Below are 72,089 nucleotides of genomic sequence, written 5' to 3' on the forward strand. Positions count from 1 at the left end.
GGCCCTGCTCCAGCTCAATAATAACAGAAAAAAAAATTATATCAGGGGATTTCCATGGTGGTCTCAGTTCAGTTCAGTCACTCAGTTGTGTCCGACTATTTGCGACCCCATAAATCGCAGCACACCAGGCCTCCCTGTCCATCACCATCTCCAAGAGTTCACTCAGACTCACGTCCATCGAGTCAGTGATGCCATCCAGCTATCTCATCCTCTGCCGTTCCCTTCTCCTCCTGCCCCCAATCCCTCCCAGCATCAGAGTCTTTTCCAACGAGTCAACACTTCGCATGAGGTGGCCAAAGTACTGGAGCTTCAGCTTTAGCATCATTCCTTCCAAAGAAATCCCAGGGCTGATCTCCTTGCAATCCAAGGGACTCTCAAGAGTCTTCTCCAACACCACAGTTCAAAAGCATCTTGTCTAGTGGTTAAGAATTTACCTTGCAATGCAGGGACTTGGGGTCAACCCCTGGTTGGGTATTTAAGATCCCACATGCGAGGAGCAATTAAACCTGTGCTCCACAACTACTGAGCCCTCATACCACAGCTATAGAGTCCGTGTACTATAATGAAAGATCCTGCATGATGTAACAGGGATCTTGTGTGCCACAACTAAGACCCAATGAAGCCAAATAAATGAATAAATAAATATTTTTAAATAATTATACCAGGAGACTATACCTTAATTTAATTTAAGGTATAAATTATACCTTAAGGTATAAATTTAAGGTATAAGGCAGAAATTTAATGTAATTTTTGAAGCAGTATATTAGAAACATTGTGTGTGTGTGTGTGTATGTTAGTTGCTCAGTTGTGTCTGACTCTTTGCAACCCCATAGACCGTAGCCCACCAGGCCCCTCTGCCCATGGGATTCTCCAGGCAAGAACACTGGAGTGCGTTGCCATTTCCTTCTCCAAAAGGAACTACAGAAAGAAAGGAAGTGAAGTCGCCCAGTCACGTCCGACTCTGCAACCCCACGGACTGTATGTAGGGTACCAGGCTCCTCCATCCATGGACTTCTCCAGGCAAGAGTACTGGCATTTCCTTCTCCATTAGAAACATTCAGTTCAGTTCAGTTCAGTCACTCAGTCATGTCCAACTATTTGCGACCCCATGAATCGCAGCACGCCAGGCCTCCTTGTCCATCACCATCTCCCAGAGCTCACTCAGACTCATGTCCATTGAGTCAATGATGCCATCCAGCCATCTCATCCTTGGCCGTCCCCTTCTCCTCCTGCCCCCAATCCCTCCCAGCATCAGAGTCTTTTCCAATGAGTCAACACTTCGCATGAGGCAGCCAAAGTACTGGAGCTTCAGCTTTAGCATCATTCCTTCCAAAGAAATCCCAGGGTTGATCTCCTTCAGAATGGACTGGTTGTATCTCCTTGCAGTCCAAGGGACTCTCAAGAGTCTTCTCCAACACCACAGTTCAAAAGCATCAATTCTTCGGCGCTCAGCCTTCTTTACAGTTACTTTCTGCTAAACAATATTTGCTAACTATTGATAAGGTTAACCACAGGTAGATAAGTTTAATAATCAATGAATAACATTAAGATAGAAAGGCAGTCTCTTAAGATACCTGCTATAATTCTATATGGACTTTTTCATTAATTAGACAACTTTGTAGAGATCTGATGTCAAGGTAAGTGAAAAGTTCAAAGCTGCTGAAACCTAATGAGGATTGCAAAAGGTCACACAATAAATTGTGGCAAACTGATTAAACAATGTAAATAAAGAATTACAGAGCTGGTATAGAATTTAAAGACTTCACAGAGTACCAGGTTGAGCTCCTTGTGCCTACAGAGCAACCTCCCACTGGCTATTTTACAGATGGTAGTGTAAATATGTCAGTGCTACTCTCCCAATATGCCCCACCCTCTCCTTACCCCACTGTGTCCAAAGTCTGTTCTCTGTATCTCATCTCTATTCCAGCCCCTTGGTTCATTGGTATAATTTTTCTATGTTATATATTCCATATATATGTGCTAACATGTGAGATTTGTTTTGCTCTTTATGACTTACTTCACTCTGTATAACAGAAGCCAACATAATATTGTAAAGCAATTATCCTCCAATTAAAAATAAACATAAAATAAGAATTTAAAGACTTCTTAACAACATATTATTTGAGAGACTCTGTGATGTTTCCAAACTTGCTCAGGACTGGGGACCAGGCCAAATCCAAACTATTTGGCCCCTGTAATGTGATCGTCCCTAAGGGCCATGCTCTGTTGCTTTCTTGCACACACTCCTCCCCTCATAAGTTGTCTTCATAGCACTGTGCAACTTTAGCCATATTTCAGGGCACAGAGAATGGCTTGAACTGAGAGCATCTCTCCTACACATGCATTTGAGGGCAGGCAGGGCCCTGATCCGGAGAAGGCAATGGCACCCCACTCCAGTACTCTTGCCTGGAAAATCCCATGGATGGAGGAGCCTGGTGGGCTGCAGTCGATGGGGTCGCAAAGAGTCAGACACGACTGAGCGACTTCCCTTTCACTTTTCACTTTCATGCATTGGAGAAGGAAATGGCAACCCACTCCAGTGTTCTTGCCTGGAGAATCCCAGGGCCGGGGGAGCCTGGTGGGCTGCCGTATATGGGGTCACACAGAGTCGGACACGACTGAAGTGACTTTGCAGCAGCAGCAGCAGGGTCCTGATCATTTCTGAATAATCTGCCTTCAATGAGCCCTATTATAGTTAGCAAGCCTCTCTGTAGCTTAAAATACTTCAGTAGGTAAGACATCAGTATTTTACCTATATGAAATGTTTCATTTAAGCTTTTGAGTATTTCATGTAATTGTCAACTACGTATCTCTGTATTCTTAAACACAAAACTATAGCTCATTCTAGCCTAGCTTATTTAGAAATACACAGGACCATATTGAAAGTTGGGGACTGTGGCTTTAAGGATTACTGTGCTCTGTCAAACAGGTATCTTACTCGATTTATGGAAAAGACTAGAGTTTCTTAGTATCATATTCATGTTTGTTGCACCTGAGTGGAGTGCCTGCGTTTTGTACAGCTTTAGATTTTCATGAATAAAATTTTTTCTCACGGTGGTAAGATTAAAAAAAAAATCTGCGTAAAGAAGAAAGAAAAATATTTCAGAAAGTACCTTATTAGAGATATCCCAATCACATGTTTTTTACCATCAGCCTTTATGATTCTGGGCTTTTATAACCCAAATTATTCTGACACATTTTTAGGGAGAAAGGAAATATATTTTCCTACCTTGATCATACTACTTAAGTCATAGTAGTTTCATATTATTGAATGTGCAAGACCAAAAACATTCACATATTCATAATCACATTTGGGAAGATTTACTTTAAAAACACTCTTTAAATGCAAGCTCACTCTTTAAATGCAAGGGATGTTAATGTGACTATTATTTCTCTGTAAAATCAAATACGATATTGAGCAAGTGGTAGGCATTCAGTGTGACCCCTCCAAGACCACACATGGTGGTGATAACGCCCCTGGGATAGGAGTGCTGGCCAGGTCCTTGGTCTCTGAGTGGGTTTTCTCACTCAGGGCCAGAAGAGGCCCTGATGGGGTGGGGCTCAGGCCCAGGACCCTAGCAGTCTCACTGGGGCCTGAGCAGTCGAAGGTTAGGGTTAGGGGTAGCAGTCAAGCAGAACCACTTTCCATGTTCTGCTCTGATCCCCACAACTCCGCCAGAGTCCCTTTCCCTCCCTGCTGACCCCCTTGCTGTGAGAAGGCCCCTCCGGGTGTGGGAGCCTCTCTTCCTCCCCAGCACCACTCTGGGGCACTGATCCCGTCTTGCCTCCACTTTTCTTCCCTCTCTTTACCCGCACCCCCATCCACGTCCTACCTGGTTGGGCAGGGATTCCTCCCATTCCCTTAGGTGTTTGAGGTTCCCCCACTCTAGCGCCTAATAGGTGCTCTGTGAGAATTGCTCCGATGCATTCATGCTGTAGTTGTGAGGGGACACAAACTCCACATCCTCCTACTCTGCCATCTTCTATTTGGAGTGAAATGAGGCTGTTTTTTTCTTTAAAGATATAATTCATATTAGAACTTGCACTGCCACAGTAAACCAACTAAAAGTAAATTGAGGAGAGGGTTTATTATTTGACTGAGATAAATCAATCATTTTAACTTGTTAAATGGCTTCAAGTACATTCGCAGTGTTGTATAATCCTTACTTTTTTCTAGTTCAAACCCATTTTATCGCCTTAGAGGAAGCCTGCTCATGGAGCAGTTACACTCTGTTCCTTCTTTCACCTAACATCTGGGTAATCACCAATCTGTTTTCTGTCTGTGCAGATACATCTATTTGGATATTTCATATATCGATAAATGTAATTACATAGTATGTGACCATTTATGTCTGACTTCTTTCCCAGCACAATTTTCAGTGTTCATGCATATTACAGGATAAATCAGTACCTCATTTCTTTTTTCTTCCTATCTTTAGTGAGGTATAATAGACAAAAATATATATCTAAGACACACAACTTGATATTTTGATGTACACATACATTTTTAAAATAATTGCCATCAGTTCAGTTCAGTCACTCAGTCATGTCCAACTCTTTGCGACCCCATGAATCGCAGCATGCCAGGCCTCCCTGTCCATCACCAACTGCCGGAGTTCACTCAGACTCGCATCCATCGAGTCAGTGATGCGCACAGCTGGGTATTGTTTTTGCTTTGGCTCCATCCCTTCATTCTTTCTGGATTTATCTCTCCACTGACCTCCAGTAGCATATTGGGCACCTACTTACCTGGGGAGTTCCTCTTTCAGTATCCTATCATTTTGCCTTTTCATACTGTTCATGGGGTTCTCAAGGCAAGAATACTGAAGTGGTTTGCCATTCCCTTCTCCAGTGGACCACATTATCAAGCCAATTAATCTCATATAGTCACCGTTTTCTTTATTTTTGGTGCGAACACTAAAGATCTACTGTCTTAGAAAATTATAAGTATACAATACAGAGTTGTTTACTATATCATTGTACAATAGATTTTCAGAACCTATTCTTTTTTCCTGAAACTGTACTCCTTGATCAATACCTGCCCGTATTGCCACCCCCTATCTCCTGTCACCTACCATCCTGTACCCCACTTCTGTGACTGTTTTGTATTCCATATTAAAGTGATATCATGCAGTATTTGTATTTGTCTTTATCTGGCTTATTTCACTTAATATAATCTCTGTCAGTTTCATCCATGCTGTCACAAATAGCAGGATTTTCTTCTTTTTAAAGCAGGGGTTCCCACCCCCAGGCCACAAACCAGACAGTCTGTGGCCTGTTAAGAACCAAGTCGCATAGTGGGAGATGAGTGGCAGGTGAGTGAGAGAAACTTTATTAGTATTTATAGTTGCTGCTCATTGTTCACATTACTGCCTGAGCTCTGCCTCCTTCCAACCAGTGGCGGCATTAGATTCCCATAGGAGAGAGACTCCTACTGTGAACTGCACGTGTGAAGTATCTACATTGCATGCTCCTTATGAGAAGCCAATACCTGATGATCAGAGTCGGTGATGCTAGTGCTGGGGAGCAACTATAAACACAGGCTATCATTAGCAGAGAGGTTTGACTGCACAGAGGCCATAATAAATCAATTGCTTGCAGACTCATGCCAAAACCCTATTAGTGAGCAGCAAGGGACAATTAAGCTGTGGCAAATGAGTTGATGTACTTCAGTTATACAGCTGCATCTGGTGGTAGGTTTCAGTCAGAATCCGACACTTATTTTAGTTCATGTGGATCCCACCTATTATTTTATTTACCACTTCTGTCTGTGCCTCTTTCCCACACTGTGCACTTGTCTCAGTCATAGTTTTTTAAGCCCTGAAGCTAACCCTAGCCAAAATGAGAAGAAAACAAATTTGCTGGGGAGATTCTTTGAAGGGGGAAGATCCAATGATGAGATGGCAAAAGAGAATAGGACTGCCAGCAAAAAGAAAGCTACATTTAAAAGAAAATAGCAAGAGTCTTACTTAAATTACAGGTTCATTGCAACAGGCAGTCCAAATTCAAGCCTGCTTTGTATAATATGTAGTGGCCGGCTATCCAAAGAAGCTATGAAACCATCAAAATTGCTTTGCCACATGGAGACCAAGTACTCTGCATTAAAAGACAAGGCTTTGGAGTTTTTCAAAAGAAAAAAAAATGTGAGCATGAAGAACAGAAGCAAATATTGAAGGCCACCACTTCATCAAATGTGTCTGCACCGAGAGCATCATTCTTAGTGGCTAAAACTATGAGGTCCTTTACTATTGGTGAAGAGCTGATCATGCCTGCTGCTAAGGACATTTGTCATGAACTTTGAGGAGAGGCTGCAGTTCAAAACGTGGCATATATTCCTCTTCATTTAGCACCATAACTAGATGAATTGATGAAATAGCAGAGGATATTGTGGTATAGTTGTTAGAGTTAATGAGTCACTGTGGTATACAACCCAGGTTAACAAGTCTACCAGTGTTGACAGCTAGGCAAGAACACTTGTTTTTGTGCAGTTTCTCAGGAGGATGTGCATGAGGATATGGTATGCTCCCTTTAGTTGCAAATGAACACCACAGCTGCAGAACTATTCAAGTCTTTGATTGATTATGTATTAGGAAAACTGAATTGGTCATTTTGTGTCTGTATTTGCACAGACAGATGGAATAGAAAATGGCAACCCACTCCAGTATTCTTGCCTGGGAATCCCATGGATAGAGAAGCCTGGCAGGCTATGGCACATGGGATTGCAAAGAGCTGGACACAACTGAGCAACTAAGCACTTATGCATGCAGGCACAGACAGAGTAGCTGCCGTGACTGGATGGCTTTCTGCTTTCACTACTCCGGCCAAAAAGGTCACTTCTTAATATGAGCCTATGCATTGTGTCATGCATAAATACTGTCTAGCTGAAAAACATCACCTGAACTTAACAATGTTTTTCAGGATGTGCTTAAAATTATTAACCATATTAAAATACATGCTCTTAACTCACATCACATACCTCTGTGAGGAGACGGACACAGAGCACGTCTTCTCTTAAACACAAATGTGAGATTGTTTTCTAAAGGTATATCACTGGCTAGAGTTTTTGAGTTATGAGAGCTTCTCCAAATAATTCTTTTAGAAAAATGGTCACCACTGGCAGCATATTTCACTGACGCAGAATGGACGACAAAACTTGCTCACTTGTGTGACATATTCAATCTGCTCAATGAACTCAATCTGTCCCTTCAGGGGAGCATGACAACTTGTTCAAGTCAGCAGATAAAGTGGCTGCATTCAAAGTTAAACAGCAGTTATGGGGGTGAAAAGTTTGGGTTTTGCTTTTGGTTTTTTTTTTTTTTTAACATGTTTCAAACATTAGCAGAGATTTTGAAAGAGATTGAGACAGGGGCTTCTTTCTCCCAAATGGTGCGTGATCACCTATCTCAGCTTTCAAAAGGGTTTGAGCATTATTTCCAAACCAGAGATGATCCCCAAACTGGGAAGGAATGGATCTGCAGCCCATTTGTGAATAAACCAGGTGAACTGACTTTGGCCATTCTAGGAGAGGATTAGTTGCTTGAGATCACAAACGACAGTGGCCTTAAAAGTATGTTTGGGGCAGTTAAGGGCTCTGGCCAGCATGTGGGGGTGAGAGGATCCCTGAGCCAAGCAGGTCTCTGCTTGTCTGGGGGCACAGCATGGATGATGGCCTGTAGGGCCCCAGGTGTGCAGGTGCTGAGCTTAGCTGGCAGCAGCTCATTGGAGCACCTGGACACATTGGGGAAGGACAAGGTGGTGGTCTTCCTCAAGGGGATGCCAGAGCAGCCCCAGTGCCGCTTCAGCAATGCCATGGTACAGATCCCACAACCTATAATGTGCTAGATAACCCCCAGCTCCCACAAGGCATTAAAGACTATTCCAACCAGCCCACCATCCCACAAGTGTACCTCAACTGCAAGTTCATGGGGGAGGTGGTGACATTCTTCTCCAGATGCACTAGAACCGGGGAGCTGGTGGAAGAACTGAAAAAGCTGGGGATCTGCTCTGCCCTCTTAGATGAAACAGAAGACCAGGACTCAAAGTGAGGGTGACTGAGCCAGGAGCCACTGGTGTCAGAATCACACTGCCAGAGAAGCCTTACCAATTCTGGTTTTCACTCTTCAGATGACTCCTTGCACTGATACCTCCATTGTATAAGCAACTGGGTGATTTTAGTGATTTATCATGAATGTAATTGTAACCACTGGACTGTCATAATCAAAATTGTATTATAAGATTGCTGTTAACAAAATTCCTTCTTATGTTGTTCTTTGCTCTTTGCCTGATTCAGGAGTAAACCTGCTGCTGCTGCTGCTGCTAAGTCGCTTCAGTCGTGTCCGACTCTGTGCGACCCCATAGATGGCAGCCCACCAGGCTCCCCTGTCCCTGGGATTCTCCAGGCAAGAACACTGGAGTGGGTTGCCATTTCCTTCTCCAATGCATGAAAGTGAAAAGTGAAAGTGAAGTCGCTCAGTCATGTCTGACTCTTCGCGACCCCATGGACTGCAGCCCACCAGGCTTCTCCGTCCATGGGGTTTTCCAGGCAAGAGTACTGGAGTGGGGTGCCATCGCCTTCTACAAATGGAAGCTTGCTGCTGCTGCTAAGTCACTTCAATCCTGTCTGACTCTATGCGTCTTAACCTAGGAGCTTTTGAATCATCGTCATTATTCAGGAGTCCTCTGCAAGTATGTCAGTCTGCAAAGATAATTCATACCCTCTCCCCAGTTTTTTGTAACTTGTTAAGAAAAATAATGGACAAGGAAGACAATGAGATAACTGGGGTGCTTTTTTTTTTTTCAAATTTAACTGCCAACCCAGAGGGGGGAGAAGCTATGTTTGAGACAACTTCAAATCTCTATACATTTTGAATTAAAGTCAAGGCAGAATATACTGAGATTGCCACAAAAGCACTGAAAAGTCTGCTTCCATTTCCAACATCCTATCTTTGTGACGCAGGGCTTTCTGCAGTGACAGTGACCAAAACAAGATCGTGGAGTAGACTGGACATAAGCAACACACTTTCAGGTGTCTCTGTCTCCTATCACCCCCAGATAGGATCATCTAGCTGCAGGGAAACAAGCTCAGGGCTCCTACTGATTCTACGTTATGGTAAATTATATAATTATTCCATTATATGTAATAATAGAAATAAAGTGCACAGTAAATGTAATGTGTTTAAATCATCCTGAAACCATCCCCGACTCAGCCTGTGAAAAAATTGTCTTCCACAAAATTGGCACCAAAAAGATTGGGCACTGCTGTTTTAAAGGTTGATTAATATTCCATTGTGTACAGGCATACCTTGGAGATATTGCAGGTGTGGTTCCAGACAACAAAAATAAAGTGAATATCGCAACAAAACACTCCACATGAATTTTTGGGTTCCCCAGTGCATCTTAAAGATATGTTTATACAATATTGTAGTCTGTTAATATGCAATAGAATGTCTGAAAAACCAATATACATACTGTAATTTTTAAAAAAAACAGCTCTTAGTTTCAGTGGTCTTTCCTTTTGTATTTTTAGTCCTTCTTTTTTTCATTTATAGCTGGCCTAATTCTTATTTCCTTCTTTCTGATAACATTCAGCTTAATTCATTGTTTAGTTCCTTGATGTTCTTAGTTGTTGTTGTTAGGTTGCTTATTTGAGAGCTTTCTTTTTTCTTAATGTATACTATTATCATTATAAACTTGCTTTCTAGAACTTCACATAAGTTTTAGTATGTTGTATTTCATTTTTATTTGTCTCAAAATATCTTTCCAATTTCCTTTTGATTTCTCTTTTAACCCTTTTGTCATTCAGGAACATGTTTTCTTAATCTCCACATATTTGTGATGGGCTTCCCTAGTGGTTCAGCAGTAAAGAATGCACCTATAATGTAGGAGACATGGATTTGATTCCTGAGTCAGGAATATCCCCTGGAGAAGGAAATGGCAATGCACTCCAGTTATTATTGCCTGAGAAATCTCATGAACAGAGGAGCCTGCCAGGCTACAGTTCATGTGGTCACAAGAGTTGGACATGACTTAGCAACTAAACAACAAAAACACCTGTGATATGTCTGGCTTTCCTACTGTTATGGATTGTCATATCATTGTGGTTGGAAAAGAAAGAGTAATTTCAATTATATTAAATTTGTTAAGACTTGTTTTGTGACCTAACACATTATATACCATGGTGAGTATTCTATGTATGCTTGAGAAGAATGTGTATTCCAGGGGTATTGGATGAAATGTTCTGCATATGTCTGTTAGGTTCATCTGATCTGATGTGTAGTTTAAGTCCAATATTTCCTTATTGGTTTTCTTTGGGGATGTTCTGTCCACTGTTGAAAGTTGGGTATTGAAGTTCCATGGTATTATATCGCTGCCTATTTCCTGCTTCAAGTCAGGAAATAATATTTGCTTTCTATATTTAAGGTACTCTGATGATGGACAGGGAGGCCTGTGTGCTGCGATTCATGGGGTCGCAGAGTCGGATATGACTGAGCGACTGAACTGAACTGACTGATGTTGGATGAATAAAAATTCTATTAATATGTCCTCTTTGTAAATTTATTCTTTATCATTATGTAATGACTTTGTCTCTTGTTACAGTGTTTGACTTCAAGTCTCTATAATTATAGCTATCAAATCTATGTAATTATAGCTATCGCTTTCTTTTATTTCTCATTACAATAGTGTATCTTTTTCCATTCCTTTACTGTTATTAAAGTTGAAGTGAGTCTCTTGTTGTCAGTGTATAGTTGGGTCTTGTTTTTTAATTCATAAAACAACTCTACATTTTTTAATGGAAGAATTTAATCCATTTGCATACAGAGGAATTACTGATAGGTAAGGGCTTAGGCCATTATTTTAATTGCTTCTGGGTTTTTGTAATTCTTTTACTCTTCTATTGCTGCCTTCCTTTGTGAATTGATGATTTTGTTGTGGTATGCCTTGATTCTGCCCCTGTCTTTTGGGTATCTACTAAAGGTTTTGATTCTTTGTTATCATGAGGCTTACATAAAACATCTTATATTCATGACAGGCTAAAATGATAAGCTTAATTTTGAAAATTAATACATAAAAAAGATCTACATTTTTACACTCTATTCATTTTATGCTTTTGATGTCACAATTTACATCTTTTTGTATTGTATATTTATTAACAAAGTATTGCAGTTAGAGTTGTTCTTATATTTTAACCTTTAAAGTTTTAAGAAATTTAACCATCACCATCACAATATCATTCTGAATTTAACTATTTATTTGCCCATAAGCTTTATACTTTCATATGCTTTCATATATCTAACTTACATGCTTTCATTTCAGAATAAACAATTCCCTTTAACAACTTTCATATAAGCTCCTTCAGCTTTTGTTTGTTTATGAAAATTCTCTGTCTCTCCAACTCTGAAGCACAAGTTTACTGGGTAGAGTATTCTTAGCAGTTTTTTTGTTTTTTTTTTTAATCATCCCATTCCCAATGGCCTGTAACATTCCTACTGAAAAATCCGCTAATAGGCTTAAAGAGGATTCCCTGTATAAAGTCACTTATCTCTTGTTGGTTTTAAGATTCTATCTTTAACTTTTGATAATTTCATTATAGTGTGTCTCTGGGTAGATCTCTTTGAATTAATCTTGTTATACGTTTTATGGACTTCGTTAATCTGGATATCTTTCTTTTTCCATATTAAGGAAGTTTTCAGGCACTATTTCTTTGAATATGCCTTCTGCCCTTTCTCTTTTTCTTTCTTGAAGACCTAGAATACCTACATTGGTTCACTAAGCGGTGACCCTTAACTTATCTTTGCTTTCTTCCATTCTTTCTTTTCACTCTTTTGATTGGATGATTTCCACTCCCTTGTCTGATTCTTTCTTCCACTTGATCTGGTCTACTTATGAACATCTCTGTTGAGTTCTTCATTTATTGTGTTTTTCATGTCTATGATTTATGTTTGGTAGTTTTTAAAAACATTTTCTGTCTTTTTGTTGAAATTTGTACCTTGTTCATGCATTATTCTCCTGACCTCAATAAGCATCTTTATTACCATTATTTTGAACTCTCTATTGGGTAAAACACTTACGTCTACTTCATTAAGGTAAGTTCCTAGAGATTTGTTATTTTGTTTGAAACATCCTCATTTCTTTACTTTTCTTGATTTTCTGTGTTGGTTTCTGTATAAAACAGCCACTTTTCCCAGTATTGACACATTGGCCTTGTGTAGATGAACCTCCATAATCAGCCTGGCCTGAGCTCCTGATTGTCTCTAAAAGTTTTATGATCAAATCCTGTCTTTTTCCTTGGTGGCTTCCTATAGTTAAGGGTGTGCCAATACTCATCAGTGTCCCCAAAGATGTGGGAAACCTTCTTATGCCTATTTAGGCTTCTAGACCCTTTAACTCCCCGATGCAAGTTAATTGGAAGCCCAATTATCAGGCAGGAACTGGGAAAATCAGGGCATTAGATATGCAGTCTATCCTCTATCAAGAAGAATCCAGGAGTTGGGCGTTTTTGCTTACTTACTTTTTGCTGAATCAGGGGAAATGGTTGCTGCAAGTGCTTTTGTGTCCAAATAAAATAGCCTTTGTTTTTAAGAAGGAAATGGCAACCCACTCCAGTACTCTTGCCTGGAAAATTCCATGGACTGAGGAGCCTGGTAGGCTACAATCCATGGGGTCGCAAAGAGTCGGACACGGCTGAGTAACTTCATTTTCACTTTCACTTTAGTTTTTGCTGAATCAGGGGAAACGGTTTCTGCAAGTGCTTTTGTGTCCAAATAAAATAGCCTTTGTTTTTAGTTGTCCCAGGGACTCATGAATGATGAGCCCTGTCAGCTCCCAAAGCTACATGATTTGGGGGCTAGTCCCTTGGGTGGTAGTTGAAAATCGGGGTGTGAGATGTCTGGACCAGCTTTCAGGAGTGAAAATGAACACTTGGTCTTACTGTTGGAGCTGGGGGAGATAGCCCACCAGCTTTACCAGGCTTACAAGAGGATACCAGTCAGCTCCTACATGCAGACTGACTAGAAGCCAGAACCACGGCAGCAGTTAGAAAAATACACAAATTCTTTCCAGGGACTAACTGGGAGATGCGCATTTTTGTTTTCTCCCTCCATGCTGGGCCTGGGTATATAAACTACAGGGAGTCTTCAAGCATCCTTTCAAAAACGGTTTCTTTGCTATAGTACTGTAGGATTCATGAACGTAAACTCCATTGGCTTTCAGAGGTAGGTTATTTTGGAGTCTATCCCTCAAGCGGCAGTTTTAAAAGTCAGGATTGTAAACGTGTAGAAAGTTCCTTCTAGGGACATGCAGGATTTGGTTTCATTGTTGGAGCAAGATGGAGGGAGAGGGCAGGGTAAGTACCCACTGGCTCTTTGTGGCTCTGGGGAGGATTCAGCTCAAATGCAATCTACTCCCTCTGCCCTAAGCTTGAGGAAATAGCCACAGGGAGTGCTCAAGCACCTAATAACAATTGCTTCTTTGCTATAACACCGTGGGACTTGTGAATGGAAGCCCTTTGGTTCTCAGAGCTAGATGATTTGAGGGTCCATCCCTCAGGTGACAGGCTTAAAATCTGGGGCATTAGAAATGTGCCCAAACACTTTACTGATCAAGAAGGGGCTGGGAATTGATGGTTTTGGAAAGATTATAAGGCATTATTCTGGGGTGGGGTTTATAGGAAGTGTCTCACCCTTCACTATACATTTTCATGTGGGTATTTTCTCAGTTCCCAATGTGTAGGAGTCACTCAAGCAATTTCTAAGCTTCTCTCAGAGGGAACTGATCCGTGTGTAGCTGTAAATTCAGTGCATCCATGGAAGGAGGGAAATTCGGGAGTCTCTTGTGTCACAATCTTGAGGTACCTGTTGATATTTTCTCAGAACCAACTCTTGGTTTCATTGACTTTTATTATTTTCTGTTTTGTTTATGTATGCTGTATTATTTATTATTTTTCCCATCTGCTGGCCTTGGATTAAGTATTTTCTACTTTGTTAAGGCATACAGTTTTCCACAGTGGCTGCACTAACTCACATTCCCACCTACACTATAGGAGGGTTCCCTTTTCTCCACACCACCTCCAGAAGTTGCTATTTGTAGACATTTTAATAATGGTTATTCTGGGTGGTGTGAGGTGGTATGTCATTGTAGTTTTAGTTAGAATTTCTCTAATAATTTGTGATGTTGAGCATCTTTTTATGTGTTTTTAGACCATCTGTATATCTTTGGAGAAATATCTCTTTAGATCTCTTGCCCATTTTTTGATTGGATTATATTTTTTATATTGAGCAGCATGAGTTATTTGTTATCTTTTGGAGATTAATCCCTTGTCGGTTGCTTCATTTGCAAATATTTTCCCCCATTCTGAGAGTTGTCTTTTCATTTTGTTTACAGTCTCCTTTGCTGTATAAAGACTTTTAAGTTTAATTAAGTCCCATTTGCTTTTATTTTCATTACTCTAGGAGGTGGGTCAAAAAAAGATCTTGCTATGATTTACATCAAAAAGTGTTCTGCCTCTGTTTTCCTCTAAGAGTTTCATAGTATCCAGCCTTAAATTTAGATCTTTCATCCATTTTGAGTTTACTTTTTTGTATGGTATTAGGAGATGTTCTGATTTAAGAGACTGCTTTTTGTTTTTTCCCATTTATATGCTTGCCTCCTTTGTCATAGATTAGGTGACCATAGGTGTGTGGGTTTACCCCTGAGCTTTCTATCTTGTTGCATTGATTTATTTCTGTTTTTATGCTAGTACAAAATAATTTTGATTTCTGCAGCTTGGTAGTATAATCTGAGGGCAGGAAGCCTGATTATTCCAGAACAATTTTTCTTTCTCAAGATTACTTTGGCTATTTGGGTTCTTTTGTGTTTCCCTACATATTTTGAATTTTTTTCTAATTTTTTTCTAATTAGAATTTTTGTTCTAATTCTGCTTTTAAAATGCCATGGGTAATTTGATAGGGATTGCACTTGTATTGTAGAGTGCTTTGGATAGTGTAGTCATTTTGACAACACTGATTCTTCTAACCCAAGAACACAGTATATCTCTCCACGTTTTTGTCATCTTTGATTTCTTTCATTAATATCTTATAGTTTTCTGAAGACAGGTCTTTTGCTTCCTTAGGTAGGTTTATTCTGAGGTATTTTATTCTTTTTGATGCAATGGTAAATGAACTTGTTTCCTTAATTTCTTTTTCTGATTTTTCATTGTTAGTGTATAGGATTGCAAGGGATTTCTGTGTATTAAATTTGTATCCTGCGACTTAACTAAATTCATTAATTAGCTCTAGTAATTTTCTGGTGGCATCTTTAGGGTTTTCTACATATAGTATAAGTACATCTGCAAACAGTGAGAGGCTTACTTCTTTTCTAATCTGGATGGCTTTTACTTCTTTTTCATTTCTGATTGCGGTGGTTAGGACTTCCAAAATTAGATTGAATAATAGTCTTGTGCTTTCTCTGCATCTATAGAAATGATCATGTTTTTTATTTTTTTCCAGTTTGTTAATATGGGGTATCACATTGATTGATTTGCATATATTGAAGTATCCTTACATCCCTGGGATAAACCCCATTTGATCATGGTAAATGATCCTTTTAATGTGTTGTTGGCTTCTGTTCACTAGTATTTTGTTGAGGATTTTTGCATCTATGTTCATCATGGATGAAACTGATCTGTAATTTTCTTTTTTTGTGATATCTTTATCTGGTTTTGGAATCAGAGTGATATTGGCCTCGCAGACTGAGTTTTGGAGTGTTTGTCCCTCTGCAATTGTTTGGAACAGTTTGAGCAGGATAGGTGTTATCTCTTCTCTAAATGTTTGATAGAATTGGCCTGTGAAGCCATCTGGCTCTGGACTTTTGTTTGCTGGAAGATGTTTGATCAGAGTTTCCATTTCAGTGCTTGTGACTGGTCTGTTCATGTTTTCCATTTCTTCCTGGTTCAGTCTTAGAAGGTTGTACTTTCTGGGAATTTGTCCATTTCCTCCAGGTTGTCTATTTTATTGGCATATAGTTGCCTGTAGTAGTCTCTTATTAAAGCCTTCCCTGGTGGCTTAGAGGGTAAAGCGTCTGCCTGCAATGCAGGAGACCTGGGTCCAATCCCTAAGTCGGGAAGATCCCCTGGAGAAGGCAATGGCAACCCACTCCAGTACTCTTGCCTGGAAAATCCCATGGACGGAGGAGCCTGGGAGGCTGCAGTCCATGGGGTCGCAAAGAGTCGGCCATGACTGAGCAACTCCACTTTCACTTTTCAGTCTCTTATTATCCTTTGTATTTCTGCCTTTTCTGTTGTAACTTCATTTCTAATTTTATTGTCTTCTCCCTTTTTGCCTCAATGAGTCTGGCTAATGGTTTGTCAATATTGTTTATTATCTCAAAGAACTGTCTTTAGATTTATTGATCTCTGTTAATATTTCCTTCATTTCTTCATTTATTTCTGCTCTGATATTTATGATTTCTTTCCTGATACTAAATTTGGGGGGGTTTTGCTCTTCTCTTTCTAGTTGCTTTAGGGTTTTGTTGAAGGTCAGGAACAGCGGTGGTAAGGAGATACCCCTCGTCCAAGGTAAGGAGCAGCGGCTGTGCTTTGCTGGAGCAGCCGTGAAGAGATATCCCACAGTAAGATGGTAGGTGTTGCAAGAGGGCATCAGAGGGCAGACACACTGAATCCATACTCCCAGAAAACTAGTCAATCTAGTCACACTAGGACCACAACCTTGTCTAACTCAATGAAACCAAGCCATGCCTGTGGGGCAACCCAAGATGGGCGGGTCATGGTGGAGAGGTCTGACAGAATGTGGTCCACTGGAGAAGGGAATGGCAAGCCACTTCAGTATTCTTGCCTTGAGAACCCCATGAACGGTATGAAAAGGCAAAATGATAGGATACCAAAAGAGGAACTCCCCAGGTCATTAGGTGCCCAATATGCTAGTGGAGATCAGTGGAGAAATAACTCCAGAAAGAATGAAGGGATGGAGCCAAAGCAATAACAACACCCAGCTGGGGATGTGACTGGTGATAGAGGCAAGGTCCAATGCTGTAAAGAGCAATATTGCATAGGAACCTGGAATGTCAGGTCCATGAATCAAGGCAAATTGGAAGTGGTCAAACAAGAGATGGCAAGGGTGAACGTCAACATTCTAGGAATCAGCGAACTAAAATGCACTAGAATGGGTGAATTTAACTCAGATGACCATTATATCTACTACTGCGGGCAGGAATCCCTCAGAAGAAATGGAGTAGCCATCATGGAAAACAAGAGTCCGAAATTCAGTACTTGGATGCAATCTCAAAAACGAAAGAATGATCTCTGTTCGTCTCCAAGGCAAACCATTCAATATCACAGTTATCCAAGTCTATGCCCCAACCAGTAATGCTGAAGAAACTGAAGTTGAACGGTTCTATGAAGACCTACAAGGCCTTTTAGAACACCCCAAAAAGATGTCCTTTTCATTATAGGGGACTGGAATGCAAAAGTAGGAAGTCAAGGAACACCTGGAGTAACAGGCAAATTTGGCCTTGGAATACAGAATGAAGCAGGGCAAACACTAATAGAGTTTGCCAAGAAAATGCACTGGTCATAGCAAACACCCTCTTCCAACAACACAAGAGAAGACTCTACACATGGACATCACCAGATGGTCAACACTGAAATCAGATTGATTATATTCTTTGCAGCCAGAGATGGAGAAGCTCTATACAGTCAACAAAAACAAGACCAGGAGCTGACTGTGGCTCAGATCATGAACTCCTTATTGCCAAATTCAGAGTCAAATTGAAGACAGTAGGGAAAACCGCTAGACCATTCAGGTATGACCTAAATCAAATCCCTTATGATTATACAGTGGAAGTGAGAAATAGATTTAAGGGCCTAGATCTGATAGATAGAGTGCCTAATGAACTATGGAATGAGGTTTGTGACACTGTACAGGAGACAGGGATCAAGACCATCCCCGTGGAAAAGAAATGCAAAAAAGCAAAATGGCTGCCTGGGGAGGCCTTACAAATAGCTGTGAAAAGAAGAGAGGCAAAAAGCAAAGGAGAAAAGGAAAGATATAAGCATCTGAATGCAGAGTTCCAAAGAATAGCAAAAAGAGATAAGAAAGCCTTCTTCAGTGATCAATGCAAAGAAATAGAGGAAAACAACAGAATGGGAAAGACTAGAGATCTCTTCAAGAAAATTAGCAATACCAAGGGAACATTTCATGCAAAGATGGGCTTGATAAAGGAAAGAAATGGTATGGACCTAACAGAAGAAAAAGATATTAAGAAGAGGTGGCAAGAATACACAGAAGAACTGTACAAAAAAAGATCTTCATGACCCAGATAATGATGATGATGTGATCACTAATCTAGGGACAGACATCTTGGAATGTGAAGTCAAGTGGGCCTTAGAAAGCATCGCTATGAACAAAGCTAGTGGAGGTGATGGAATTCCAGTGGAGCTATTTCAAATCCTGAAAGATGATGCTGTGAAAGTGCCGCACTCAATATGCCAGCAAATTAGGAAAACTCAGCAGTGGCCACAGGACTGGAAAAGGTCAGTTTTCATTCCAATCCCAAAGAAAGGCAATGTAAAAGAATGTTCAAACTACCGCACAATTGCACTCATCTCACATGCTAGTAAAGTAATGCTCAAAATTCTCCAAGCCAGGCATCAGCAATACGTGAACTGCGAACTTCCAGATGTTCAAGCTGGTTTTAGAAAAGGCAGAGGAACCAGAGATCAAATTGCCAACATCTGCTGGATCATCAAAAAAGCAAGAGAGTTCCAGAAAAACATCTATTTCTGCTCTATTGACTATGCCAAAGCCTTTGACTGTGTGGATCACAACAAACTGTGGAAAATTCTGAAAGAGATGGGAATACCAGACCACCTAACCTGCCTCTTGAGAAATCTGTATGCAGGTCAGGAAGCAACAGTTAGAACTGGACATGGAACAACAGACTGGTTCCAAATAGGAAAAGGAGTATGTCAAGGCTGTATATTGTCAACCTGCTTATGTAACTTATATGCAGAGTACATCATGAGAAACGCTGGACTGGAAGAAACCCAAGCTGGAATCAAGATTGCCGGGAGAAATATCAATAACCTCAGATATGCAGATGACACCACCCTTATGGCAGAAAGTGAAGAGGAGCTAAAGAGCCTCTTGATGAAAGTGAAAGAGGAGAGCAAAGAAGTTGGCTTAAAGCTCAACATTCAGAAAACGAAGATCATGGCATCCAGTCCCATCACTTCATGGCAAATAGATGGGGAAACAGTGGAAACAGTGTCAGACTTTATTTTGGGGGGCTCCAAAATCACTGCAGATGGTGATTGGAGCCATGAAATTAAAAGACACTTACTCCTTGGAAGAAAAGTTATGACCAACCTAGATAGCATATTCAAAAGCAGAGACATTACTTTGCTGACTAAGGTCTGTCTAGTCAAGGCTATGGTTTTTCCTGTGCTCATGTGTGGATGTGAGAGTTGGACTGTGAAGAAGGCTGAGCGCCGAAGAATTGATGCTTTTGAACTGTGGTGTTGGAGAAGACTCTTGAGAGTCCCTTGGACTGCAAGGAGATACAACCAGTCCTTTCTGAAGGAGATCAACCCTGGGATTTCTTTGGAAGGAATGATGCTAAAGCTGAAGCTCCAGTACTTTGGCCACCTCATGCAAAGAGTTGACTCATTGGAAAAGACTCTGATGCTGGGAGGGATTGGGGGCAGGAGAAGGGGAAGACCGAGATGAGATGGCTGGATGGCATCACGAACTCAATGGACGTGAGTCTGAGTGAACTCCGGGAGATGGTGATGGACAGGGAGGCCTGGTGTGCTGCGATTCATAGGGTCGCAAAGAGTCGGACACAACTGAGCGACTGAACTGAACTGAAGTTAGGTATAAAGTTAGGTTGTCTATTTGACATTTTTCTCATTTCCTGAAGTAGGCTTTTATTGCTTAAATTTCCATCTTAGCACTGCTTTTACTGCATCCCTTACATTTTAAGTTGTAATGTTTTCATTGTCTTTTGTTTCTCAGTATTTTTTTAATTTCCTCTTTGATTTCTTCAGTGACCACTGGATTATTTAGTAATGTATTGTCTAGCCTCCATATTTTTGTGTTTTTTACAGTCTTTCCCCTCCTATTATTGATATCTAATCTTATATTGTTGTGGTCAGGAAAAAATCTTGACACAATTTCAATTTTCTTAAATTTACCAAGGCTTGGTTTGTGACCCAAGATGTAATCTATCTTGGAGAATGTTCAATGTGTACTTGAGAAAAAAATGTATTCTACAGTTTTTGAATGGAATATACTGAAAACACCAATTAGGTTCTCTGGACCAATGTGTCATTTAAGGCTTGTGTTTCCTTATTAATTTTCTGTCTAGATGATCTGTCCATTAGTGTGAGTAGGGTGTTAAAGTCCCCCACTATGATTGTGTTACTGCCAATTTCCCCTTTTAGCATTCCCCTGCTAGCATTTGAGGCATTCCTGTGCATATATAATTGTTATATCTTCTTGTATTGATCCCTTGATCATTATGTAGTGTCCTTCAATATCTTTTATAATGACCTTTAAAGTCAGTTTTATCTGAGTATCGCTACTCTTATTTGACTTCCGTTTGCATGGAATATCTTTTTCCAGTCCCTCACTTTCAGTCTGCATGGGTCCCTAGCTCTGAAATGGGTCTCTTATAGACAGCATATATGGGAGTCTTGTTTTTGTATTCATTCAGCCAGTCTGTGTCTTTTGGTTGGAACATTTAATCCATTTATGTTTACGGAATTCTTGATATGTATGATCCTATTAGCATTTACTTTATTGTTTGTGTTTGTTTTTGTAGGTCTTTTCTATTATGTGTCCCACCTAGAGAAGTTCCTCTAGCATTTGTTGTAAAGCTGGTTTTGTGGTGCTGAATTCTCTTAATTTTTGATTGTCTGTAAAGCTTTTGATTTCTCCATCAAATCCAAACAAAATCCTTGCTGGGTAATCTTGGTTGTAGGCATTTTCATTTCATCACTCTAAGTACACCCCTTTTGACTTGAATAGTTTCTGCTGAAATATCAGCTATTAACCTTATGGGCATTCCCTTGTATGCTAGTTTTTATTTCTCTTGCTGATTTTTAACATTTTTGCATTTAATTTTTGTTAGTTTGATTAATATGTGTCTTGGCATGTGTCTCCTTGGGTATACCCTTTGACTGGGAAACCCAGGACTCTCTGGGTTTCCTGGACTTAAGCTGGCTGTTTCCTTTCTTATGTTAGATAAATTTTCAACTCTAATCCCTCAAATATTTTCTCATACCCTTTTTCTCTCTTTCTGGGACCCCTATAATTTGAATATTGGTGTACTTAATGTTGTCCCAGAGGTCTCTGAGACTATTCTCATTTTTTTTTTCATTCTTTTTTCTTTATTCTATTCTGTTTCAGTTATTTCCATCATTCTCTTTCAGGTCACTTCACCATTCTTCTGCCACATTCTGCTATTAGTTCCCTCTAATATATTTTTTTATTTCAGTCATTTTGTTGTTCATTGCTGATTGTCTGTTGTTTCTTCTAGGTCCTTTCTAAACATGTCTTGTATCTCTTCAACCCATCACAGTGTCTCCATTTTAAACCAAGACTTTGGATCATCTTTACTATCATTACTCTGAATTCTTTTTCAGGTAGACTGCCTAGTTCCTCTTCATCTGTTTGGTCTGGTGGGCTTTTACCATGCTCCTTCATCTGTTGCATGTTTCTCCAATACTTTGGCTGCCTGATGTGAACAGCTGACTCATTAGAATAGACCCTGATGCTGGGAAAGATTGAAAGCAGGAGGAGAAGAGGATGACAGAAGATGAGATGGTTGGATGGCATCACCGACACAATGGATATGAGTTTGAGCAAGCTCCAGGAGTTGGTGGTGGACAGAGAAGCCTGGTGTGCTGCAATCCATGGGGTCACAAAGAGTCAGACACAACGGAGTGACTGAACTAAACTGAAAAACAGTGATCTCTTGCCTCTCTGGCAGGCCAAGCCTTTTCCTAGACTTCCTCAAATGTGCTGTACTAGCCCCCCTCAGACTGTCTTCATGGTAGTCAACCCCAGCCTTCTCCCTGGAGTCTGACCTCTGAAGCCTAAGCCTTGATACCCAGCCCTCACTGGCCATGGTCAGGGTGCATACAAGCGTCTCAGGATGGGAAGTGCCAGTGCAAGCATCTCAGGCTGGGAACCCCTAACTCTCCAGTATTTGGACATAGGGCTTATAAGGATGTAATTAAGATTAAACAGTGGCATAGGATGAGATATTTATCCAATAGGGCTGGTATCTTATAAGAGTAAGAGATACCAGAGCTCACTTTCTCTCTCCAGCACATGTACAGAAGAAAGCCTGCATAATGACTCAGCAAGAAGGCAGCCATCTGCAAGCCAAGGAGAGACACTTAAATAGAAAACAACCCTGTCAACACCTTAATGGACTTGCAGCCTCCATAACTGAGAAAATAAATTTCTGTCACTTAGTCATTCCAACCTCTGGTATTGTAATGGCAGTCTTAGCAAACAAATACAATTTTGGCACTGAGGGTAATATCTGATAATATGGAATAGTTTTGGAACTGGGTGATGGGCAGAGGCTGGAAGAGGTTTGAGGCACTTGTTATAAAAAGCCTTAATTGCCTAAAAGAGACTGTTGATAGGAATATGGACATTAAAAGTGATTCTGGTGCAGTCTCAGAAATAAAGAACATATTACTGGAAATTGGAGGAAAGACAATCCTTGTTATAAAGTGGCAAAGAACCTGGCCTGTGTTTCAGTGTTTATAGAAAGTAGAAATTGTGACATAAGCAACAAATTTTTAGCTAAGGAGATTTCTAAGCAAAGTGTTACAGATGCAACCTGGTTTCTCCCTCCTTACAGTAAAATGTGAGAGTAGAAAGATAAATTGAAGGAACTGTTAAACAAAATTCTGCGAACTAGAATTTGGAGGTTTGGAAAATTCTCAGCCTATGGATATCTATGCTGCAGAAAATGAGAAGCATGTTCTGGAAAGAATACTATGGTGTAGTTAGACATGGTTTAATAAAGAGTTAAGTTTGGAAGCAATCAACCATCTCAGATGTAGAACTAAAGGTGACACAGATGGGACAAAATGAAGGCAGGCTGTTAGACTTCTGGGATTCTACAAGACGGGGGAATAGAGCTAACTATCTGACTACACTATCCATCAAGAAGAGGGAAGAATGACCCCAAAGGTGAAACAGAGACCAGCAGGTCTGCCATTTCCAAAACAGGCCCAGACAGTAAGTCTGGGGAGCCAGTATGGTTCTTCCATGGTTTCAGTGGGCCACATACACCTCTACCACACCAGCCAGACCAGAGGGCAGAAGATACAACCAGAGACCATTCTCATGGCTTAAAAACTAATAGAATTTGCCTTGTAATGTTTTAAACTTGCTTGGGACCAATCAATCCTTTCCACTTTTAGAATGGGAATGTGAATTCTCTGCCTGTCCCATCATTGTATTTTGGAAGCAAATAACTTGTCTGATTCACAGGTTCACAGCTGGAAAGGATGAAATGCACTTCTAGTCTCATCCACACTCGACTTAGATGAAACTTAGGTGAGATTTTGAATGTAGAGACGAAGTTGAAATGGGCTAAGACTTTTGCTGCTGTTAATTTGGGGTGAATGTATTTTTTACTTGAAGAATGTGAATATAGGGGGTCCAGAGGACTAAGTTGTTAAGACTGAATTGTTTCCCAAAATTAACATATTGAAGTCATAACATAACATATAAAGTCATGACTTTATTTGATGACAGGGCCTTTACAAGGTCATAGGCTGAAGTCCTAACCCAGTATGGCTGGTGTCCTCAGAAAGAAGAGAGTTACCAGAAAAGTGTACACACAGAGGAAAAAAAAGTCCATTTCAGGACTCAGCAAGAATGCAATCATCTGCAAGCCAAGGGGAAAGACTTCAATAAAAATCAAACTGCTTACACATTGATCTTGGACTTCTAGTCTCCAGAACTATGAGAAAATAAACTTCTGTTCTTTGAGCTACCAAGTCTGTGGTATTTTGTTATGGCAGCCCTGGCAAATTAAAATACATTGCCAGTGTAGGAAGTAAACCATAAATCAACTTATCTTATGATCACTGAAAAGATGCAACTTTTTTTTCTCAACTGCATTTTAAGGGAAGTGGAACATTTCCTAGTGACTTCTGCCACCTAGACACTCATGGGGAAGGAAAGGAAATGTCAAGAGAATGGCTCCTGTGGCAGGAGATGGTGGCCGAACTTGGTTTTCCTATGCCTGTGGAGGTGAGACTTCTGGCTAAAGCCACGACCACACTCCCTGCACACATACGGCTTCTCTCCTGAATGTGTCCGCTGGTGTCTGATGAGGGCTGACTTGAAGCCAAAGCTGCGCCCACACTCATCACACACACATGGCTTTTCTCCTGAGTGTGTCCTCTGGTCAGAGGTGAGTTGGATCTTCAGACCAAGTCTTTGCTCACATACTCTGTACACATCAGCCTCCTCCCCTGAATGTATTCTCTTGTGTCTGGTGAGAAGTGACTTGAAGCCAAAGGTACGTCCACACTCAGGACATATAAAAGGCTTCTCCCCTGTGTGCGTCCTCTGGTGTCTGATGAGGGTAACCTTCTGACCAAAGCCACGCCCACACTCAGAGCACACATAAGGCTTCTCACCTGTGTGCGTTCTCTGGTGGCCCATAAGGGAGACTTTCTGGCTAAAGCCACGCCCACACTCGGAGCACAGGTAAGGTTTCTCCCCTGTGTGTGTCCTCTGGTGTCTGATGAGGGTGACTTTCTGGCGAAAGCTGTGCCCACACTCAGCACAGACATAAGGCTTCTCGCCTGAGTGTGTGACCTGGTGACTGAGGAGCAGTGACTGCTGCCTGAAGCCACGCCCACACTCCAGGCACAAGAAGGGCCTCTCGCCTGAATGCGAGCTACGGTGTTGAAGGAGTGATGCCTTCTGGCAAAAGCCTCTTCCACACTCTGGACACACAAAGGGCTTCTCTTCCAAGTGTGTCCTCTGGTGCAGGATGAGGGCGATCTTCTGGCGAAAGCCTCTCCCACACTGCTGACATACAAAGGGTCTCTCCCCGGAGTGTATCCTCTTGTGGTTAGTTAAGGAGGATGTGTACCTGAAGTGTCGCCCACACTCCTGGCACACATAGGGCTTTTCCCCTGAGTGCTTCCTCTGGTGTACAGTGAGGGAGGACCTGCGGCCAAAGCCTCGCCCGCACTCTCTGCAACTAAACGGCTTCTCTCCTGAGTGAGTCCTCTGGTGTTTGATGAGGTCTGATTTCTGGCAGAAGTTTCTGCCACATTCAGGGCACACATGACGCTTCTGGAAGCTAAAGAGGCTTGATTTTCTGCTAAATCCTAGTCTATAGTTTTCACATATGACTGCTCCAGATTCTGAGATGTTTGTCTCTGTCAATACTGCATCTGCCTCATCAGAGATCATCCCCTGGTCTATTCTTCCACTGCTATTGCCTCCCTGGTCTACTGGCTGACCTTGAGATGAGCTGAAAAATGCACTTGAAGTCCCACTCAGCCGCAGCCTCCCAAACACGGTGCCAGAGCCTTCTCTCTCTCCATCTTCTGCTTTGTCATTCAAGCAGCTTGGAGCATCTAGTAGGAAGTGGCTTTCTGAAGATGAACCTGGGAAGATCTGAAGGGAGTGACCACAAAGCACATACTGATGGCGGACCTGTGGACTGGAAAAAGTCACTGGGCAGGAGAGACAGGGTTGGAATTCCGTTCTTCGTTCTGCTGGAGAGAAAGTGTCAGTCAAAATCACCAAAGGTATCTTGTGGATGGTTAACACTTGTCTAGCTCTCATTCCTCAGATGCTCCCACACAAAGACTTCCTTCAAAGACCTTCCTTCCAACCCATGGTGACATATTAATGCATACCTTTTATAACGCATAAAACCCACATAATAAGCCAGCTCTAAGTATCAGCCCAGCTTAAGGAGTTTTAAGAAAGCATCACAGGCAGCTCTAGCCCTATATGTCACTGCCATCAGAGTTATACATGTGCCCCCAATACAATTATCCTATAAGCCACAGACATTAACAGCAGTGTAAACAATATCTACAAACATATGCTTTTACTGAGAGTTAAAATACATAACTTATAACAAATTTCTTTAGGGACTTTTCCTATAAGAAAAGATGGGGTCAAAAAAGGGAGTCACTCTATAGTTGGACTATAAAGAAAGCTCAGTGCAAAATAATTGATGCTTTTGAACTGTGGTGTTGGACAAGACTCTTAAGAGTCTCTTGGACAGCAAGGAGATTCAACCAGTCCATCCTAAAGGAAATCAGTCCTGAATATTCATTGGAAGGACTGATGTTGAAGCTGAAACTCCAATACTTCAGAAACCTAATGTGAAGAGCCAACTCATTTGAAAAGACCCTAAAAAAGAAAAAAAAAGAAAAGACTCTGATGCTGGGAAAGATTGAAGGAGGGAAGGGAAGGGGGATGACGGAGGATAAGATGGTTGGATGGCATCACCAACTCAATGGACATGAGTTTGAGTAAACTCTGGGAGTTGGTGATGGACAGGGAGGCCTGGCGTGCTGCAGTCCATGGGGTCGCAAAGAGTCGGTCAAGACTGAGTGACTGAACTGAACTAACTAGTGGAGGCAGTACAGAGGACAGGTCAGAGATCCATGTGGGAAGTGCTTCCCCTGTCCTAAACAAGTATTTCCTAGAGGATTATGTGGTGGGTCCTCTAAGATGGTGCATGGATTCGCAAGTGAAACATAGAGACATAGTCTAGGCCTACAACCTCTTACATGATTTTGGCTCCCAGTGACCCCAATCAAACTAAGACCTGCTCTTCTCAGTGTTTTGCCTTTTTTTTTTTAATACAAATTGTAAATATAAACTTTCCTCCTAAAATAATTTTTGTAGATATCAAATTTGGATGCCTTGTTCTATCACACTGCTTATATCCACCTGAAGCTGATGAAAAATACCATGATACTTAAATAAAATACTTAAATAAACTCAGTACACCAGGCCTTTCCAGACATGCATGTTTCTTTCTTCACCAATCAAAACTGAGATGTATTTTACAAACAATCAATAACACTGGTCAGCAAACTACAGCCAACCACGTGTTTTGTAAAGAAGTCTATTGGACACAGCCACATTCAATCTTTATGTTGTGTCTATAGCAGCTTTCACATACAAAAGCAAAGGTGAGTAGTTGCAACAACAAAAAAAGACTACAAAGCCTAAAGTATTTACTATCTGACCCTTTTACAGAAAGTTACTCATTCTGTTTTGTCTAAGATGGCAGCTTTTAATACTAACAATAATAGCTACCATGAAAACCCTTCCTAACACTTAAAAGGCCCTACACTTCCTCCTCAGCAAACTATTCAGTAAACTTTATTGTGTGTGTGTGTGTGTGATGATGATAAATCTAAAGGATCCTGTGAAGTAGACCTGACTAATGAGATCTCTTCAAGAAAATTAGAGACACCAAGGGAACATTTCATGCAAAGATGGGCTCGATAAATGACAGAAATGGTATGGACCTAACAGAAGCAGAAGATATTAAGAAGAGGTGGCAAGAATACACAGAAGAACTTTACAAAAAAGATCTTCATGACCCAGATAATCATGATGGTGTGATCACTCACCTAGAGCCAGACATCCCGGAATGTGAAGTCAAGTGGGCCTTAGAAAGCATCACTACAAACAAAGCTAGTGGAGGTGATGGAATTCCAGTTGAGCTATTTCAAATCCTGAAAGATGATGCTGTGAAAGTGCTGACTCAATGTGCCAGCAAATTTGGAAAACTCAGCAGTGGCCACAGGACTGGAAAAGGTCAGTTTTCATTCCAATTCCAAAGAAAGGCAATGCCAAAGAATATTCAAACTACCTCACGATTGGCACTCATCTCACACACTAGCAAAGTAACACTCAAAATTCTCCAAGCCAGGCTTCAGCAATACGTGAACCGTGAACTTCCAGATGTTCAAGCTGGTTTTAGAAAAGGCAGAGGAACCAGAGATCAAATTGCCAACATCCACTGGATCATCAAAAAAGCAAGAAGAGTTCCAGAAAAACATCTATTTCTACTTTATTGACTATGCCAAAGCCTTTGACTCTGTGGATCACAACAAACTGGAAAATTCTGAAAGAGATGGGAATACCAGACCACCTGGACCTGCCTCTTGAGAAACCTGTATGCAGGTCAGGAAGCAACAGTTAGAAATGGACATGGAACAACAGACTGGTTCCAAATAGGAAAAGGAGTATGTCAAGGCTGTATATTGTCACCTTGCTTAGTTAACTTATATGCAGAGTACATCATGAGAAACGCTGGACTGGAAGAAACCCAAGCTGGAATCAAGATTGCCAGGAGAAATATCAATAACCTCAGATATGCAGATGATACCACCCTTATGGCAGAAAGTGAAGCGGAACTAAAAAGCCTCAAAGAGGAGAGTGAAAACGTTGGCTTAAAGCTCAACATTCAGAAAACGACGATCATGGCATCTGGTCCCATCACTTCATGGGAAATAGATGGGGAAACAGTGGAAAGAGTGTCAGACTTTATTTTGGGGGGCTCCAAAATCACTGCAGATGGTGATTGCAGCCATGAAATCAAAAGATGCTTACTCCTTGGAAGTAAAGTTATGACCAACCTAGACAGCATATTCAAAAGCAGAGACATTACTTTGCCGACTAAGGTCTGTCTAGTCAAGGCTATGGTTTTTCCAGTGGTCATGTATGGATGTGAGAGTTGGACTGTGAAGAAAGCTGAGCACCAAAGAATTGATGCTTTTGAACTTTGGTGCTAGAGAAGACTCTTGAGAGTCCCTTGGACTGCAAGGAGATCCAACCAGTCCATCCTAAAGGAGATCAGTCCTGGGTGTTCATTGGAAGGAATGATGCTGAGGCTGAAACTCCAGTACTTTGGCCACTTCATGCGAAGAGTTGACTCATTGGAAAAGACTCTGATGCTGGGAGGGATTGGCGGCAGGAGAAGAAAGGGGATGACAGAGGATGAGATGGCTGGATGGCATCACTGACTCTATGCACGTGAGTTTGGGTGATCTCTGGCAGTTGATGATGGACAGGGAGGCCTGGCCTGCTGTGATTCATGGGGTCACAAAGAGTCAGACACGACTGAGTGACTGAACTGAACTGAACTGAATCACTCATAAGTGCTGACCCTACTGGACTTCCAAGGAAAGTGAATATCCTTTCAGTCTTTGTATACAGTTCTGGCCATCAGGGATCCCACCATGGTTGGTCTTTAGCTCAGTCCACTGAACCATGAGTGAGTTTATTTTGTTAATCTAGGCTGTACACATTTTCAAAACTCATGGCAGGCATGTACATTTCTGGCTAGCAGTTTCCAAGAAATACTTTTGTTGTAATTCTAAAGCTCTGAAAGCTGAGCTTTCAGTATTGCATTGTTGTCTCCTTATCTATGATCTTTTTGTGATAGGAAGAGAAAAGCAGCCACTGCCTTCTCCTTGACCTGTTTTACTCCCAGCTAGGCAAAAAGTCTAAGGCCAGTGGTAAACTACTCCATTACAGGTATGCTGTTCAGTGTCTTTTGTATTAAATACAGTGACTGATTTAAATACAGTTAACGCTGTCCTTATGGGAGTCTTAGTCTCTACTAAGGCTGTTGACTCATCATCATTTTTATGCCTATCTAGTAATGTGACAAATTTTAACTAAAAATGATTAACAGTTACAGTGTTCACTGTGGCTTTAAGCATCCAAATTCCTCAATAAAAGAAGAAATAAAATTTTACCAAGGTAATTCTTTTCAGTTAATCATAAAAGTTTCCAAGATATAAAAAAAAGATCAGTTTATAAACTCTTTTATAACCTACAGCTACTCTCATGCCAATTGATTTTTCAGACCAATAAGTATTTCAACAACTGTCCACGTTGGGATGTTCAGCAAACATCCCAAAGGAAACCGAAAAAAAAAATCCACGAGTTTGAGTGAACTCCAGAAGATGGTGATGGACAGGGAGGCCTGGCGTGATGTGATTCATGGGGTCGCAAAGAGTCGGGCATGACTAAGCGACTGAACTGAACTGAACTGAACGGCTTCTTAAAGAAATTTTTCCTTCTGCAGCTGTAATTGTAAGGAATAGAATTATAGCAGTGAGTTAAACGGATGCCATAGGTACTAGATTACAATAGAAGAAAGAATGCTGTGCATTCACTACTTTTATTTTTTTTTAATTTTAATTTTTACTTTATTTTACTTTACAATACTGTATTGGTTTTGCCATACATTGACATGAATCCGCCACGGGTGTACATGAGTTCCCAATCATGAACCCCCCCTCCCACCTCCCACCCCATATCATCTCTCTGGATTATCCCCGTGCACCAGCCCCAAGCATCCTGTATCCTGTATCGATCCATTCACTGCTTTTAAACAATTAAAAGAATTTTAAGACTTGGTCCACATGTGAAAAAAGGGAACACTTTTGATAAGAATCTGAATTAATCCCTGAAAACTAGACAACTTTCATAATATGCCATCTCTATGATTTTAAGACAATATAAAAGAAATATTAAAATATGTGACAGTTAATTTTATGTATTAAGTGCTCTAGCCACAGGTTGCCCAAACATTTAAACACTATTCTGGGCGTCTATGGGGTCACACAGAGTTGGACACGACTGAAGTGATTTAGCAGCAGCAGCAGCAGCAGCTGGGTGTTTCTGTGAGGGTGTGTTTGGAAGACTTTAACACTTAAGAGACTGAGTAAAGCAGCTGAAAGACCTGAGTAGAACAAAAGACTGAGCCTCTCCCAAGGTAATGGCTCAAAATCCTTTAAGTTAGGCTTCAGCAGTACATGAACCAAGAACTTTCAGATGTACAAGCTGGACTTAGAAAAGGCAGAGGAATCAGAGATCAAATTGCCAACATCTGTTGGATCATAGAAAGAACAAGGGAAATCCAAAAAAATATCTACTCTGCTTCATTGACTACATTAAAGCCTCTGACTGTGTGGATCACAAAGAACTGTGAAATTCTTACAAAGATGGGAATACCAGACCACCTTACCTGTCTCCCGAGAAACCTGAATGTAGGTCAAGAAGCAACAGTCAGAACCAGACATGGAACAACAAACTGGTTCAAAATTGAGAAAGCAGTACGTCAAGGCTGTATATTGTCACCCTGCTTTAACTTACATGCAGAGGACATCATGCAAAATGCTGGACTGGATGACTCAACAAGATGTAATCAAGATTGCCAGAAGAAATAGCAACAACCTCAGATATGCAGATACCACTCTAATGGCAGAAAGTGAAGAGGGACTAAAGAGGTTCTTGATCAGGGTGAAAGAGGAGAGTGAAAAAGCTGGCTTAAAACTCAACATTCAAGAAACTAAGATCACGGCTTCCGGTCCCATTACTTCATGGCAAATAGATGGGGCAAATGTGGAAACAGTAACATATTTTATTTTGGGGGCTCCAAAATCACTGCAGACAGTGACAAAATTAAATGATACTTGCTCCTTGGAAAAAAGCAATGACAAACCTAGACGGCATATTAAAAACCAGAGACATCACTTTGCTGATATTAAAGTTATGGTTTTTTTAGTAGTCATGCATGGATGTAAGAGCTGGACCATAAAGAAGGCTGAGCACTGAAGAACTGATGCTTTTGAACTGTGGTGTTGGAGAAGACTCTTGAGAGTCCCTTGGACAGCAAGGAGATCAAACCAGTCAATCCTAAAGGAAATCAATCCTGAATATTCAGTAGAAGGACTGACTGATGCTGAAGCTAAAGCTCCAATACTCTGGCCACCTGACGCAAAGAGCCAATTCACTGGAAAAGACTCTGATGCTAAAAATGACTGAAGGCAGGAGAAGGTGGTGACAGAGAATGAGATGGTTGGATGGCATCACTGACTCAATGGACATGAGTTTGAAGAAACTCTAGGAGATAGTGAAGGACATGGAAGCTTGGTGTGCTGCATTCCATGGGGTCTCAAAGAGTCAGACATGACTTAGTGACTGACTGAACAACAAATCCCAAATAAGAGGGAATTCTTCCAGGCTAACTGCCTTCTGGCTGGGACATGGGAGGGTGGGTGGTGGAGAGGAGACAGATGGAGTTGTTTTGTTTTTCCTGCTATCACACTTGATCTGATACAGTAGTTCTTACTGGGTGTTGAGACTGAGAGCCTAAGAGAACCATGGGCTCTCATATGTCTTCATTTTGCTAACTGCAGATCTTGGAACTTCTCAGCCTCCATAGTCACATGAGCCAATTCTTTATAATACATCGTGTGTGTGTGTGTGTGTGTATACACATACATCCAAATGGTTCTGTTACTCAATAACCCTAAGACTGATTTTGATACCAAAAGTGGAATGCTGCTATAGCCAATACCTAAACTTTGTGGAGGAGAAGGACATGGCAACCCACTCCAGTGTTCTTGCCTGAAGAATCCCAGGGACGGGGGAGCCTGGTGGGCTGCCGTCTATGGGGTCGCAGAGAGTCGGACACAACTGAAGTGAGTTAGCAGCAGCAGCAGCAAACTTTGCGGAAGTGGCTTTGGAACTAGGTGACAATTAGAGGCTGAAAGAGTTGGGGTACATACTAGAAAAAGCAAGAAGAGACTGCTGGTAGAAATATGGATGGTAAACGTGAGTTTGCTGAGGACTTAAAAAGAAAGGAAGAGAACTGGAGAAAAAGCTTCTCTCAGAGGATATATAAATTGACTAATCTATAGTACAGAGTTTCTAATGCTGAGCTTTGCATAAGTAGAATAAATTCCATTTGGGCATGGTGTGTAATTCTTTTAAAATATGGAATGTTTTTATCGCTCGCGCAGGTTCGGGGACCCACCACCAACTTAATTACTTTAAAAATGTACTATATTCAGATTTTGTCCCATCCTGTATCTGTAGCATTTTTTAAAAATTCATTCATTTCATATAAGGTATTAAACTTGTTCACAATATCCCCTTAGTATCCTTTTAAAGTATCAAGAATATGTAGTAACTTCCCCTTCACTCTTGAATTATTTATGTCTTGTTTTTCTCTTGATTAGTCTATGCAGCAATATATAATTTAGTAGCAATATACAATTTTCTTTTCAGACATTCAACATTTTCTTGGCAAATTTTTCTGCTAATAAAGTGTTATATTTCACAGATTTTTGCTCTTATTTTCTTTATTCCATTCCTTGCACTCACTTTGCATTTACTTTGTTCTTTTTCTAGCTTCTTAAGTCACTGATCATAGACCTTTTCTAAAATAAGCACTTAAGGCTATAAATTTCCTTCTAAACTCTGCTTTAGCTGCATCTCACAAGTGTTTATTTTGCTGAGACGAATTTGAAAAGATTTAGGTAGTGGCTTGTAAGAGTTGATATTGGTAAGATGCAATTTCTACCTCAAGTTACCTATAGATAGAGTAAAATCTCAAAATAAACACTACCCAGGTTTTCTTTTTTTTCTTTTTGCAAATGAGAAACTGATCCTAAAATTTAAGTGGAAATGCAGAGAACTATCCAAAGCAACCCTGAAAAAAAAAGGATAAGACTTACACTACCTGACTTTAAGGTTTTCAGTGATCCTACAGTAGCACAGACAGTATGGTTTGGTTTAAGGATAGACATACTAATCAAAGGAATAGAAGAGAGAATGTAAAATAAACCCAATCTTAGCCAGTGATTAGATATTCAACAAAGCAATCCAATGAGAGAAACACAAGACTTTTCAACAAATGGGGCCAGAGCCACTGTGTATCCACATGGGGAAAAAAAAAAAACAACCTTGATTCCTGCCTCACACCAAAAGTCAATTCAAGATGAACTGTAGATCTAAGTATAAAAGCAGCTAAAACTAAACAGCATTTAAAAGAAAATATAGATGACAAAAAAATTTAAGTAAGGAAAAAGACTTCCTCAATATTAAAATATCAAAAGTTATTGTTAAGAAAATGAACACAAAAGCTTCAGACTGAGAAGATATTTGCAAAATGTACAAACGACAATGGACTGGTATCAAGGATTAATAAAGAATTCATAAAACTCAATAATGAAAAATAATGCAGGTGGTGGGAGGCGGTAAGGAGAGGTGGAATGTATGCAGAGAGTAACATGGAAACAAATATATCATCATATGTAAAATAGATAGCCAATGGGAATTTGTTGTGTGATTCAGGGAACTCAAATGGAGCACTGTAACAACCTAGAGGGGTGAGATGGGGAGGGCGGTGAGAGGGAGGTTCAACAGAGGGGACATAGGTATATCTATGGCTGATTCATGTTGATGTTTGGCAGAAACCAAGACAATACTGTACAGCAATTATCCTTCCATTAAAAATAAATAAATTTAATTATAAAAATCAATGCAGAAAAACTGAAAGAAATATTTGAATGTATACTTCACAAAGTATATGATATATATAAAAGATCAAAAAGCACACAGAAGGACTCAACCTCATTAACCATGAGCAAAATGGAAACCCCCTATGAGATAACTCTACACATCCATCACCAAAGATAAAATGAAAACTGTTGGGGAGGATGTGAAGTGACAAGAACTCTCACATGTTTGTTGATCGTGGAAATGAGAAATTGTACAACCACTTTGGAAAAGGTCTAGTCATTTCTTATAAAACTACATGTACAGTTACCCTATGACTCAGTGTATGCACTAAATAGTATCCCATCAAAATGAATGTCAACCTGGAACATATGAATGTGGCCTTATTTTCAAAGAGTCTTCGCAGATGTTATCAAGTTAAGATGAGGTTATACTCCAATTAGACTGAGTTTTGATCCAATGACTGGTATCCTTACAAGGAGAGGGAGATCGGGATACACAGACACTTCGAAGGAAGAGGGCTGTATAACCACAGAGGCAGGGATTAGAGTGATGCTGCTATAAGACAAGGAACACAAAGGATTGCCAACAACTACGAGAAGCGAAGAGAGAGAACAGACTCCCTTTCAGAACCTCCGGAAAGAACCAACCCCATCAACAGGTTGATTTTGAACTGTGAAAGAATAAATTTCTTTTTTTAAGCTTCTCAGTTTGTGGTAACTAATTAAATCAACCATAGGAAACTAATACATCCTAGGTATGTATCCAAAGCAAATGGAAAACAAAGGTTTGTTGAAAACAAGCAAAAAATTACCATAAGAATATTAACAACTTAAAACTGAAGCCATCAAGGTGTTTCTCAAGGAGAATGGATAAACAGTCATATATATATATTCATATGATGTATGCCACAGCATGGATGATGCTTAAAAAATATACTGAGTGAAAGAAGCCTTACACAAAAAAGAAAGTATTATATGATTCCCTTTATGCAAAATTGTACAGCAGGCAAAACTAATCTATGGTGAAATAAAATCAGAAAAACAATGGTACCTCTGAGGGGTGGAAGCAGGAGTTTACTGGGATGGACCACAAGGGAACTATCTGGATAACAGTAATCTGCATTTTGATAAAGTTTGTGTTATAGAGATGTATGCATTGTTTGAATTCACAGACTAGTATACTTAAAATGTTGCATTTCCAGTAAATAAATTCTACCTTAAAAGAAACAAACAACTCTAGTTAATATATTCATGCTATCCATTATTCCTGGGGCCAATCAACTTTAACAGGGCCTACCAAGCTAAAATGAACTATCAGAAGTTGGCCCTTTTAAAACTGCAGTGTTCAAAGATGCTCAAGTGGACACCCTGGACCTGAGTCTGTAGGTCCCTGCCTGCCGACCACCAGTATGAGCTAACCTAGGAAGAAACTATGTCTTTCCTCTCACCACTTGTTAGATTGTCTTTGCCAGAACCACTTGGTAATCAGATTAGATTAGATCTTAAGACACACTCACACCTGCCAACCACTCAGGGAAAATGATTGTCTGAGGAGAATAGTAGATGCTAAGGACATGCCAGGAAGACTTCATAAAATGACAGCAATATCCACCTATGAACAGGTCCTCATAAGCTCTTAATCTACCCATGGGGAGAATGCAAGTCTCTTTGCAAGAAGAGTAAAGCCTTGCTGCAGTGAACTTACTCAGATACGCTGAGCTACTCAACTCTCCTCAGAGAAGAACTGCTTGTACTAAACTTCTTCCTCCCGCCAACTAAGGAGATACTGCTAGATATCTGATAGGATGGCTAAAATTAATAATAATAATAATAATGTTAACACCAAATCCTGATACAAATGCAGAAAAACTGGATCATTCAAACACTGTTGATGGGAATATAAAATGGTATAGCCATTCTGGAAATTAAGTATGGCATTTTATTATAAAACTAAACCTGTATTTACCATATAGGCCAGCAACTTTCACTTTTGGGCATTTATGCCAGAAATAAAAACCATACATTCACACAAAAACCTACACACAAATGTCCACAGCAACTGTATTCTTAATAGCCAAAAATAAAAGGAACTCAAATGTTCTTGAACGGTTTAACAAACTGTAGTATTGATACATTCATACCATGGACTACTGCTCAGCAATAAAAGAAATAAAATACTAGTACATACAACAATTTGTATGGATATCAAAAGAAAAAAAAGCAATCTCCAAAGTTAACATATGATGTAATTTCTTTTATATAACATTCTTGAAATGACAAAACTATAGACAGAGAATAGATTAGTGGTTGCCAGATGAAGAGAGGGGAGAAGTGAGGGTGTAGGCTGGATGATGAAAGGGTAGCAGAAGGGGGATTCTTGTGATGGAACTGTCCTGTATCTTGGAATACAGTGGTAGTTACATGAATGTACATATATAAAATTTCAAAGAACTAAATAAATATACACATACACACAAAATGAAGGTAAAACTGATGAAATCTGAATGTCAGTGCATTGCATTAACAGAAATAAAAGGCTGATTTAACAACAAAAATGTATAATTTACTAAATTATAACAAAAGCCTAAAAAAGAAAAACACAAATGGTCATCTGTAAAGATGCCACAAAAAAATGACAAAATCCAATATCCATTCCCAGTAAAAACTCATCAATAAGGATAGAAAGGAAGCTTGTCAAGCTGATGAAGAGTAGCTATAAAACTTACACTTAGGAGGAAAGCATTCCCCATAAGATCAGGAGCAAGGAAAGGATGTCTCCTTTCACCACCATTTAAATTCATCATTGCACTCATGTTCTCACCTATGCAATGAGGCAAGAAAAAGAAATTGAAGACACGAAGAATGGAAAGAAGTGAAGTATACTTACTTACAAATAATTAGTCATTTATGTAGGAAATCATATAGAATCTACAAAACTACTAGGATGACAAGTTTTGCAAGTTTACCAGATACAAGATCAGAATAGATAAATTAATTTTATGTCTATATGCTATCAACAAACAATTGAAATTTTAAAGTATTTTAAATAGCATGAAAAATATGAAACAGAGAGGGATAAACCTGATAAGATGCATAAGACCTTTGTATGAAAAACTATAAAACAATGCTGACAAATATTAAGTCCCATAAAAATAGAAAGACTGAGTTCATGTACTGGATGACAGAGTATATGACTTACATGTAAATTCTCCTCAAACTGACGTAGATTCAACTCAATCCTAATCAATATTCCAACAGACATTTTGTTGAAAATTGTCAAGCTGATTCTAAAATCCATGTGGAAATGCAAAGAATCTAGCACAAGTAAAACAACTTTAAAAAAGAAAAAATGTTCGAGGATTTATACTAAGTTCCAGACTTCTTACAAGGCTGTAGTAATCAAGACTATGTGGTACTGACATCAAGATGGATAAAGAGAAGAGTGGAAAAAAAGAGAGTATATATTAGATATAGACCCATACACAATTAACTTACACAAAGGTGCACAGGAAATTCAAAGGAAGAGTTGTCTTTTCAATAAATAGTGCTAGAAAAAATTGGATATTTGTATACAAAAGGAAAAAAAAAAAGAAAAATTGTACTTAAATCCAGACCTGGTAGCAAGTAAAAAAATTTACTCAAAATAAGACTTAGATCTAAATGAAAAGTAAAAATTATAAAACTTTTGAGAGGAAAACTATATGAAACTCTTTTTGGCCTTCATTTTGGAAAGATTTCCTAAATAAGTCACCAAAAGTGAAATTCATGAGAGAAAAATTGAAACTTGGACTTCACCAAAATTAAGAAATTCTCATTGAAAAACACTACTAAGAAGATAAAAAGCAAGCCACATAGAAAATACTTAAAAATCAAATAATGGACTTCTAAACAGACTATATGAAGAACTTGCAAAATTCAATATGAACATAAGAAACCAACTTTTCAAACTGGCCAAAGATTTGAGACGACAAAGAAGATATCACCAAAGAAGATATACAGACAGCAAATAAGCACTTGAAAAGACTGTCAACATCACAGGTCATTAAGAAAATGTCAGGTAAAACCATATAAGATGTTACTACAGAGTTATAAAAGTGTCTAAAATTAAAATCATAATACCAAGTGTTGACAAATATGTGAAGCATTCGGAACTCTCACACACTGCTGGTGGGAATGTGAAATAGAGCAGCTACTTGCTGAGTTTCATTAAAAATTAAACATACCCTGTATCATCCATCCCAGCCATTCCACTCCCAGGTGCTTATCCAAAAGAAACGAAAGCCATGCTTACACAAATGCTTTTCATGAATGTTCATATAGTCTTTATTTGTAATCATCAAAACTGGAGACTACTGAAATTTCTTTAGCCCATGAATGGCTAAATAATTGTGATATCTAAATTACTACTCAGCAATCAAAAGAAATGAACTGTTGACACACCCAACATTGTGGATAAAATTCAAAATAATTATATGGGGTGAAAGAATTAACATGATTAATTTACATGAATTCTAAAAATGCAAACAAGTCTATGACAGAAAGCAGTCAGTGGCTGTCCGGGTAAGGGAGGGAGGGGAGGACAGGGAAGGGCAGGAGCTAGAAATTATAGTGAGGCACAAGGAACCTCTGCAGTGATAGGTATGCTCAGAATTTGGATTATCGTGATGGTTTTATGACTGTGCAGATATCAAAACTTAACAAATTTTACCTTATACCTCCTAGCATACAGTATGATACCTTATACCTCCTAGCATAAGGTAGGATACCTTATACCTCCTAGTATAAGATATAATACCTTATACCATAATAATATTTTTCTATTATAATTATAGTTTAATAAAAGTTCTTTTCTTAAAAGAAAAAAACTTTGAGTTTGCTATAAAGTACAAGTATAGATATATGGTTGTATTTAGAAGCAAAAATAAATAAATAACAACAAATAAAATGCCAAGAATGTTGAAAATAAAAGAATGAAAAAAAAAGGCAGAAATTTATACTTACCTCCCAACATTCACATAAAATTAATTCCACCTGGATTAAAGATCTAAATGTTTCCAGAATGTATATTGAATTTGTACAGTTCAATATCAGAAATAGCCCAAATCAAAAGAGGAACATACCCTGAACAGACAAGTCACAGAAAAGGAAACACCAATGACCAAGTCAATACAGGAAAAGATGCTCACGCTCTCTGGAAAGCAAAATCCCTATGATATTTCACCACAAACTGAACAGATGGGTGAAAAATGTGAGGATGTGGAACAAGAACTCATCACTGCTGCTGGGAGTGTAATATGGCATTGAACAGCTTCAGAACATATGTGGTATAACCTAATCAGGTTGAGGCTACCCACACCCATGAACCAGTCTCTGTGCTCCTAGGTATGCATCTTGAAAGAAACCCTTGCATGCATTTCCAAGGAAGAAATAAGAATATACAGCAACATTATTTCATAGACAAAAATTAGAAATAATTCAAATGTCAAAAGAAATGATAATTCAACTGCATTAAAATATTCATATAATGAAATCAATATATAACCAATGTTAAAAGTATAAACTAAACTTGCACATTTTAATATGAATCTCACATATAGCTGGTGAAGGAGGTATACAATATAGTACTATGTGCAGAAAAGTTTACCAACATGCAAAAGAACTCTCTATATGGTTAAAAGATCCACTGAAGGGATAAAAAAGCTAAGGGCAGTCACAGGCATGCTAATACAGAAGTCGGATTCTCAGAGGCAGGGCAAAGGAGCGAGACACAACCAGGAAAGGTATCGGCTATCACCTGGTCTTATATAATGGTATATTTCTTAGTCTGCAAGCTTCCCTGGTAGCCCAGTCAGTAAAGAATCTGCCTGCAGTGCAGGAGACCCATGTTCAATCCCTGGGTCAGGAAGATTCTCTAGAGAAGGAAATGGCAACCCACTTGTTAAAGAAATAAAATAGAAGTAGTCTTGTCCAGGCTTCAGAGGCAAAAGAGCAGAGCGGGCCTCTGCCCTTGCTTCTGACCTACCTGGACACCGCCCTGACTGCTGCTATGGGTGTCAGCTACACCTGCTCTGAGTGTCAGCCACACTCACTGTGAGTGTCAGAAGAGAAACACAATAGATATCGATAGGGAGCAGATCTTGGAATTTATCAAGCTCCTGGAGGGGGCTTGGCCAACCAAGCCCTGACCTTAACAACATTCCAACTTTTACATGACAAAACAAACAGCATAACATGAAACCAGAATTGGAATTTGCTCACAGATTGATGATGAGCATCCTGTTTGCATCCTGGGATTATAAACGGGAACCCCAAACTGCAATCTTTGAAGTCTCACCCACGGAGCAGACACTCTGCCTGGGACCTTTTCCCAACTGGGACTCCAGATGTCCTGTGACATGGGACTTCCCAGCACTGTTTAAGTCTGAATGTTGGTGAAAATCCAAATTGGTGATGTATCTTCTGCTCTCTTTCACTCTTCTTTCAATGTTAGTATATTGAAAGTAAGCCAGATAATTCTCTAATAAATATTTTTATTATTTATTTGTATATAATGCATGGCTTATTTTGTTGACAAATCCTTTGAACCTGAGACAAAAGTGAAAACTTTCAGCAGAACACCACTACAGTATTCTTGACTGGAAAATCCCATGGACAGAGGAGCCTGATGGGCTACAGTCCATGGGGTCGCAAGAGTCAGACATGACTTAGTGACTAAATCACCACCACCACTTAGGCTGCATGGAAGGCAAACTGGCACTAATTATATAATTCTTCACACTCTTCTAATTTAAATAACACATCATAAAAGAAACAAAATTATGGGAAATTATGGGGTAGAACTGCTGCATGAAAACATTACCAGTTTAAAAACAAAAACTGGACAGAATCTAGCAGGGAAAGATGACTTAGTCTCAGAGGACAAGTGTTATGTTCAAGATCAGATCAACCAACAAAAGTTCAAGAATGGGAAGATCTTAGAAGTGTTGGACAAGGGACACCAAGTCAGTGGAGGTTGCTCTGTTGAAGGGGGTGGCCAGGGAAGCCCTCTCTGGGCTGAGGAGGATGGCATGGAAGGCAGGCCTGAGGAAGAGCTTCCTCCTCTAAGCTTACAGATGCTCCTCTTTCCTTACCTGCTGAGCACCTCACTGCCCTGATCCTTGTCTGCCTGCTGTTTTCCACTTACCTGCACAAAGGTCCAGAAGACATTCACTCTCCTCTCTCCAGGGCTCGTCTCCTTGTTCCAGTTGTATGATGAGTTTTGGTTTAGGAAAGGCAATTCCTACTCACAGGGGAAAAAAATCAAGGTGACCTTTGGTTAGTGGCTTAAGAAGCTATCACAGAATTCAGAGTCAGCCAGGGAATGCAATGACTCAGAAGCGGGTAGGAAAGCCAGGCAGGGGACATGGATGGGGACAAAGCATTCTCTGAATGCTGAGAAAAGATGACTAAGGGGTGGGAGGACTCCTGGATCTAAAGGCAGTATATGATTCTCCCCTGTGCTTGAATGAATACAAATACTCTGCTATCTGAAGCAAGATCACTTTAGAGGAGGGCCTGGCCTTGGAAGGGGCCTAGAAATGCAGTGTCATATCACACAAATACACACACATGCACGACTTCACCATTTCCAACTCTACAGAATCCAGACATTCTCTGAGGTATAGAGAAAATATTGTTTCTTTCTGAGCCAAAAGCATGGTGGCTACTCCATTAAATCTTAAGAGGCCTACAGGCAGAGTCTGAGACATGGGACAGGTCATCCTTACCCAGCGACACCATATGGCTGTAGTTCTCCAGCATTACATCCCGATACAGGGTCCTCTGAGCAGGACTCAGTAGCTTCCACTCCTTCTGGGTGAAGGCCACAGCCACATCCCTGAAGGCCATTAATGCCTATAACACAAACACATCCTTGCTCACCCAGAAACCACACAGGCCCACTAGTCAACTTAACCTAAGTTACCAACCAGGGCTGACGCAGCAATAAGGCTGGCATGGGGCATCAGGTGAGACCCATAGACCCTGCTTTCAACCGGAATCCTTTGCTATGTATTCAAGACTACTGAACCTCTTCCCACATTGCTGGGGGTGTCTATTCAGGGGTTCTCTATTCTGTTCTATCAATCTCTAAATCTATGATGCTGTGGAAAACACTGTTTTGATTAATGCAGCTATACCATAGGTCTTGAAATCAGATAGATGGATTCTTCCTCCTTTAGTCTTCATTTTAAAAGATTATTTTAGCTATTCTACGGCATATTCCTTTCCACAAAAAATTTTAGAATAATCTCACCTGTATCTACTAAAAAATGTTTCTGGAATTTGTACAAGATTTGCATTAAACCTGCATATCAATTTAGGAAGAACCGACATCTTTATCATGTTGACTCTTCAAATCTATGAACATGAGATGAGATGTCTCTCCATTTACCGAGATGTTCTTTGATTTCTTTCAACAGCTATTGTGGTTTTCAGTATAAAAATCTACATATGCTTTGTTAAATAACTGATACCTAAAAATTCCTTTTTCTTTTTTTAGTGATTTTAATGGTACTGTATTTTTAGTTTAGTGACCAATTGTTCATGATACAGAACAATTGCCATGATACAGTAATAAACTGTATGCTTATCCTGAATCTGGCAACCTGGTGGAACTCACTAGCTCTAGTTTTTTTTTCTCCTAGATTCCTTAAGATTTCCTATGTAGACAATTCCTTATAATCTATATGTATTTTATTTCCTGTTTTTGCCTTACTGTAGAACTTCTAGCACAATAATGAATAAGAGTGGTAAGAACAGACATCCTTGCCTTGTACTTGAATGAGAAGGAAACATAATGTCTCAAAGCATTAAAATACTGCTCCACAAAGATACCACATCACACTCATTAGGATAGCTATTACCAAAGAAACAGGAAAGAACATTTTGGGAGGATGTGGAGAAACTGGAGTAGAAATAGGAGTAGAAACGGGAGTAGGAAATGGCAACCCACTCCAGTATTTCTGCCGTGAAAATTACATGGACAGAAGAGCCTGGGAGGCTACAGTCCATGGGGTCACAAAGAGTCGGACATGACTGAGCACACACACATGGAGAAACTGGAACCTCTATTTACTGTTGTGGGAAAAGTAAAATGATGTCGTTTCTGTGGGAAAGAGTTTAGCAGTTCCTCAAAAGTAAAATATATCAATTTTAAAAACAAAGTTCAATTTATCATATGATCAAGCAATTTGAATCGTGGGTGTATACCTTCAAAGAATCAAAAGCAAGAATTCAATATACTCATACACCAATGTCCATAACATCATTATTCACAATAGCCCAAAGGTAGAAACAACCCTAATGTCCACCAACAGACAACCAGATAAGAAAATGTAGTACATATATACACATAACTGTACAGTCAGCAAAAACAAGACTGGGAGCTGACTGCGGCTCAGATCATGAACTCCTTATTGCCAAATTCAGACTTAAATTGAAGAAAGTAGGGAAAACCACTAGGTCATTCAGGTATGACCTAATCAAATCCCTTATGATTATACAGTGGAAGTGAGAAATAGATTTAAGGGACTAGATCTGATAGACAGAGTGCCTGATACTCTACGGACGGAGGTTCGTGACATTGTACATGAGACAGGGATCAAGACCACCCCATGGAAAAGAAATGCAAAAAACCAAAATGGCTGTCTGGGGAGGGCTTACAAATAGCTGTGAAGAGAAGAGAAGCGAAAAGCAAAGGAGAAAATGAAAGATATAAGCATCTGAATGCAGAGTTCCAAAGAATAGCAAGGAGAGATAAGAAAGGCTTCCTCAAAGATCACTGCAAAGAAATAGAGGAAAGCAACAGAATGGGAAAGACTACAGATCTCTTCAAGAAAATCAGAGATACGAAGGGAATATTTCATGCAAAGATGGGCTCGATAAAGGACAGAAATGGTATGGACCTAACAGAAGCAGAAGATATTCAGAAGAGGTGGCAAGAATACACAGAAGAACTGTACAAAAAAGATCTTCACGACCCAGATAATCATGATGGTATGATCAATCACCTAGAGCCAGACATCCTGGAATGGGAAGTCAAGTGGGCCTTAGAAAGCATCACTATGAACAAAGCTAATGGAGGTGATGGAATTCCAGTTGAGCTATTTCAAATCCTGAAAGATGATGCTGTGAAAGTGCCGCACTCAATATGCCAGCAAATTTGGTAAACTCAGCAGTGGCCACAGGACTGGAAAACGTCAGTTTTCATTCCAATCCCAAAGAAAGGCAATGCCAAAGAATGCTCAAACTACCACACAATTGCACTCATCTCACACGCTAGTAAAGTAATGCTCAAAATTTTCCAAGCCAGGCTTCAGCAATATGTGAACCGCGAACTTCCAGATGTTCAAGCTGGTTTTAGAGAAGGCAGAGGAACCAGAGATCAAATTGCCAACATCTGCTGGATCATGGAAAAAGCAAGAGAGTTCCAGAAAAACATCTATTTCTGCTTTATTGACTATGCCAAAGCCTTTGATTGTGTGGATCACAAGAAACTGTAGAAAATTCTGAAAGAGATGGGAATACCAGATCACCTGACCTTGCTCTTGAGAAACCTATATACAGGTCAGGAAGCAACAGTTAGAACTGAACATGGAACAACAGACTGGTTCCAAATAGGAAAAGGAGTATGTCAAGGCTGTATATTGTCACCCTGCTTAATTAACTTATATGCAGAGTACATCATGAGAAACGCTGGACTGGAAGAAGCATAAGCTGGAATCAAGACTGCTGGGAGAAATATCAATAACCTCAGATATGCAGATGACACCACCCTTATGGCAGAAAGTGAAGAGGAACTAAAAAGTCTGTTGATGAAAGTGAAAGAGGAGAGTGAAAAAGTTGGCTTAAAGCTCAACATTCAGAAAACCAAGATCATGACATCCGGTCCCATCACTTCATGGGAAATAGATGGGGAATCAGTGGAAACAGTGTCAGACTTTATTTTGGGAGGCTCCAAAATCACTGCAGATGGTGATTGCAGCCATGAAATTAAAAGACACTTACTCCTTGGAAGGAAAGTTATGACCAACCTAGATAGCATATTCAAAAGCAGAGACATTACTTTGCCAACAAAGGTTCGTCTAGTCAAGGCTATGGTTTTTCCTGTGGTCATGTATGGATGTGAGAGTTGGACTGTGAAGAAAGCTGAGCACCAAAGAATTGATGCTTTTGAACTGTGGTGTTGGAGAAGATTGAGAGTCCCTTGGACTGCAACGAGATCCAACCAGTCCTTTCTGAAGGAGATCAGCCCTGGGTGTTCTTTGGAAGGAATGATGTTGAAGCTGAAACTCCAGTACTTTGGCCACCTCATGAGGAGAGTTGACTCATTGGAAAAGACTCTGATGGTGGGAGGGATTGGGGGCAGGAGGAGAAGGGGACGACAGAGGATGAGATGGCTGGATGGCATCACCGGCTTGATGGACATGAGTTTGAGTGAACTCCAGGAGATGATGATGGACACAGAGGCCTGGCATGCTGCAATTCATGGGGTCGCAAAGAGTCGGACACGACTGAGCGACTGAACTGACTGAACTGTACATAATTCAGCCTTAAAAAGGAAAGAAATTCTGATACACGCTAAATCAAGAGATTAGCCTTGAAAACATTATGCTAAGTGAAATAAGCCAGTCACAAATGACAAATATTGTTTGATTCCACTTACAGCAGGTACCTGAAATAGGCAAATTCATGGAGACAAAGTAAAACAGAGGTTACCAGGAGCTAGGAGGGGGAGTGCGCTAGGAAAGTGTAGTTATTACATAATGGATAGTTTCATCCTGGGAAGATGAAAAATTTCTGGAAATGAATAGTGATGACTGCATAATGGTGTGAATAAACAATGCCACTGAACTGGACATTTTAAAATGGTGACAATTTTATATTAAGTATCAGTTCAGTTCAGTTCAGTCGCTCAGTCGTGTCACCACTTCTCAACGAGAGGATCACCTCCAAGATCAGGGCTAGGTACAGCCTAACACCATCAAGGCAGCTCTAGTACATGATAAAAGAAATGGGTCCATCCTATAAGAGCTAGGAAGAAATTTTAGGACTCACCTCATCCCTGGTAGTCAGGACCCCTGGGGCCATGTTCTTAGTCTGGTGAGTGCTCTTCCTAGAGAAGACTCGTTGCATAGGCTGAGCTGGAGAAAGAGAAGAGAAGGGATGTGTGGGAGGAGTACCCATCTATCCAGCCTCCTAGTTTAGCAGAGGCAAGAAGGAAGGAAGGAAAGCAGGTTGAAGATGGCATCAGAGGCACCCCTTCTTTTTTTAATTTAAAAAACTATGTCTTGTTGGCATATATTTGACACACAATTTTACACGTATTTGAAGTATACAGCTTAGTAAGTCTGAAATACTTATACACCTGTGAAAACATCACAACACTGAGGAGAGTAAATTTATTAGTCATTTCCAAAAATGACTAATGTGCTCCTTTGTAATTTTTCACTCCCCTCCCCAACAGCCATTGATCTGCATTTTGTCATCAAAGAATTCTTACAACTACATTTTCCAGAGTTTTTTTAAAATTTAAACTGGAGGATAATTGCTTTACAATATTGTTTTGATTTCATCCATACATCAACATGAATCAGCCATAGGTATATATATGTCCCCTCTCTCTTGAACCTCCTCCCACATCCCACCCCATCCCATCCTTTTACGTTGTCACAGATTATGTTTGAGCTTGATGAGTCACACAGCAAACTCTCACTGGGTATCTATTTTATATATGGTAATGTGCATGTCTCAGTGCTACTCTCTCAATTTGCCCCACCCTCTCCTTCCCCAACTCTGTCCACAAGTCTGTTCTCCATGTCTGTGTCTCCACTGCTGCCCTGCAAACAGGTACATCAGTGCCATCTTTCTAGATTTCATATATACACATTAATATATGAATTTGTTTTTCTCTTTCTGACTTACTTCACTCTGTATAATAGGCTCAAGGTTCAACCACCTCATTAGAACTGACTCACATGTGTTTCTTTATATGGTTGAGTAATATTCCATTGTATACATGTACCACAACTTCATTATCCATTCATCTGTCAACGGACATATACTTTGCTTCCATGTCCAAGCTACTGTAAATAGTGCTGTAATAACATTGGGGTACATGTGTCTTCTTCAACTATGGTTTTCTCACACTGTGTGTCCCAAAGTGGGATTGTTGGGTCATATGGTAATTTCATTCCTAGTTTTTAAGGAATTCCATATTGTTCTCCATAGTGGCTATATCAATTTATATTCCTACCAACAGTACAAGAGAGCTCCTTTTTCTCCACATCCTCTCCAGCATTTATTGACTGCAGATTTTTTTGATGACCAGTGTGAGATGATACCTCATCGTAGTTTTGATTTACATTTCTCTAATAATGAGGGATGTTGAGCATCTTTCCATGTGTTTATTAGCCACCTGTTTGTCCTCTTTGGAGAAATGTCTGTTTAGGTCTTCTGCCCACTATCTGATTGGGCTGTTTGCTTTTCTGATATTGAGTTGTTTGAGCTGCTTATAGATTTTGGAGATTAATCCTCTGTCAATTACTTCATTTGCAGTTATTTTCTCCCATTCTGACGGTTGTCTTCTCATCTTATTTATTGTTTCCTTTGCTGTAAAAAGCTTTTAAGTTTAATTAGGCCCCACTTGTTTATTTTTTCTTTTAACTTCCATTACTCTAGAAGGTGGGTCATGGAGGATCTTGCTGTGATTTATGTCAGAGAGTGTTCTGCCTACGTTTTCCCTTTAGAGTTTTATAGTTTTTGGTCTTACCTTTAGATCTTTGATCCATTTCAAGTTTATCTTTGTGTATGGTCTTGATGAAAGTGAAAGAGAAGAGTGAAAAAGTTGGCCTAAAGCTCAACATTCAGAAAACGAAGATCATGGCATCTGGTCCCATCACTTCATGGGAAATAGATGGGGAAACAGTGGAAACAGTGTCAGACTTTATTTTGGGGGGCTCCCAAATCACTGCAGATGGTGACTGCAGCCAGGAAATTAAAAGACGCTTACTCCCTGGAAGGAAAGTTATGACCAACCTAGGTAGCATATTAAAAAATAGAGATATTACTTTGCCAACAAAGGTCCATCTAGTCAAGGCTACGGTTTTTCCAGTGGTCATGTATGGAGTTGAGAGTTCTACTGTGAAGAAAGATGAGCACCGAAGAATTGATGCTTTTGAACTGTGGTGTTGGAGAAGACTCTTCAGAGTCCCTTGAACTGCAAGGAGATTGAACCAGTCCATCCTAAAGGAGATCAGTCCTGGGTGTTCATTGGAAGGACTGATGCTGAAGCTTAAACTCCAACACTTTGGCCACCTCATGCAAAGAGTTGACTCATTGGAAAAGACCCTGATGCTGGGAGGGATTGGGGGCAGGAGGAAAAGGGGATGATAGAAGATGAATTGGCTGGATGGCATCACCGACTCGATGGACGTGAATTTGAGTGAACTCTGGAAGTTGGTGATGGACAGGGAGGCCTGGCGTGCTGTGATTCATGGGGTCACAAAGAGTCAGACTGGACTGAGTGTTGCAAAGAGTCAGATACGACTGAGTGCCTGAACTGAACTGAATGTTATGCTGATAATCCAGCATGGTGTTAATCTTCTATGTGCCTATAAAGGTTATTAAAAACATAAATGAACAGTACATTAACACGTATGAGACCCCTGTTATACCTCTTTCCACACTCCCAACAGCTCCAGGAGATTCAGTACTTTGCCCAAGGACACTCACATACAGGCAGACCTGTATGTGAACTCTCCCTATGGAGGCCAGGGCTCCCACAAAAGGCCTGACATATGTCCCCAGGGAGAAGAAATGCCCAAAGAGATATACACCTGAGGTTGCAGATTTGTGGGAGAAAGAACAGGGCTCGCGCTGAGAAGTGATGAATCTGTGTGAGGAATGCAGGAGACCTCACAGCTACTTCCTTGCGTGTTTACAATGTTTTCATAAAGCAAAATTTAAAATCAAACTTAAGTCTGGACGTCTTACCACCCTCTTCTCACTCTCTCATTCCCAGTAATTCAGGGAGTCAGCCCACCAGTCCCCTATGGCTTGAACAAAGTTTCCCGCCCTGTGGGCTCCACTCCAAGCTGCTGGAAGAGCACCAGAGGAGGAGTCAGACAACTTCGGGAGGAGTCGCAGATGTGAGCACAAGGGTGCCCGACGCAAACGCGGGGCGTCTGACTCCCACCAGGCCCTTCCAACTCCCTCAAGAGCTCGTGGGGCCCGAGGCCGCTGAACCAAGTTGCCCCCATCACCATCGTCAGTCAAGGTAAGTCTGAGTGTCTGCCCCACGCGAGTCCTCCCAGCAAAACCTAGGTCCTTGGGGCCAAGCAGCGCCTCCATTGCCAGGTAGGAATCATCCAGCCGCGCTCCCCCAGTTAACACCAAGGAAGAATGTCCAAGGCACGCGCTCAGCAATGGGGACGTCTGCTCCGGCCAAAGGTTACTTGTGTCCACCAAGCCACCCGCACCAGTTTCGACCCCTCAGGAAGGGCACTGAGTACCCAGCACCGCTGCACACTGAGCGACCCGAGACCTCTGCCAACAGCTCCTCCGAAGTGGACCGCGCCTGACCCCGTGGTGGGGGGGGAGGGGGCGGATCAAACCTCGAAGAACCCGCGGACAGGGCGTACCAAACCAGGGCGCCCACCCTCTCCCGGCTTTCCGGAGCCTCTGTCCCTCGACTCAGCAGCCAGAGGCGGGATAGCTCACCAAAAGCGCTGAAAGACTGTCACCACATCCAAAAATACGACAGGGCGGCTCGGGACTACGCTACCCACAACACCTCGGGGCGGGGACTACAATTCCCAAAGTGCCCCGGGCCGCAAGATGGCACCACCTTAAACTCTCCAGAGCTCAAGACTGCGCTCAGTGAGCTAGGGGCTCGGGACTACACTACCCACAATGCCCAAGGGCAAGGGCATGCCTCCCAACTGGACCTGGCTCTTTAACTGTGGTACTCTCTCGCTCAAGTTTCAAAATTACAGTCACTTGGGCCCTAGGAGAAATTGTGAAAAACTAGACAAGAGCTTCCCTGGTGGCTCAGGCGGTAAAGAATCCGCCTGCAATGCGGGAGACCTGGGTTCGGAAGTTCGATTCCTGGGTTGGAAAGTTCCCCTGGAAAAGGGCATGGCATCCCACTCCAGTATTCTGGTCTGGAGAATCGATGTAGACTGAGGAGCCTGGCGCGCCACAGTCCATGGGGTCGCAAAGAGTCGGATACGACTGAGCGACTTAGCACAGCACACAAGTTTACAGAGTAGACAAGATGTGGGGTGGTGGTTGGTGGATTTGTGGTGGAGTGTGTGTTTCGCATTTATGAGATCCCTGTTTCAATCCCTGGCACCTCCATCTTCATGGGGTTTCCCAGGTGGCGCTAGTGGTAAAGAACCCTCTGTCAGTGCAGGTTAGATGTAAGAGGCGTGCGTTTCATCCCTAGGTTGGGAAGATTCCCTGGAGAAGGGCACGGGGCAACCCACTCCAGTATTCTTGCCTGGAGAATTCCATGGACAGGAGCCTGGCGGGCTGCAGTCCATAGGGTGGCACAGAGTTCGCCTGACTGAAGCGATTTAGCACAATTAAAGTCAATGACTTTCAGGTATATCAGAAGGGTTGTTCAAGTGAGCACTAAAATCTTCCTTTAACTTTGTTTTTTTAAATGAAGGGTCCCGTTAGTTTTTAGTCACCTGGATGTGTACCTGTCCTTCATACTACAGATTCGACCGAATGTCTTTATATTTTAATAACAGCGTGTAATGAATGTACTTCTAAAATATGCCAAAAGTTTTGGCATTTTTCCTTTTTTAAACAGGAAAATTCTGGTTTATTAATAATAATAATGATTAGAAGAAAACGAAGAAAAACTAAGCTTGAAGACATTTAAAGCTTTAACTAAAATTAAAATTATTTTACTAATACAAAAAATCTCCTGATTAGATGTAACAGAGTAGGAAGCTTAAAAACATTTTGAAGTATTTATAAACAGACATACTCTTTTTCTAGAAATTTGACAAAAATGTTTTCAAATAACTTGTTATTTACTCAATACTCAAAATGAAGTAATGGGAACCAGATTTAACTTCTTGCCTAAAACAACCTTAAAAAGAATGAAAAATGTGAAATGACTTTGAAGACATTGGACATAAGACAATGAAGAGCAATGGACCCTGAGAAACGGGTAAGGAGCCAGGTGAGCCTTAAGAAATTTCAGGTCACAGGACAGAAAAGGGAAATCAGAGTGGAGGAACTTCTTCCTCAAGTATCAGTTGAGTGCCTACCAACATGCAGTGGTGCAACTCCCAGGAAAGAGACTGAAAAAGATTAGTGGAAAGTGTCTGAGCACACATAAGGCCAGGAATAGTGCCTGTACCTGCCAAACAGAGTGGAAATCATATTCACATGGCGAGGAATCAAAGTACTCACAAGGATTTTTGCCTCAATGACAGGGGCAAAATTAGGCCAAAATGCTTGATTGAGAAAATCTTTATGTTAAATTTAGGAGAGAAGTATGTAAAAATGTTTCAGAAATCTTAAAGTCACTTTCATTTTTACATGAATCCTATAAGCAGAAATATACATATTCTTATATAAATAAAATCTCAAAGAAGGCTAAATTCAAGTTTTTCCATGAAATGAGCAGTAACTTTAAAATAATTCAATTAAAAGAGTATTTGCATATTTCAACACCACAAAGTAATTCTAATATTTATTTGGATGACTATATTGATGATATTTATTCAAAACTGGTGGTAAATACCAGTCTGAATGGCCATCATCAAAAAGTCTACAAACAATAAATGCTGGAGAGGGTGTTGAGAAAAGGGAACGCTCTTGCACTGTTGGTAGGAATGTAAATTGATACAACCACTTTGGAAGATGTTATGGAGATTCCTTAAAAAACTAGGAATAAAACCACCATATGACCCAGGAATCCCACTCCTAGGCATATACCCTGAGGAAACCAAAACTAAAAAAGACACATGTATCCCATTGTTCTTTGCAGCACTATAATAGCTAGAACATGGAAGCAACTAGATGTGCATCGACAGATGAATGGATAAAGAAGTTGTGGTACATATACACAATGGAATATTACTCAGCATAAAAAGGAACACATTTGAGTCAGTTCTGATGAGGTGGATGAACACAGAACCTATTAAACAAAGTGAGTCAGAAAGAGAAAGATAAATATGTATTTATAATAATAATAATATTACATTCTATTATTTATAATATTAATAACATAGAATATTATTTATATTATAAATATTCATTATTATCTAGAATATGAGTATCCTAATGCATATATACAGAACCTAGAAAAATGATACTGAAGAATTTATTCACAGAGCAGCAATGGAGAAACAGACATAGAAAATAGACTTATGGACATGGGGAGAGGGGAGGAGAGGGTGAGATGTATGGAAAAAGTAACATGGAAACTTACATTACCATATGTAAAATAGAAGGCCAATGGGAATTTACTGTATGGCTCAGGAAACTCAAACAGGGGCTCTGTATTGATCTAAAGGGGTGGGATGGGCAGGGAGATGGGAGGGAGGTTCAAAAGGGAGCGGATATATGTATACTTACCGCTGATTCATGTTGAGGTTTGACAGAAAACAACAAAATTCTGTAAAGCAATTATCCTTCAATAACAAAATAAATTTTTTAAAAAGAACAAAAATGGTGGTAAATAATAAAACCCAATTTCCTCTATTATTAGCATTTTAATATAAAACTGTAATGTGACAGTAATGCAAGTCAGCTAAATGGTACTAAAGCGAAAGTTAATAAGGTAACCAGGAAGGGAGAGAGGGAGGAAAATTGAAAAAGGTGATTTCAAATCATTTTGGTATGCTTGAGAAAAATAGTTATTTGGGGGAAATTAAGCTAGTTCACAAAAGAAATATAAAGCTTTAACACCTGGGAATTAATGTTACAAATTTGTTAAATAGAACTTTAGTATCTACCCACAGTAATGTGTTTTTGACCTGCTGGTTGATAAAGTAAGGCATATTTGAATTATTTTCTTGTGATTTAATAATAGCAGCTAATGATCTTTTTTTTTTCTCTCTCTCTCACTAGCAGGGTCTTCTCACAAGTCACAATGCAAGGTTAAGTATAAATGTAGAAGTTAAATTACCTTTGCCAAGATGACTTCTTAGAAAAAGTTTTTAATTGGATAGTACCTTGATTAATAAATCCACTGAGAACACACTGCCATGTACCAGCACCTTGGAAAATAAACAATCTTTGTAAAATGAAAAAACTAATAGAGATATCAGAGATCTAATGTGAAATGTAAATTATTTTGAAAACCATTTTGTGGTATGGAAGGTCTTTACATGCATTACACTAAAGCAGCGACCATCAAAAAATGAATGCCTCAAGGCAACAGTGCCAGGAGAAGTATGTTCATACTCCTTGGTGGATAGCTCTCTGAATTGAAATCCAGCTGAAGTGACTGAGTCTCCTGTTTAGAGAGAAAAGGACATTTCTGTAAACATTATTGGTGGCTTAAGCTTTGAAGGGGCTTCCCTCATAGATCAGTTGGTAAAGAATCTGCCTGCAATGAAGGAGGCCAGGGTTTGATTCCTGGGTTGGGAAGATCATCTAGAGAAGGAAATGGCAACCCACTCCAGTATCCTCACCTGGAGAATCCCATGGACAGAAGCTGGCAGGCTACAGTCCATGGGATCGCAAGAGTCGCACACAACTTAGTGACTAAACCACCACCAACCTTTGAAATCACAGAAGGAAATTTAAGGAGCTACTATAAGCCACAGGGGAAACTTACAGACTGTGTAATATGAGGGATCCTGTCACCAAAGGATCAAGAGTATCTGGTTTGGAACTTTTTCATCCATAACTGAGGTTGATCCTGCTGTGGCTGCAAAATCTCATTCAACTGATGAACAAGTGAGTTAGCCATAATGGGCCATAGCCAAAGAGAAATCTGGAAAATCTGGCACTGTGAAGAGACTGTTGGTGGAATTAAAGAAGATACTAAGGAACATCAGCTTAGAGATTATGGCAAGGAGTATGGAAAAGTTGATGTCATTTGAGATAATTACTGTTAGGCAGTTTGGAAAGAAAAGAGGTGTTGTGTTTATTATTTTCTCTTTTACTTTTTGACTGCACAACATATCATTCAGCTCAATACCAGAAAAATAAATAACCCAATCAAAAAGTGGGCAGAACAAAGCAATCCTGAGAAAGAAGAATCAAGCTAGAGAAATCAACCTTTCTGAGTTCAGACAATACTACAAAGCTATAGTCATCAAGATAATATGGTACTGGCACAAAAACAGAAATATAGACCAATGGAACAAGATAGAAAGTCCAGAGATAAACCCATGTACCTATGGATACCTTATTTTTTGACAAAGGAGGCAAGAATATACGATGGGGCAAAGACAGTCTCTTCAATAAGTGCTGCTGGGAAAACTGGACAGCTATGTGTTAAAGGATGAAATTAGAATACTTCCTGCTGCTGCTGCTTAGTCGCTTTAATTGTGTCCGACTCTGTGCGACCCCATGGACAGCAGCCCACCAGGCTCCCCTGTCCCTGGGATTCTCCAGGCAAGAACATTGGAGTGGATTGCCATCCTTCTCCAACGCATGAAAGTGAAAAGTGAAAGTGAAGTCGCTCAGTCGTGTCCGACTCTTCGCGACCCCACCAGGCTCCTCCATCCATGGGATTTTCCAGGCAAGAGTACTGGAGTGGGGTACCATTGCCTTCTCCAGAATACTTCCTAACACCATACAAAAAGATAAACTCAAAATGGATTAAAGACCCAAAGGTAAGACCAGAAACTATAAAACTCTTAGAGGAAAACGGGCAGAACACTCTATGACATAAATCACAGCAAGATCCTCTATGACCCACCTCCTAAAGTAACGGAAATAGCAACAAAAATAAACAACTGGTACCTATTCAAACTTTTTTTTTTTTTAATTTTTTTTATATTTTTTTTTAATTTTTAGTTTTTTATTTTTTAAATTTTAAAATCTTTAATTCTTACATGCATTCCCAAACATGAACCCCCTCCCACCACCCACCCCATAACATCTTTCTGGGTCATCCCCATGCACCAGCCCCAAGCATGCTGCATCCTGCGTCAGACATAGACTGGCGATTCAATTCACATGATAGTATACATGTTAGAATGTCATTCTCCCAAATCATCCCACCCTCTCCCTCTCCCTCTGAGTCCAAAAGTCCGTTATACACATCTGTGTCTCTTTCCCTGTCTTGCATACAGGGTCGTCATTGCCATCTTCCTAAATTCCATATATATGTGTTAGTATACTGTATTGGTGTTTTTCTTTCTGGCTTACTTCACTCTGTATAATCGGCTCCAGTTTCATCCATCTCATCAGAACTGATTCAAATGAATTCTTTTTAACGGCTGAGTAATACTCCATTGTGTATATGTACCACAGCTTTCTTATCCATTCATCTGCTGATGGACATCTAGGTTGTTTCCATGTCCTGGCTATTATAAACAGTGCTGCGATGAACATTGGGGTACATGTGTCTCTTTCAATTCTGGTTTCCTCGGTGTGTATGCCCAGAAGTGGGATTGCTGGGTCATAAGGTAGTTCTATTTGCAATTTTTTAAGGAATCTCCACACTGTTCTCCATAGTGGCTGTACTAGTTTGCATTCCCACCAACAGTGTAGGAGGGTTCCCTTTTCTCCACACCCTCTCCAGCATTTATTGCTTGCAGATTTTTGGATCGCAGCCATTCTGACTGGTGTGAAGTGGTACCTCATTGTGGTTTTGATTTGCATTTCTCTAATAATGAGTGATGTTGAGCATCTTTTCATGTGTTTGTTAGCCATCCGTATGTCTTCTTTGGAGAAATGTCTATTTAGTTCTTTGGCCCATTTTTTGATAGGGTCGTTTACCTATTCAAACTTAAAAGGTTTTGCACAGGAAAGGAAACTGTAAACAAAGTAAAAACACAAGCCTCAGAATTGGAAAACATAATAGCAAACGAAACTGACAAAGGATTAATTTCAAAAATATACAAGCAGCTCATACAACTCAACTGAAGAAGGAAATAGCCCACTCCAATATTCTTGCCTGGAAAATCCTATGGACAGAGGAGCCTGGTGGGCTACAGTCCATGGGGTCGCCAGAGTCAGACACTACTTAGCAACTAAACCACCATACAACTCAATACAAGAAAAACAAACAACCCAATCAAAAAGTGGGGAAAAGACCTAAACAGACATTTCTCCAAAGAAGACATACAGATGGACAATAAACACATGAAAAGATGCTCAGCATCCTTCATTATTAGAAAAATGCAAATCAAAACTACAATGAGATATCACCTCACACTGGTCAGAATCAGTTCAGTTCAGTTGTTCAGTCGTGTCCGACTTTTTGTGACCCCATGAACTGCAGCATGGCAGGCCTCCCTGTCCATCACCAACTCCCGGAGTCCACCCAAACCCATGTCTATCAAGTCGATGATGCCATCCAACCATCTCATCCTCTGTTGTCGCCCTCTCCTCCTGCCCTCAATCTTTCCCAGCATCAGGGTCTTTTCCAATGAGTCAGTTCTTCGCATCAGGTGGCCAAGGTACTGTAGTTTCAGCTTCAACATCAGTCCTTCCAATGAACACCCAGGACTAATCTCCTTTAGGATGGACTGGTTGGATCTCCTTGCAGTCCAAGGACTCTCAAGAGTCTTCTCCAATACCACAGTTCAAAAGCATCAATTCTTCGGTGCTCAGCCTTCTTTATAGTCCAACTCTCACACCCACACATGACCACTGGAAAAACTATAGCCTTGACTATATGGACCTTTGTTAGCAAAGTAATCTCTCTGCTTTTTAATATGCTGTCTAGGTTGGTCATAACTTTTCTTCCAAGGAGTAAGTGTCTTTTAATTTCATGGCTGCAACCACCATCTACAGTGATTTTGGAACCCCCCAAAATAAAGTCTGACACTGTTTCCACTGTTTCCCCATCTATCTGCCATGAAGTGATGAAACTGGATGCCACGATCTTAGTTTTCTGAATGTTGAGCTTTAAGCCAACTTTTTCACTCTCCTCTTTCACTTTCATCAAGAGGCTCTTTAGTTCCTCTTCACTTTCTGCCATAAGTGAAGTCTCTCAGTCATGTCTGACTCTTTGCGACTCCATGGACTGTAGCATACCAGTCTCTCTGTCCATGGGATTTTCCAGGCAAGGGTACTGGAGTGGGGTGCCATTTCCTTCTCCAGAGGATCTTCCTGACCCAGGGATCGAAGCCAGGTCTCCCATATTGCAGGCAAGACGCTTTACCATCTGAGCCAGCAGGGAAGCTGTCATAAGGATGGTGTCATATGCATATCTGAGGTTATTGATATTTCTCCCAGCCATCTTGATTCCAGCTTGTGCTTCCTCGAGCCCAGAATTTCTCATGATGTACTCTGCATTTAAATTAAATAAGCAGGGTGACAATATACAGCCTTGACATACTCCTTTTCCTATTTGGAATCAGTCTGTTGTTCCACATCCAGTTCTGTTGTTTCCTGACTGCATACAGGTTTCTCAAGAGGCAGGTCAGGTGGTCTGGTATGCCCATCTTCATGGCATATTCATAGTTTTCCACAGTTTATTGTGATCCACACAGTCAAAGGCTTTGGGATAGTCAATAAAGCAGAAATAGATGTTTTTCTGGAACTCTCTTGCTTTTTCGATGATCCAGCGGATGTTGGCAATTTGATCTCTGGTTCCTCTGCCTTTTCTAAAACCAGCGTGAACATCTGGAAGGTCATGGTTCACGTATTGCTAAAGCCTGGCTTGGAGAATTTTAAGCATTACTTTACTAGCGTGTGAGATGAGTGCAATTGTGTGGTAGTTTGAGCATTCTTTGGCATTGCCTTTCTTTGGGATTGGAGTGAAAACTGACATCATCAAAATCTACAAACAATAAATGCTGGAGAGGGTGTAGAGAAAAGGCAACTCTCTTGCACTGTTGGTGGGAATTTAAGACGATGCAGCCACTGTGGAGAACAGTATAGAGGTTCCTTAGAAAACTAGGAATAAAACCACCATATTACTCAGTAATCCTACTACTAACCATATACTCTGAGGAAACCAAGAAGTTGAAAAAAGACACATGTACCCCAAAGTTCAATGCAGCATATTTACGATAGCTAGGACATGGAAGTAACATGATATCCATTGACAGATATATAGATAATGAAGATGTGGTTTATATATACAATGGAATATTACTCAGCCTTAAAAGGAATGCATTTGACTCAGTTCTAATAAGTGGATGAACCTGGAGTCTATTATATAGAGTGAAGTAAGTCAGAAAGAAAAAAAGCCAATATCATATATTAACACGTATATATGGAATCTAGAAAGATGGTACTGATGAGCCCATGTACAGGGCAGCAGTGGAGACACAGACATAGAGAACAGACAGGTAAACACAGTGGGGGGTGGAATAAATTGACAGAGTAGCATTAAAACATATATATTACCATACGTAAAATAGATAGGCAGTGGGAATTTGCTGTATGATTCAGGGAACTCAAATCCAGTGCTCTGTGACAACCTAGAGTGGTGGGATGGAGTGGGAGGTAGGAGAGAGGTTTAAGAGGGAGGGGGACATACATATGTAGTCATAGATGTACTGTACTTAGTCACTCAGTCGTGTCTGACTCTTTGTGGCCCATGGGCTGTAGCCTGCCAGGGTCCTCTGTCCATGGGATTCTCCAGGCGAGAATATTGGAGTGGGTTGCCATGTCCTCCTCCAGGGGATACTCCCAGTCCAGCGATGGAACCCAGGTCTCCTGTACTGCAGGCAGATTCTTTACCATCTGAGCCACCAGGGAAGTCATATGTAGTCGTAGGTATACATATGTATGTCCCCCTCCCTCTTAAACCTCCCTCCTACCTCCCATTCCATCCCATCCCTCTAGGTTGCCACAGAGCTCTATGATTGGCTTCCCTGGTGGCTAAGACAGTAAAGAATCCACCTGCAATTTGGGAGACCTGGGTTTGATCCCTGGGTTGGGAAGATCCCCTGGAGGAGGGCGTGGCAACCCACTTCAATATTCTTGCCTCAAGAATCCCCATGGACAGAGGAGCCTAGCAGGCTGCAGTCTACCGGGTAACAAAGAGTCAGACATGACTGAGCAACTAAGCACAGCATAGCACATACCTTTGACTGGTTCATGTTGATATATAGCTGAAACCAACACAATATTATAACAATTATCCTCCAGTTAAAAATAAATAAATTTACATGAAAAAAAAAAAAAAAAGAATCCACCTGCCAATGCAGGAGACGCAGGTTCAATCCCTGGGTTGGGAAGGAAATGGCAACCCACTTCAATATTCTTGCCTGAAAAATCCCATGGACAGAGGAGCCTGGCAGTGCACAGCCCATGGGGTCGCAAAAGAGTCGGACACAACTTAGCGACTAAACAACCACCACCACCACAGAGTTAGGATGCTATTGTACATTTATGATTTAGTAAAATAAAGGAAAAATGCATTTTGAATTTCAGCAAAACCTTCCTCCCCAATTCTTCTTCCTACCACTAAGAAATACTGGACATAACACAAGTATAGGCAGAATCGGAATGGAACAGGAAGAAGGAAGACTGTCACTGGGCCATGGGATGTGAGGCTCCATACAGTAGTGGATTCTGTTTCTATTGCCCCTTATATATACTGGGACAGAGTGCTGAAGAAGCCTCCAAGCAGGAACAGCCCAACAAAGCACGGACCAAAAAACCTCCAAGAAAAAGAAAACTTTGTTCCCCCTAGCCAAAGACTAGGAAAACATTTGTTTAACATCAGAAAACCTTTCTGGCAATACTCACCCTCCTCTAACCAAGAACAGATGAAGAAACTTCATCCTGCTTCATAGGTTCATAGAGCCAAGCAGAGGAGGATCTTCCACTTATCATCCTCCACCTTGCAAGCTGCCCTCCAGCTTCAAATGGTGTCAGTAGGCTGGGTGGAGAGTTGATCTTCCATCCTGCACTGGAGTAAACAGGCAGTGCTCCAATTCCCCCACTTTCTTACCTTCACCCCTAGAGCAGTGTTAAGTGGAGTCCTACAGCAATCTGAACCTCCTCCTCACCTGACAGTAACAAAACTTAATGACAAGATACAATAATGAGGCTAGTCACACTACACTAATACCTGCTCCCTCCCTACCCCATCCCAGCTGATCAGTAAGGCCTAGTGTCTGCATGCATATCCACACTGAACAATGCAGTTCTGATCCAGTGAGTAATCCATTCTCCCCCACTCCGCTTGATGTATCAGCAGAGTCCAAGACGGAGCTAAACCTCCACCCTCACCTGCCGGCAATGAGATTAAACAGGCAGAGAGTGAATCACAGTTAGTAAGCAGTTCACTCACCGTGAAACCCCATCAAGAGGACCCCTAGAAACCTGAGCCTTCACCCCAGGTGGCATTAGTAAGGCAGAAAAAGATGGTGCTAGGGAGGGTAGTCATCACTCTGCTTCAGTCCTCTCCTGGTACCAGGGGGTCAATTGGGAAAGTGAGTTTCCATTTCCCTGGGATTAATGAGGTAAAGTAAGATGACAGGTGGTAGGTCTAACTAGCACTTTGCTTGACCCTCTTTCTCCAAGTGTCAGTGGTGCCAATCAAAACCTTCACTCACAGGCAGTAAGCAGATGTGAACTGGTGACCCACATAGGCTTGAAAGGTACCTATCCACTGCAGTGGCACAGTGTAAGTGCTCCATTCTGCCAAGGAAGTGTTTCTGGGGCCCAGTGGGAAGCTGAACAGCTGCATTCAGCTAGTCCTTATTTTAAACCCCAACTCCTAAAAAAAGAAGATAGAATCCAGAAGCTCCTATCTAGTATCAATTATCCACAAATGCCAAGACAATCAAACCCCAGAATAAATCAAATAATGGAATTTATGACAAGAATTTTAAAGCAGGCATTATAAAAACACTTTAAGAAGCAAGTACAAAATCTTTGAAACAAATGAAAAAATATAAAATCTGAGCAATGAGATAAGTTGTTTTTAAAAAGCAAATGAACTGCCTCCTTGTCTCTAAAGGCTTCTCACATATCTGGCTGACTATCATCCCTGGTGCTGTGGGCTACCACGGATCTACCAACCTAGACAGCATATTAAAAAGCAGAGACATCACTTTGTTGACAAATGTCCATCTAGTCAAAGCTATAGTTTTTCCAGTAGTCATGTATGGATGTGAGAGTTGGACTATAAAGAAAACTGAGCACTGAAGAATCGATGCTTTTGAACTGTGGTGTTGGAGAAAACTCTTGAGAGTCCCCTGGACAGCAAGGAGATCAAACCAGTCAATCCTAAAGGAAATCAGTCCTGAATATTTATTGGAAGGGCTGATGTTGAAGCTGAAGTTCCAATACTTTGGCCACCTGACACGAAGAACTGACTCATTGGAAAAGATCCTGATGCTGGGAAAGACTGAAGGCCGGAGAAGAAGGAGACGACAGAGGATGAGATGGTTGGATGGCATCACCAACTCAACGGACATGAATTTCAGCAAGCTCTGGGAGTTGGTGATGGACAGGGAGGCCCGGCGTGTTGCAGTCCATGGGGTCGCAAAGAGTCGGACAGGACTGAGCAACTAAACTGAACTGATATCCCTGGTGTTTCCAAATCCCAGAGCATTGTAAGAGCCTTCTCTTCTGGAATTTTGGACTCTCAGAAGGTTGGTGCCTTTTCTCTCACTAGGATGATAAAGGCACTCCAGGACCAGAAGCATTTAGCTTCTGTGCTTTTGGTGCCAGCACAAGGCCTGGCCTGTGGGTGCTCAGGATGCTATTTGATAGTATAACCACGAGATGGCAGCATGGCTCTATTTCCTGGAGGTCACGTCCCACCAGATCTGTCCTATCTAATATTAGGGTCCTTGAACTGTGGTTAGTCCTAATTAAGATTATTGTACATATAAAATACACATGGCAGTTTGAAGAGTATGAAAAAAGAACAATTTATCTCATTAATGTTTTTATATTGGTTACATGTTGAAACAATATTTTAGGTGCATGCTAAGTTGCTTCAGTCATGTCCAACTGACTCTGCAACCCCATGGACCATAGCCCACCAAGCTCCTCTGTCCATGGGATTCTTCAGGCAAGAATACTAGAATGGGTTGTCATTTCCTCCTCCAGGGCATCTTCCCGACCCAGCGATCGAGTCTGTGTCTCTTAAGTCTCCTGTATACTAATTTAAATAAATACATTTAAATTTTCCTATTTTTCATTCTTTTTAATGTGATTACTAGTAAATTTAAACTTACACGTGATTTATATTTCTACTGGACAGTGCTGTGCTAGACCCTCTGTTAAACCTCCCAACAGAATTGGCAGAGTCGAGATCCTGGTGCCTCTGCCTATGCCCTAAGACGGAGAGACACATGGCACACGGATATCACAGAACTGCCTCACCATCACAGAAGACTCAGTCCCAAAGGTCCAGGCCACAGTAAGTCCTTGAGAGCAACCAGGAGCTTCTATGACCATCCTGACTGCTCTCCCCTCCACTGGATCTTATAAAGAATCCATGTGGGAGAAGGCAACCCTCATTCAGCACTAGCAGTAGTAAACAATATGCAGCCCTTCACCTGTTTTCTCTCACTGACCCCTCATGTTAAACCAATTTCAATGAAGAAACAGGATCAGAGAAGTGGAGGGACCTGCTTGAATCCTCCAGCTGGTGACTCTTAATAGTTGTAATCAGACGTAACGAGATGCAGACTCCTCTGAAGAAGGAAATGGCAACCCACTCCAGTATTCTTGCCTGGAAGTCTCATGAACAGAGGATCCTGGCCTGCTACAGTTCATGGTGTCACAGAGAGTTGGAAACGACTGAGCGACTAACACTACACCACTACTATTAGACGCAGACTGTGTCTTCCTCTGCATCACACTGCTATCCTCACAAGCACATTGAGGCCTCAAAGAAAAAGGAACTACATGCTCACTACTGTAGCAGAAATCTGGACTGCCGGTCATCTCTGTTCTGTTCACGGATTGCCTGTGTGTTCTTGAAGGCAAACACTGAGTGCCCTACCCCCCAGGTGATGCCCACACACTGGACAAGTGGAAGACAGCTGGCTTGTGTCCTCAGACATACTATCTGTGAATGGTTAGTGCTAGAGGGAAGACTGTCCCAAGGGAAGACCAGGAAATAAGACTTTGTTGGGGGCTGGCTTCATGCCAGACCTTGTGCTATGATTATCTCATTTATTCCACATAATCCCCCTCCAATGTGTGCGTGCCTGCTAAGTTGCTTCAGTCATACCCAACTCTTTGCGACCCCATCAACTTCAGCCCATCAGTCTCCTCTGTCCATGGGCTTCTCCAATTAAGAATATTGGAGTGGGTTGCCATGCCCTCCTCCAGAGGATTTTCCTGATCCCGGGATCGAACCCAAGTGTCTTATGTCTCCTGCGTTGGCAGGCAGATGTTTTACCACTAGCACCACCTGGGAAGCCCAAGAGAGCTCTGGGACAACATTAAATGCACTATCACTTGCATTATAGGGGTTCCAGAATGAGAAGAGAGAAACGACCAGAGAAAAAATATTTGAAGAGATAATAGCTGAAAACTTTCCTAACATGGGAAAAGAAATAGTCAACCAACTCCAAGAAGCAGAGTGTCCCAGGTAGAATAAACCCTAGGAGAAACACACCAAGACACAGTAATCAAACTGACAATTAAAGACAAATATAAGATATTAAAAGCAACAAGGGAAAAATGACAACATAAAAGGGAACCCCCATAAGGTTATCAGCTGATTTCTCAACAGAAACTCTCTAAACCAAAAGGGAATGTGGCATGATATATTTAAAGTGATGAAAGGGAAGCGCCTACAACCAAGAATAGTACATGCAGCAAGACTCTGGTTCAGATTTGACAGAGAAATCAAAAGCTTTCCAGACGAACAAAAGAGAATTCAGCACCACCAAACCAGAACTACTAAAGGACTACTAAAGGAACTTCTCTACAAAGGAAACACAATAGGAGGAAAAGACCCACACAAAATAAACCCAGAACAATCAAGAAAATGGTAAGAAGATCATACATACTGATAATTACTTCAAATGTAAATGGATTAAACGCACCAAAAGACATAGACTGGCTGGGTGGATGAAAATATGTGCATGTATGCCCTCCCACTTACCATATCACTCTACTTAACCCCCAAGCTGTATGTAATTAATTTACATTGTTAGGTTAGATTGTTTCCAGAGTGGCTTGCAATTGTAATTATCTTTTATTTTTTGGTCTGGCTATTGACTGTGAAAACTGATAAACATCTTTTACTATTGTGATTATGTAACTATTAGTCACTTAATACTACTGTATCATGATTGATCAACAGAAAATAACACAATTCTATTTCTCTGAAGCTACCATTTAATAGAAAAACATGTAATCATTCTTTAAAATCAAGATGTGTATCAGAATTATCTTGGAATTTTTTGAAGAATACAAATGCCCAGGTATTGCTTTTTTTCTCCAAAGCGCCAGATGTGTTTCTAATGAGCAGCCATGTTTAGAAACAACCGGACTATATGATGATCTTTTACTTTTATCTAGTTTTTTGCACTTTTTCTATTTCATATTCAGTCCTCCCATTTCATTTACTTATGTTTTCTAATTTCCCTCTTTTTTGTTGTTCTCAAACCTTTATCAAGCAGAGTAGAAAGTCTTTTATGTATATATATACGTAAATAGTATGTATAATACATGTATTTCAGAAAACTTATGAATTTTTGCCTGGTGGCTCAGATGATGAAGAATCTGCCTGCAATGCAGGAGAACTGGGTTCAATCCCTGGGTCAGGAAGGTCCCCTGGAGAAGGAAATGGCAACCCACTCCAGTATTCTTGCCTGGAGAATTCCATGGACAGAGGAGCCTGGCAGGCTACAGACCATGGGGTCAAAAAGAGTCAGATATGACTGAGCGACTAACACTTTCACTTTTCCACCTTTTTTCCAAGAAATTTTGCCCAGCTAAAAAAAATTATTACATTTTGATTCCACTTGTTTGACTTAGCATGAATAGAACACTAGATTTCTAATTCATATTCACTCAAAACTTTGATAGAGTTCCATGTATTTCAGCATCTAGTACTACTGCTAAAAGTCTAGAAATTTTATAGTGATTTTTAAAATACTGAAGGAGGTTCGAAACTTCTCATCTCAATTCTGAGAACATAAAGAAATACTATGTTGTAAAAAAAAAAAACAGGAAATTAACATATGATACACTATTATTAACTAAAGTACAGATTCTGTTCAAATTTCACAAAACTTTGTGCTAGTGTCCATTATTTGTTCTTATACCTTAAGGTTCCACATTGTATTTAGTTGCATTGAGAAGCTTCAGCTACATGTGACAAATTCTGGTAAATTCTTTTTTCATTTTTATTCTGTTAGAAATATTTTCTAATTTTCCATGTTATGGCTTCTTAGACCCATCATTTAAAAGTGGACATTTAATTTAAAAATACACGTTTTTTTAATATCTGATATTAATTTCTCATTTTGATATTAATTTCTCATTTAAATGCTTTCTTCTCTACAAGCAACCTCTGCATTTTTTCAGTCTTCTAACTTTACTGAGGTTTTCAGTGGCTAAGACAAAGATCTCTCTTGGTAAATGTCACATTGCACTTGAAAATATATGGATTGTTTTCAAGTATCTTTTGATATTGATTTTCAACATAATTCCACAGTGATAAGAGAACAGACTTTGTATGATAAGAGAACAGATTTTGTATGATTTCAATACCTTTAGACCATGAAAATTTTGCACCTTGTTTTACATCCCTGGATATGTTCCAATGTCTCCAAATTTATAGTCTATAGGAACTTGAATAGAACCTGTATCTTACTGTCGTGTGAAAGTTGTATAAATCTTAATTATGTTGAATTTGTTCATGGTGCTTTTTAGATATATTCTACTTTTCTGTCTATTCATTCTATTAATTTTTGAGAGTTTGATATTAAAACCATAATTAAAAATCTTAATTTAGCTACCTAAAAAATAATTGTAATATATACTGGAACTATACGTAACTTTGTTCTGTATTTTCCAAGTCTCCTATAAATGTGTTATGGATCTTTCTTAATTTAAAACAGAAAGAAGAATGAGAAAAACAGCAGCAACAACTACTAAAAAAAATCCTGAAAGCAGTCTGAATAAAAGACAATGTATGTTGGAAACAGTGAAAAGAAAAATGACTGACGTAATCAGAAGATAATAGAACTACATCATTAAAGTGATGAAAGACAAAAATTGCCAAGTTAAATTCTGTATCCAGTGAAAATAGTCTTCAAAAATGAAGGAAAAATAAAGAAGAGAAATGATAACATGAAGAAATTCAATTCTGCAAGAAGAAAATCTAAAAGCAGTAGAGTAAAATCTTTTTGAAAGAGTGCTATGTCAGTTGGCTCTTTCAAGGAAGCAAACAACAAGATAGAGTTAGGAATCTGAGAGGTTTATCGAGAGTGTTGTCTATTGAAGATAAGACAAGGGGTCTGAATATTGCAGGGGAACCCTTCAGAGTACAGTGTAAATTGAACATCTGAAAAAGGAATGCGGAAGGAAGCAGGATTTGGCAGGGAGATATACTAAAACTTCAGACAATCCAACAGGGAGCTCCATAGCAAAAAAAGCCTATTAGAAGGGCACTGTTCTTGGTGAAATGGTCACACTCCGGCAAACCTGCCATTCTTATCATTTGCTGGGGACTGCCTGAGAACTCATGTCTTCAGTTCCAAAACTGAGGGAGATTTTGAAGGTACTATAACTGGAGGAAACTGTGAGCCTCACAACTAGTGAGTTTTTTCCTTAAAGGGAGCTCTGAGCAGTACACTTCCATGGGTACCTCAAATGTTTAAAGTAAAAATTAAAATACAATGTGGGGGATTTAACATATAGAAAAGTAAGATATACTTCAACAGAGCACAGAGTACGGATAGCAATTGGAAGCACACTGCTGTAAAGCTCTTACGTTGCTCGTGAACTGTCTTAAAGGTAGACAATGATCAGTTACAGATGTGTCTCCAGAGGTGCTGCTGCTGCTGCTTAGTCGCTTCAGTCCTGTCTGACTCTAGGCGACCCTATGGAATGCATGCAGCCTGCCAGGCTCCTCTGTCCATGGGATTCTCTAGGCAAGAGTACCAGAGTGGGTTGCCATACCCTCCTCCAGGGGATCTTCTCGACCCAGGGACCGAACCCATCACAGGCAGATTCTTTACCGCTGAGCACCAGGGAAACCCGTATCTCCAGAGCAGTGATTTCTAAATGTTTAGATTTCAGGACTTCTTCAAACACTTAAAAAATATTGAAGACACCAACAAATTTCTATTTAGTGGGTTTAATGTATGAAAATTTATCATATTATAAATTAAAACAGAAAAAAAGATTTTAAAATAATAATAATCTTATGTTAAGGTAAATAGCATTTTACAAAAACATAACTATTTTTCAAAACAAGAGAAATAGGGGAAAGAGTGGTATTGTTTTTATGTTTTTTGCAAATCTCTTTAATGTCTGACTTATTAGAAGACAAATAGATTCTCCTATCTGTGTACTCATTCAGTTCATGGTGATACACTTTTCCAGTCAAGGCGTATGAAGAAAATCCAGCCTCGTATCAATACACAGAATCTGCTTTGACACCACACCAAAATTTAACAACTGGTCACTTCCTAAAGGTTATTTCCAGTCAAGGTGTATGAAGAAAATCCAGCCTCATATCAATACACAGTATATGCTTTGACACCACACCAAAATTCAACAACTGGTTGCTTCCTAAAGGTTATTTGCAATGCGGAATCTAAATACCTATCAATTTCTCATACCATTAAATTAAAATCCCTTATCCTATTTTTTACATACTGAATAAATCTCTTGCCCATAGATTATGCATGTTACATCATGCATTTTGTCACTAGGAAAATACTGGTTCACTGAGATATGCAGGTCTTGCAAATGGTAACACTTTCTACTACATAATATCAAACATATCATTAATATCACCACTGATTCCATAAGAAAAATTTTAAATATTGGGAAACTCTCACTAGAATTTACAATTATAAATTCACTTAGAATTTTAAATTTTATCATTGGCCACAAACACTGTCATAAGTAGCCGGCTCATTTTGTTTTTGAGAAAATGAGTACAAATACCCAGGTTTGAATAGTTATAGTTAATCTGTCAGTAGTGCTTTCCAGGAAAAGTGGTTTTCCATGAAAAAAACCTACTACTTCAGGTCACAAATTCAAACAATTACTCGAATGCATTTGTATACTTCCTATTTCATCACACAGAATATTATAGTCATTACTGAAGAGTCGAGATTTACATAAAGTTAATAAATTTTACTTCATCAAAGAGAATCTTAAGTGAAACTGACTTTTTAAAAAACCTTTGAGTGTGTGGCAGTAAAGAAACACTACCAGGACATTGGTGCCACTGCCTTAATTCATGCTAACTGGACAAATAGTTTTACTTGTTGCTTTTGTACCAAGAGGCTAATGATCTCCTGTTCAATATTCAGACTTTCACCTAAGCTGACTGTTTTTATTCCAACATACCATTCCCACCTGGTACCTGTAAGTCATATCCCCTCTGCTACAATTGCTCTGTAGAAGACACATTCCAGAAAGTTTTACTTGTCTGCATGGGTGGAATAAAGGAACTCTAGGTTGGGCCATGCTGTGTTCATATTTTTAAAATCTGTCCTCATTTCGCCCTCATATTTCATGGTGCTGGTATTTCCAATTCATCTACTTTTCTAGCCAACTCATATAATGGAAGGTCAGGGTACACATGAATTTTCTGGGGTCAAGGTCAGAACTGATACTCCATGTCTGACAACCTGCTGGCCAGCTTAAGAGCCACTGGATGGCCACTATGTGCGTATGGCCTGTACTCACACATAACCTTCCTCTGCTTTTTATGACTTCAGGTCTGAGGTGGATGCTGTGGCACATCACCGGGATCCCACATTAGGAAGGAAGAATCGTTATCCCAGCTGCTGGGAGTGTTGCTGGCAGGGAACACTCAGCTGTCAGCCCTGTTTGGTGACTGCCTCAGCTGCAGAGAGCCAGCTCACACAAGGTACACTGCCTTCAGACAGTGAAAGCAACCAACAAATGCCCAATCAAGAAAAAGCAACATTCAAATAGTTAGAGAAGTTGTAGCCTTTTTACTCACACTCACCCCACTTTCTCCCAGGTGTGGCATGGTTGAAAGGAAGTAATCCAATTCCCAGTCTCTCCCTCAGGCTAGGACTAGTCTGTGGGATACCCAAGGAACTAATTTCTGTCTCAGCTGACTGAGAGCTCCACTAGAGAGCAACAGTGGAGCAGCTCAAATCTCAGGTTGGCAGGAGTCACTGAAAGAAGTGGAAGGCACAACAGTACGTGAAACCTGCAGGGGAAATCACTGACCCATGGAGACCTGAGGCAAGAATTACAGGCAAAGGAATATAACAGGACATGGAGGGCCCTGAGAAGCAGGTTCTCGGAGAAGTTAACACATTTAGCAGCAGCCATATATTCTGGGGAAACTGGGCCAGGGGAAGTGCACACGTATGGCTCAAGCAAGACGGCAGCCAGGAAAATCCTAGAATGTTAGCTTCATCCCAAACAGATCCCAAGGCTAAGGACATACCTGGCCAGTTACTGAAGGTATTACACGCTTGTTTGCAAAGACAGAGGAGGTGGCTGTTTTCTCATGCAATTTTCAACAAAAGAGCATAAAGCACCCGCAGGAACAAGAAAAAGAGTCTGTTTGAAGGAACAAAATAAATTTCCAGAAACCATCCTTGAGTAAATACAGGCAACAGACTTGCTATACAACATCTTTTTTTTTTTTAACATGTACTTCTGCTTTATTGACTATGCTAAAGCCTTTGACTTTGGCTACACATCTTTAAAACAATTTAAATATGCAAAAAAGCTAAAGGAAAACTTGGACAACGAACTAAAGGAAATCAGGAAAATAACCTATGAGCAAAGCACGAATATCAACAAAGAGAGATAGTGTAGAAAGGAGCCAAAAAAAAAAAAATTCTGGAGGTGACAATAAAACATCTGAATTGAAAAATTCACTGAAGGGATTCGATAGCAACCAAAGCAGCAGCATCAGTAAACATGAAGACAGGTCATTTGAAATTACTGAGTCTGAGGATCAAGAAGAGAAAATGAAGGAAAGTGAATAGAATAAAAATGATTTATAATTATACCATTTATAAATATATGAATATACCATCTAGAAATGCCATCAAAAGGAAAAATATGTATAATTATAAGAGTCCCAGAAAATGAGAGAGAAAAAAGGGAAGAAAGATTATTTGAAGAAATGATACCTGAATACTTACCAAATTTGAGTAAAGACAAAGATCTTTGAATTCAAGTTCAGCCAATTCCAAACAGGATAAATCTAAAGAGACCCAAATCAAGATGTATAATGAAAAAACCAAACACACAAAAAAGAATCTTGAAGGCAGCAAAAGACAAGCTACTCATCATATGTAAGGGATCCCAGAAGGCAATGGGATGATACATTTAAAGAGCTGGAGAAAAAAACCTGCCAACTGAGAATTTAATATCTGGCAAAATTCTTCTTCAAGAATAAAGGAGAAATTAAGAAATTCCCAGATAAAAAGCTGAAGAAGTCCATTACAACTAGACCTGCCCTGTAAGAAATGTTCAAAGAAGTCCTTCAAGTTGAAATGGAGGCTTGAAATTGTCAAATTCCTAGAATTAAACATAGGGGAAAATATCTCTGACATCAGTCTTTGCAATGATTTTCTTTTTGATATGACACCAAAAGCACAAGTAATGAGAGCAAAAATCAACAAGTGGGACTATATACATCAAACTAGAAAGCTTGTGCAAAAGAGACAATAACAAAATGAAAAGATAACCTTCAGGATGGGGAAAAAAAGATCTGCAAACCACCTATCTCATAGCAGATTACTGTTCAGTTGCTAAGTCATGTCTGACACTTTTTGAACCCATGAATTACAGCATGTCAGGCTTCCCTGTCCTTCACTATCTCCCTGAGTTTGCTCAAACCCATGTCCATTGTGCCGATGATGCCATCCAACCATCTCATCCTCTGTCACCCACTTCTCCTCTTGCCCTCAATCTTTCCCAGCATCAGGGTCTTTTCCAGTGAGTTGGCTCTTCACACCAGCTGGCCAAAGTATTGAAGCTTCAGCTTCAGTCTTTCCAATGTTCAGGAATGATTTCCACTGTTTTGATCTCCTTGCAGTCAAAGGGACTCTCAAGAGTTGTCCCCAGCATCACAGTTCAAAAGCATCAATTCTTTGACGTTCAGCCTTTTTTATGGTCCAACTCTCAAATCCATATATGACTCCTGGAAAAACCATAGCTTTGACTATAAACACCTTTGTTGGCAAAGTAATGTCTCTGCTTTGTCTGGGTTTGTCATAGCTTTCCTGCCGAAGAGCAACTGTGTTTTAATTTTGAGGCTGCAGTCACCATCCGCAGTGATTTTGCAGCCCAAGAAAATAAAATCTGTCACTCTTTCCATTGTTTCCCCATCTATTTGCCATGAAGTGATAGGAATAGATACCATGATCTTTGTTTTACCATGTTTTACCATGTTCAGTTTTAAGCCAGCTTTTTCACCGTCCTCTTT

General features: G+C 40.3%; 1 protein-coding gene and 1 pseudogene across 2 annotated transcripts; one reads left to right on the top strand and one right to left on the bottom strand.

Annotated features, from left to right (window-relative positions):
• Nucleotides 1–7,665: 7,665 nt before the first annotated feature.
• Nucleotides 7,666–8,045, top strand: LOC138432318 (glutaredoxin-related protein 5, mitochondrial pseudogene; annotated as a pseudogene).
• A 15,698-nt stretch (nucleotides 8,046–23,743) lies between these two features.
• Nucleotides 23,744–50,209, bottom strand: ZNF169 (zinc finger protein 169). Of its 2 annotated transcripts, none has more exons than XM_069573893.1 (5): nucleotides 50,108–50,209; nucleotides 46,445–46,530; nucleotides 42,115–42,241; nucleotides 41,532–41,627; nucleotides 23,744–25,762 (listed from the first exon to the last, which is right to left on the bottom strand). In XM_069573893.1, the coding sequence occupies exons 2-5, from the start codon at nucleotides 46,520–46,522 to the stop codon at nucleotides 24,216–24,218; spliced, it is 1,848 nt and encodes a 615-aa protein (XP_069429994.1). In that variant the 5' UTR covers nucleotides 46,523–46,530; nucleotides 50,108–50,209; the 3' UTR covers nucleotides 23,744–24,215. The 2 variants fall into 2 exon arrangements, with proteins under 2 accessions (XP_069429994.1, XP_069429993.1); XM_069573892.1 differs by having other exon boundaries at nucleotides 23,744–25,765; nucleotides 50,108–50,181.
• Nucleotides 50,210–72,089: the final 21,880 nt, after the last annotated feature.

Source organism: Ovis canadensis, chromosome 2 (genome assembly GCF_042477335.2).
Source record: "Ovis canadensis isolate MfBH-ARS-UI-01 breed Bighorn chromosome 2, ARS-UI_OviCan_v2, whole genome shotgun sequence".
NCBI classification, from domain to species: domain Eukaryota; kingdom Metazoa; phylum Chordata; class Mammalia; order Artiodactyla; family Bovidae; genus Ovis; species Ovis canadensis.

Coding starts and splice junctions, on each gene's coding strand:
- ZNF169 (XM_069573892.1), bottom strand. CDS start 46,522: ATGCAACGAGTCTTCTCTAGGAAGAGCACTCACCAGACTAAGAACATG. Junction 41,628..42,114: donor CAGCCATATGGTGTCGCTGG/GTAAGGATGACC, acceptor CCCTGTGAGTAG/GAATTGCCTTTCCTAAACCA. Junction 25,766..41,531: donor TCTTCTGGACCTTTGTGCAG/GTAAGTGGAAAA, acceptor CTTTCTCTCCAG/CAGAACGAAGAACGGAATTC.